Source organism: Zootoca vivipara, chromosome 3, assembly GCF_965207765.1.
Source record: "Zootoca vivipara chromosome 3, rZooViv2.hap1.1, whole genome shotgun sequence".
NCBI lineage: Eukaryota > Metazoa > Chordata > Lepidosauria > Squamata > Lacertidae > Zootoca > Zootoca vivipara.
Window position 1 is genome coordinate 108076866 of NC_142586.1, and position 66755 is coordinate 108143620.

The 66755-nt window shown below is 44.8% G+C and overlaps 1 protein-coding gene across 4 annotated transcripts; it reads left to right on the top strand.

The window, feature by feature from the left end:
- The first annotated feature begins 303 nt into the window (after nucleotides 1–303).
- Nucleotides 304–53903, top strand: ACYP2 (acylphosphatase 2). Of its 4 annotated transcripts, none has more exons than XM_088666873.1 (4): nucleotides 304–580; nucleotides 3013–3029; nucleotides 6047–6156; nucleotides 14712–15151. In XM_088666873.1, the coding sequence occupies exons 1-4, from the start codon at nucleotides 529–531 to the stop codon at nucleotides 14791–14793; spliced, it is 261 nt and encodes an 86-aa protein (XP_088522999.1). In that variant the 5' UTR covers nucleotides 304–528; the 3' UTR covers nucleotides 14794–15151. The 4 variants fall into 4 exon arrangements, with proteins under 4 accessions (XP_088522999.1, XP_034966857.3, XP_034966858.3 ...); XM_035110967.3 differs by lacking the exon at nucleotides 14712–15151 and adding an exon at nucleotides 53730–53903 and having other exon boundaries at nucleotides 320–580; XM_088666874.1 differs by lacking the exon at nucleotides 14712–15151 and adding an exon at nucleotides 34871–35175 and having other exon boundaries at nucleotides 334–580.
- Nucleotides 53904–66755: the final 12852 nt, after the last annotated feature.

The window sequence follows — 66755 nt, forward strand, 5'->3', positions numbered from 1 at the left end:
TGCCTGGGAAATAATATTATATATGCTCTGTACAGGAAAGGCATTCAAAGCAGTGGCCGGAAAGGGCACGGCTCTACATCAAGAGGCAGGGAGTTCCAAAGGGCAGGCGCCGTCAAAGCTAAGCCAAGCGACCGGGTTCTTTAGCAGAATGCGGAGCGGGAGTTAACGCGGTATCCCTGTCGTAAGGGGCCCAGCCTGTATCCCTTCCCTCCCGGCCACATCCCATCCCTCCAGCAGAGAGCTTTAGGGAGAAGTGAAGGTTCTCCCAACTTCCTTCCTCCTCGTAGAGAGAAAGGGATGCCGGTGGCGGCTGCGCTCCCGGACTAGGCGGGCGGTCGCTATCCCGCGAAGCTTGAGCCTCCCGACTTTCCGTCGCGACCTCCGCCAGCTGAGGCTATTGGAGCCGCTCTCGCGTCTTCTCTTCGGCGCTCTCGCTGCCCTTTCCCCACCAGTGACGCTGCGTTGCGGGGGGGGGGGGCGCTGGGTGGTCTCCGGTGCCGGGTCTGGCGGTTTGACGCTTCCCTCATCATGTCTCGGGTCCTCAAATCGGTGGATTACGAAGTGTTCGGCCGGGTGCAGGGTGAGCAGCGGCCGGGTTATTATTATTAATAATAATATAATATAATACCGTAATAATAATCAATGAGCGGGAGGGGGAGGGGGATTGTATTCGAATTACCAGGGGGAGAGAGAGGGGAAAGGGAGAGAGGGCGCATGCGCGAGGTTCCCTCAGGCTGTGGAAGCTTACCGAGAGGGGGCGCGAGAAAGGGAGGGAATTCGCATGCGCAAGTACCGTCGCCTGCGGCGCATGTGCGGTTACGGGTAACGTTCGGTATTCCTCCGCTAGCCAGAAGTAGAGCTTCCCACCCTACGCAGGGACTCTGCTGCGCATGCGCAACGTGCAGGGAAAGCGAAAAAGTGCAAGGTGGTTGCTTTGGGTATTTTAATGCCAATTGATTTCGTTGCTTCGATTGTAAGAACCCCCCCCCCCACACACACACTTTATTTCTCGTACTTCGTTTACTGGTTTTAGGAGGAGCAGCCCCCCCCCAGCCTAAGACTGCAACAAAATGGAGCGGGGGGGGGGGTAGATTAAAGACTAGGTGTTGTGCCTGTAGGTTAAAGACATGTTTACTCACAAGCAAATCCTATTGAGTTTAAATGGGTTTGCTCCCCCATTAGTGGGTTCAGGATCACACAATCCTATAGATGTCCACTCTGAAGTAAGCCTCATTGAGTTCAGTGGGACATTCCCCGTAAGTGTGTATAGGATTGCATTCTAAGGGTGAAACCCGATAATAAGGGCATTTCACCGTTGTGGGGCCACTACTGAAAATTTATTTAATTTTCTGTTTCTTACATTTAAATTCTGCCTTTCTTCCATCATGGGACCTCCCAAGGCATGTGGTTCTCAGGCAGTCTCCCATCCAGGGACAGAACAGATCTGAACCTACTGTACTTGGCTTCAGCAGAGTGGTGGAGATGTGGGAAGACATGGAAAAATTTATCTTCTGTATATACCGTAGGATCCATAGCTAAAAGGTGGCCAAGATAGAGAGCATGTAGCTAGATGTGAAGAGAATCCATAACATAGAAGTTAAGAATGTATGTACAATGACTTTGGATCCACCATGTATAAATTATATGTTGTATAGGGATCCCCCGTAACCCTTTCATGAACTTCATTGACCTATCATCAGGAAAAGAAATAACTTTATATTATAAGAGGTTGCAACCTCATTGTTAAATTTATTTTTTTACATAATTCAGCTCATACTGTATATATGAGTTGGAAACTTAATCCTAAACAAGTTTACTGTGACACAATTCATCCCACTACATTCAACAGAGTTTCCTGCATTGAAAGTACTGTATCCTTAAGTTTGCAGCTTTCATCCACAAGTGCTCAACCAAAGTTAATATGGTGCAAGATACAAGGAATGATAACCAGTTTCATGCACTGGGCAAGATACATCTAAAGAAATATTTAATCCCACTGATTTCACTGGGAAGTAAAGCATATGCCATTTAAAGTAATGGGGCTGTCTGTTCCCTCCTGCTAATTGGCCGTAGGAAGCAGGATAATCAGGAAGGAGAATGGAAAAAAAGTGAATGCAACAGCACCAGGTAGTGGACAAAAATAACTGTAGCTGTTATGTTTCCTGCACGGTACTGGCTTCATCCTTTTCCCCCAGCTGCAGAAAACAGGCTAGTCAAATGAAAAGCTTTTAAAATGACATTCTCCGGTCTCAGTTCAGCTCTTGTTGCATATAACTATCATAGCTGCCAAGTTATCCCTTTTTTTAAGGGAAATTCCCTTATGCTGAATAGGCTTCCTCGCGAGAAAAGGGAAAACTTGGCAGCTATGATAATTATTCAGTTATGTTTATTTTATATAGCCTGGGTCAATGAGACTTTCAGAGCAGCTGAAACACGCGCACACACATACACAAATCACAAATAAAACCACACACATGCTGACAAAAATCAATTCTATAAGATTCTTGCAAAAACAAACCTATACAGTATTTAGTTATTTATTTATTTCATTTCATTTTAGATTTACATACATGTCACACAAACAACTTCAACAAGTAAATTATCAACCCAGCAAGTAAAATAAACAGTAAACTTTTAAATACGGTAATATAAAACAACTGCATCAAAACCTATAGAAGTACGGTAGATAAAAATGCCCCCTGCATATGGTTGTGTTTCTCCATGAAATTCAGCAGACACATTCATAAAGATCAGGAGCACACAGCTGAGCTTCATTTCTACTGCAAATCTAAATCTCACTTGCTACATCAGAGAACATAAGAGTTATTCATAATCATCTGTCAATTTGCAAATACTGTAGTTATATCGAGCACAACAAAAACTTTGTGGCAAACGTGCACCACTTACTATCAATGTTTCTGGCATCCTGTTTCCTGAACATGCTAAAATGTTGCTGTACTAGATTGAATAAAAACATGCATTTATTTTAATGTTCTTTTTCTTCTTTCCTAGGTGTATGTTTCAGAATGGTAAGACAACATGAAGTACATCAATCTTTCATCGCTGCTGTATCATATTTCTAAGAATAAAAATAAGGCCTCTGGCCTGTACAGAGACCCCAAGAGTCTGTAATGCCAAGTTTTCAAAGCTAATCTGAACAGTTAAGTATTATGTATCTGTGGTATGTGTTTTAACGGAGATCCTTTTTTATAAAATGCAGTAGAACCCTGATTTTATGAAAACTAGTTGTATGAACAATACATTTATGAGCCATCTTACTCAACCAGATGAGAAAAAAGCACCACGGTACATATGCATGAACTTTAACTTTGTGCAAAGGTCTCATAGACTTAAAAGTTTTTGCCCCTTGATCTTCCCGTGGCCCATACTCCCAAACATACAGCATGGAAAGATTATGTTTGAGCAACACGCCGTTTTTCACAGTGACCAAGAAACGCAAGCGAACTGTGCTCACTTTCCAAAGCAAAATAGAGATTGTGGAAAGGTTGGAGAAAGGCGAAACGGCAACAGTGTTGGCAGAGGAGTTTGGAATTGGGAAGTCCACGATTTCACAACTCAAGAAAAACAAAGACACACTCCTGCATTTTGTCTCAACGATGGGCAGCGAAAATGGCAAAAAGAAGCGGAAGACGATGAAATGCGCAAAGAACTCAACCTTGGAAGATGCTCTGTACGCTTGGTTTTCCCACATGAGAAATATTGGCGAGCCAGTCTCAGGCCCACTTCTATGTGAAAAGGCCTTAGAAATGAACAGGAAATTGAATGGCAACCCTGACTTCAAGGCTAGCTCAGGATGGCTGGCGCGGTTCAAGTCTCGCCACGGGATTCACCATCTTGGTGTTCATCATGAGAAGCTTTCTGCTGATCAGGCAGCCGCTCAATGCCTCAAAAAAGAATTTACAGATTTCAAAACAGAGGAGGACTCTGATGCCGAGAGCATTTACAACACCGTTGTCGTTCCTGGACCCTCACATTCGGAAGCTTACAATGCATTAGAAATAGCTCTGCAGTGGCTGGAAGATCAAGAAGAAAGTGATGTGGTACAGCTCCTATTTTTGAAAAGCCTGAGAGATTTGGCTGCAAAGAAGATAGCGAATTCTCTCAAGCAAAAATAAGATCAGAACTTTTGGCAGCAAGAAAAGACAATAATAAAAACTTGATTCTTGTCATAGTCCAATGATAGATCTGTTGCTGTTGATAATGCACTGTATGACTGAAAAATAAATCAAAAGGCATTTCAGTTTGTCTTTCTCACTCAAAGCACTGTAGTTGCTGTAATGCTCAAAAGCAGTTTTCTGAACTTTATTTTATGAACTCCTATCTCCTCAATTAGTTCATAAAATCAGGTTCTACTGTAAATACTGTAAATGTGGACACATGTTCCTGTTAAAATACAATGCCCCTGAAAACTATACATACAAGGCTCTATTGCCTCTATTCAAAGCTTGTGGAGGGTCTCTCTCTGGGCCAGAGGTCCATCTGATAATTTAAAGTGGTGTTACTGGAGAGCTTGTAGATAGCTTGATGATTTCTTTGGAAAATGTTAGCCTTTGAGTCTTGGTCTGAGCAGATGATTTTATTTATATGCTGGTGTTGGAAAGGAAAGTAGAGCTTCAGAGATTTGCAAGTGATTTAAGAAATGGACCTTAATGGTTTAATTTCTTTCTTAATAGCCGGGCTCTTTGCAGCTAAGATCCCACCCATTGGACATCTGGGGGTGGGGGAGCTTTGGAAACAAAATGATACAGTACATGCTTTAAAGATGGGAAGTCAGAAACCATACACTGAGCTAATGTTAATTCAGTTTTCTCTTTTTAGTAGAGTCCAATGAACTATGCAACATGTTCTGTGTGCCCAAAGCAAGTTAATAACTTTATTCAGATACTAATGAGCTTTGTTCTGGCACATGCAGCACCTTCTCCTTCTCTGTGTCCCACTATCAAACCCAGAAGTCTTCAATTAACCATAGTTTCCAGTTTTGTCCAAACTAGGAAATTCTGGTGAGCAAGTATGGAACAAGCCAAGTTCTTACACAAACTTCAAATCATGGTTAGATTCTGGTTTGTTCTGAACTTGGTAACCACGGTTTCCCAGTTTGAATGCTAATAGTGAATGAAAGTTAAATGAAGACTTCCTGGCTTATTGCAGCATGCAATTTGTCTTTCTTTCCTTAGTAGTCCAACTTTGTCCTTTTAAACTTAAGATGCCTTGCAAATTATGTTAACAGGAACATAATAGAAGTGCAAGCAGTGTACTGTAAAAGTATGTAAAATTTTATTTTTAAACAGCAGTGGGAGAATGTAATCTCAAATTCACTCTTCCAAGAAATGCCCCATCATAAAGTTCTAACTGCAGTTGTTAAGCACCCATGTCAACACTTGGATGATCTTACACAGGCATAGGCAAACTCGACCCTCCAGATGTTTTGGGACTACAACTCCCATCATCCTTGGCTAACAGGACCAGTGGTCAGGGATGATGGGAGTTGTAGTCCAAAAACATCTGGAGGGCTGAGTTTGCCTATGCCTGATCTTACATCTGTGTTTAATAAGCCAGATGAAGGAGCCTTTTGGTTTTGTACACAACTCCTTTGCTCCTCTCTTTGTTGCACACCTGGATGCAAAGCAAAGATTGCTAACTCACCATAGTTTCCTGTTTTGCTGAACCAGGAAATTATGGTGGGCAGTTTCTATACAAGCCAGGATTCTAAATCATCATTTATAAAGTTTGTTTTTGAATCATGGCTTGTTTCACAGCCAGTAACCATAATTTCTTGGTGTGGATGAAACAGGAAACTCTTGAGACTTTCACACGGCATTCAGACATTCTGCAAAGCGAGATACGACTTTTGTGAGATGCAACTCCATGTCTGTTGGTCCTCTTGAATCCTTAGGGGAAAATTGTGCAGAAAGAAATGTGATGTTTTAAGGCTGAGCTGCATTATATGATTTCAGATACTGCATAAAATCTGTGTATCTTCTTCTTCTTCTCCCCCCGCACCCCGTTACCTGCAACCCTCAACCAGTATACAGAAGATAAAGCTAGGAAAATGGGAATAGTTGGCTGGGTTAAAAATACCAGACAAGGGACGGTTACTGGCCAGGTACAGGGTCCAGAAGATAAAGTACAGGAGATGTAAGTACTGTATAGCATTTTCTGAAATGTGTGCTGGCTTCACTAACTTGCTGGATTGGTTAAAACGCTTCTGCCAATTAACAAAATGGTTTGAGGAAATGATACTGAAGCTCTAAACTGGACTTCCTCCAGGTCTTAAATGAAACCATTTGCTCACTTGGACTTACAGTACTGTATATTCAACCTTTACGTTAAGTAAGTAGTTCGGTCAAACCAAGGATGCCTGTTAGCTCACAGTGGAGCTCCCACAGTCCCTGGCACTCCCTGTATCTGCTCTAGGGATCCTCTCAACCCTCTGGATCAGATTTGGGTATGGCGTGCAGAGGGAGAAGAGGGAGAATGTTCCAATTGTGCTAGCGGTAATCTGCACCCATGGAACTTACGTTGGATACTGCCCTAGATGTGTAAATTAGAGAGATTGTCTCTGTTGTCACTTCCAGATGACCAGATTATTAAGCATTCACCCTAATTCATTTGCACAAAGTGTGTAGAGGAAGTTAGACAACATTGGCTGTTTATTGAGCATTCATTCTGATGTGTTTCTTGGGGAGGTTTTCCAGCATTGCGTCAAATATTTATTACCCCACCCATACTTCTCAGTGCATTTCCCTGTCACACTTCTTATTGTAAATGTCTGATATTTTATTATTTATCACATGTAAAGGTAAAGGGACCCCTGACCATTAGGTCCAGTCATGACCGACTCTGGGGTTGCGCACTCATCTCGCATTATTGGCCGAGGGAGCCGGCATATAGCTTCCAGGTCATGTGGCCAGCATGACAAAGCCACTTCTGCCAAACCAGAGCAGCACATAGAAACGCCGTTTACCTTCCCACTGTAGCGGTTCCTATTTATCTACTTGAACTTTGACGTGTTTTCGAACTGCTAGGTTGGCAGGAGCTGGGACCAAGCAACGGGAGCTCACCCGGTCCCAGGGATTCGAACCGCCGACCTTCTGATCAGCAAGCCCTAGGCTCAGTGGTTTAACCACAGCGCCACCTGGGTCCCTTTTCACATTTATATACCACTTATATCTTCCAAAAATCTCAGGGCGGTTTACGCGATTCTCCTCCCCATTTCATCCTCGCAACAACCCTGTGAGGTTGCTTAGGCTGAGAGATGGTGACTGGGCCACTTGCTTCAGGACTGAGTGGGGATTTGAAGCCTGCTCTCCCAGTGTTGTGCAAGAGCTCTATATCCGCTTTAATTGTACCACCTGGATTTGCAGGCATATGACTGAATCCTGCCTGAAAATAGAAATGGCTTACAAGCGCCCAGAGACAGAACGGTTTCTCGCCAAATGGTTTCCTATTAAGGGAACCAGCATAATTGCTGCAGCTGTGGCTTCATTTTATGAAGGTGAGGATACCCACCTTCCTAAACAATCTGAAGTCTGCCCAAGCCCTTTAGAAGGAGGGGCTGTTGATAGAAGACCCCCTTAGGGCTTACATTTGCCAGGAAATGTTAAGCATTCCTTCCTTTGCTATACGGCTGTTTCCAGCTTTCTAAAGCCAGGAGATGGGGATCTGTGGACGACCAGCCTATGTCTCTTGGCCCCAAGCAAAGGATGGCATTCAAGGTGGAGTTGGGGCCTGCTGAGATCCCTTTCGGTTTGGGAGCTTGCTAATGACATCATAGGCAAGAACATGTAATCTTTGATGAGAAGGTTGGACGCAATCGGACCCCCACACACCCATTTGGCCACACATCATCAGTAGACCCAGTCGTGCCTATGGGTCAAGCCTAAGCTATAGGAGTCAGAAGGAACAATGAGCGGAGCTTTTTCATTGGAAAATATTGCAAAGCTGTTTGAAGAATGAACTGAATCTGCACCATAGGGAGAGCAGGGGTTCCATAGAGTTCTGAGTTCCATAGAGTTGTTTTTTACAGATAGCCTGATGCTTTCCATATATTTAGACTGCAACTCCCATCAGGCGAGATCGATACACATCTGTGTGATTATTTTGCATGATTTGTCCTGCTGTTTTTACTATGGATCTTTATTTACTTTGCTTGTGATAATTAATCTAGTGGGTCAAGGAACTCTGCTTGGCACTGAAGTCCCAGCCCCAATCACTGAGAATTGTATTCACACACCCCTCTGACCTCAGAGATTTCACCAGCTGCTGATCACATGCTTTTGAACAAATCTTCAAAAAAATGAGGGATTGAAACTTGGTGGGTTTTTTATTAAGTTGCACCCCGAACTACATTCTGAATTTCTGCATATTCATGGCATATACATGCATTCGTTATATAGCAGGCATAGTCAATATGGTGTCATCAAGAGAGTATTTGACTCCAGCTCCCATCATCCACAGCCAGCATAGTCAGTGTTCAGGAGTGGTGGGATTTGTAGTCAAACAACATCAAGATGTAGTTACAGGTAGGTAGCTGTGTTGGTCTGGCGTAGTCAAAACAAAATAAAAAAAATTCCTTCCAGTAGCACCTTAGAGACCAACTAAGTTTGTCATTGGTATGAGCTTTCGTGTGCATCTACCGTATCTGAAGAAGTGTGCATGCACACAAAAGCTCATACCAATGACAAACGTAATTGGTCTCTTAAGGTGCTACTGGAAGGAATTTTTTTTGTTTTGTTTCAACATCAAGAATAACTTGAGCAGTCCTGCTGGGAGGTGAGGGTGTAGTCCCTTTTGTTGCAGGTTCCTCTTATAACGGTGTAAAAACAGAACTCCAAACGTGGCCAGGTGCCAAGATGAAAAGGGTGAGGGCAGAGGGTGGAGGCTTGTTAGTCTAGTACTTGGAAGGAAGAAGACTAGAGTACTGAGTAATGCTGGGGAAACAGAATGCAATAAATCAAAGGCATTCTAATTTCTGTTGTGTAAGGCTGATTAGAGGCAATTAGTTTGGTAGAAATGCTGTATTTCTGCCAAGATTGCTGATCGTTTCGCATAACATGTGATGGGGCCGTTAATTTATGTGTTGTTTTGATTTCAAGATAGGAATGTCATATTCTTTTTGGTCTGGGGACGGAGATATAGAGCCAGGGATACGGTGCTTTAAAAAAGGTGGCAGAGCAGCTTTTAAACTGATTGCATGGGGGAAGTCGAGAGGAGCTGATTCAGAACAAATCATCAGGTTGAGGGGGGAAATATTTATGATTGTTCAGGTGTGGGTGAGGTAGAACTAGACGCTTGGAGGGCAGGAGCACACAGCAGCAATTCAGAGAGCCAAAGGTCTGTAGGGTAAAGCGCATGTATCAAACACATTTGGAGAGAGGCCCTATTTATGTGTTGATGCGCTAATGCTTGAAACTTCCAAGCCAAGATGTGTGAGCTGGAGGGTTGGTTTCTTAGAGAAGACATAGATACAGTAGGCATAAAGGAAACTTGGTGGATTGGAGAGAAGCAGTAGGACAGAGTTATCTCTGAATATAAACTATATAGGAAGGGACAAAAAAGGGCGTTTCGGAGGTGGTGTTGCTCTGTATGTCAAATAGGACATAGAGTCTTAGCAAGTTTGAAACCCCACAGAATCACTGTGGGTGGTGATACTAGGATCCAAGAATAATTGAGTACGGGGGGAGGCATGTTGTCCTGGCCAAAACGCTCAGGGTCACCTTGAGATGGAGAATGAAAACAAAGAAGCATCCTAAAGAGGAAATGCTGGAGTAATGGTTGAACTTCAGTTCCCCTCAGCAACCCTGGACTTAAGTGGCACCCAGGAGCTGAGGCAAGCTGTAGGTGTTGTTAAACCAATATTGAGCACAGTGCTATCTGATTTAACGGATATGTTTAGAATCGTAACTGTAGAGTTGAAAGGGGACTCTGAGGGTCATCTAGTTCAACCCTCTGCAATGCAGGAATGTAAATGGACAGTTGCCGAGAAAATGTGAGAATGTTGATCTTCTAACAAAAATACGTACCTTGGAAAGTGCGCAGTGTAACAGCAATTTTTGAAAAGGGATTTGGGGGGGATCCAGGAACTTACGGTTTGTTTAGCGTAACACCAGTTTCAGGAAAACTGATGGGAAGTATAATCAAGCATAAAATTAGAAAGCTTATGGATAAACAAGTCTTGCTGAAGCGGAACTAGCATGGCTTCTCAAAGGACCTAACTTTCTGAGCTCTAGGTGGAGCTGTTTGATGGGTAATGGTAACATGCTCACCTATTTTTAGCTGCCTCCTGAGACAATCTCTTCTTTCCCCGCAACATGGGATCTTTCCTCCTACTGCGTCTTAATAGTCCCTGTGTTGCCAATCAAAATGGGCCATAGCTCAGTGGTGGAGCATCTGCTTTGCTTGGAGGAGTTCCCAGTTTCAATCTCCAGGTAAAAAAAGGTAAAGGTAAAGGACCCCTGGACGGTTAAGTCCAGACAAAGGCGACTACGGGGTTGCGGTGCTCATCTTGCTTTCAGGCCGAGGGAGCCGGCGTTTGTCCACAGACAGCTTTCTGGGTCATATGGCCAGCATGACTAAACCACATCTGCACAATGGAACACTGACGGAAACCAAAGCACACGGGAGACACCATTTACCTTCCCACCACAGTGGTACCTATTCATCTACTTGTACCGGTGTGCTTTCAAACTGCTAGGTTGGCAGGAGCTGGGACATGGCAATGGGAGCTCACCCTCCCATGGGCATTCGAACCACCGACCTCCTGATCGGCAAGCCCAAGAGCAGGGGTCAGCAACCTTTTTCAGCTGTGGGCCGGTCCACAGACCATGTGGTGGGCCGGACTATATTTTGAAAAATAACAATGAACGAATTCCTATGCCCCACAAATAACCCAGAGATGCATTTTAAATAAAAGGGCACATTCTACTCATGTAAAAACATGCTGATTCCTGGACCGTCCGCAGGCCGGATTGAGAAGGCAATTGGGCCACATCCGGCCCCCAGGCCTTAGGTTGCCTACCCCTGCCCAAGCAATACAATGTGCGCCTTTCTGCTCCTCCCTTTTCTGAGGGGCTGGGCATTTCAGAAGGGATGTCCTTTATAGAGTGAGGAGAGGATACTGGACTCTTGCATCACCAAAATGCCACCTGTTTCGTGTCCTTTATTATTGCTATTTCTAAGAGCGCACGTCAAGCCAGCACACAGAAAGACATGGCCGTTCTTTAAAGCACAGCCCACGTTAATGCATGCAGATGCAAACGGCTTGTCCTTAGAAAAGGGGTGCGGAAATGTCTTCATCCCGAGGGCCACATTCCCCTGTGGGCAACATTCCGAGGGCAACAGGCCTGTGAGGGCCAGGGGCAAAAGTGGATGGGGCAACAAATGCGAACTTCACTTTGGTACAGTATGTTTGTTTCAAAACGTTTCAGGACAAAAACTGAGAAGATTCCTGTTCGGTTGATTTTTGCTTTTTGTTTTGGAGTGGCACAAATGGTGAGGCATTCGTAGCTGTGCTTTTTGATCTGTAGTCCAAAAATGAAGCTGTTCCAATTGTTGCTATAGTAACCTGCCATGATACGACAGGCCTTCCTTTTTTGGTGCGGAGCTTGTTCCACGTTTACGTTGCAGCATAATTCTCATTTCCAGAGCAGGAGGTAGGAAGCTTGCTGGAGGTGGAGGTAAATTTATTTTCCAGAGCGAGGACAAAATGTAAATTTAGAAGCGGTTGAAAAAGGCTGTTCTTTGTTCCTGCCAGAGGCTATAAGTAGTAATCGTGTTCCTGATGGAAAATTTGAAGAGAGCGCTGGCAATTGATGAATATTGCACCTCAGCTGAATTAACACCATTGGGATTTTCAATAATCATTCCAGCAGGGTTGCAAACCCGGTTCACCAGATTACAAGTCCACTGCTTTTAACCACTACATCACATGGATTAAGCCACTGTTAAAGACAGGAGAGAATATTCAAGCTCGGTCGGACTGTAGGCCCATCTTGTCAAGCATCCTGTTTCCCATTGTGGCCAGCCAGATGTTTTGTGGGAAATCTTCTTGCTGACAAGGCCACTGGCATGCCCTTCCATCAGTGGGGCGGAAAGGCACCCACTTCAGCCACCAGTGCCGCACTCCCACGGAGAAGCTGGGAGGCTGGGTGTCCAATCCTGACACCCATTGAAATAGGCACGTGTTGAAGGGGCTATGTTCAGTGTGGGAGACACTGAGGCAGTGCACCCTGAGCAAGAAGGCTTATACACTGTGTATTCGGGGGGGGGACTCTATGTGGGCACCACAGGAGATACTGGCAGGCACACTGGCACCGGTGGGCACCACGTTGACAACCTACTTCCCCAAGGCAACCAAGCAGCATGTAAGGATGTCTTGCCCTGAATCTACTGTTCAACCATTCCATAGGCTGATTCCAAATTCCAGTAATTTGATGCAGCAAACATTCTGGTTGATGCTTATCCTCTGGGACGTGTCATTGCTTCATAGGTTGCTCGAGTTGAACTGACTACTGATCTGTTTCCAGGTTCAGTTCAAGGACCTTGAAAGCCCTGAATGGATTTGGGTCAGGATATCCAAATGACTGTCTCCTTCCCTATGATCCTATGCACCCTTGTAAGATCTGCTGGGAAAGCAGTGTTGTGTGTCCCGAAGACTGTAAATGACATTAGAATGCAAGAAGAAATTGGGTAAATGTGGAGGTTTTTTGGTTTGTTTGTTTTTTAAAAAAATATTGCAAAGTATGGTTTGGATCAGGACCTTTGCCCCCACAATGCCCTCCTCCCACAGTGGCTGCATGCTCTTAACCTGTACAGTGCAGCAAAGCAAAGCTGGCAATTTTGAGTTCTCTAGAGTTTCATACTAACCGGGTTCCACCACTCCCAATTTCTTTCAGGATTTTTGCAAGCCCTGGTTGTGCATTGCTTGCAGAAGGGCCTAGGTCAGCTATCCCCAACTGGGTGCCCTCCAGGTGTTTTGGACTACATATCCCATCAGCTCAAGCTGTGTTAGGATTGATGGGAGTTATGGTGCAAAACATTTGGAGGGTACTAAGTTGGGAAGGCTTCCATAGGTTCATCAGTCCCCGGAATCTCTTGGATCAAGCACCAGTCAATGATGAAAAACATCTTCCTGAGACTGACCCTTAAAGAGCTGCTACCAGCCAAAGTAGACAATGCTAGGTTAGATGGACAAATAGTACCCCCAGGCAAAAGTCATCTTTCTATGTTCCCATTTTCTTAAACTTTGTCTGATATTGTTTGCACCCAATTTGAAGGCCTGTGTACTCATTTTAAATGCTGGCAATTAAAGTAATCAACATATATTAAGGATTCTCTCCAAATTCATGGAAACCAAATTCCCACGGTGCTGCTGTCCCTCATTTGTATGAATGTGACAAAATTCTTTCTGCCAGCTGAAGGCTTAATACAATCTCTTAATTGGGATTTTGCAGAACGTCTCCTCGCAGAAGCTGAATCATGACATTTTCTTGGCTCTTAAAGGTCATTTTGCATGGAAATGCCACAAGCTTTGCTAGCTAGCTAGCAATTGTATATTAGCCTCTCCCCCACCCCACACTTTCTAATGCATTCACAGCAGAGTTGTGGAGTTTAGTTATGTTTTCTTCTTTGGCGATCACTTGTAGCCGAGTAAGATTGTATTCCATAAACACGGTTTTAACAATGAGTCCGTAAGTGACTGTGGAGGCCAATTCTGGATCTGCACATCCTTCCACAGTGGGGACATTGGTTTCCGGGCAGGAGTTGATCACGGTGTGGATTTGCCAAGCGTGCTTTCCTCTTAGCACGTTTCTCCCTTGCGTCCTGAGATCGAGTGTCTTCAAAGCCCATGACACCTTTGGTAAAGGCTGTTCTCCAACTGGAGCACTCGCAGGCCAGTGTTTCCCAGTTGTCGGTGTTTATACTACATTTTTTAAGATTTGCCTTGAGACAGTCTTTAAACCTCTTTTGTTGACCACCAGCATTACGCTTTCCATTTTTAAGTTCGGAATAGAGTAGTTGCTTTGGAAGACCATCATCAGGCATCCGCACACCATGACTAGTCCAACAAAGTTGACGTTGAAGAATCATTGCTTCAACACTGGTGATCTTTGCTTCTTCCAGTACACTGATATTAGTTCGCCTGTCTTCCCAAGTGATGTGTAAAATTTTTCAGAGGCACCGTTGATGGAATCTTTCGAGCAGTTGGAGATGGCGTTTATAAGTGGTCCATGTTTCACAAGCATATACTGTAGTAAGGTTGGTAGTACAATAGCTTTGTAAACAGAGTGGATCCTAAAAAGGGCTGCTCAGTCAAGGATACAGCTGCCGAGCTGCTCAACTCCCTCGTTCCTTGAGTCAGAACGAATGAATCTGTATCCATCGCCCATGTGCCGGTTCATGACTAGGGGCTTCCAGATTTCACGATCCTGCCCCCGTTACCATTTGCCAATCGCCATGGGACTTTTGAGGTTTAGGTTGGGTTTTTGGAAGATGCCTGTGCGTGAATTTGTTCTATGTGTGTAAAAGTCTTTGCAGTAGGGCTCTGTTCCGATAGCATGAAGTAGTCACGACAAACCGGTAGATTCCTGTCTGCTGCAGCCTTCATCCGCCGTCACAGCCGTTGTAACATACCACTTGTTATCATACGCCTCTTCTGCCGTTGAGGACTTCTTGGATCATTCTGTGTCTAGCTCCTTCCCTTTGACCTTACCGCCTTGGGTGACCCTGCTGGGAGAACGAGATTCCCGACGGCTTCGCTCACAAGGGTCATAGGAACATGCAAGCCCACTCACCACGACAAGGTAATGATCCGGCGAGTGAGTGTGCCGTTTATGCTCCTAGGTGCATCCCAAAATCTACTATTAACTATTTCAAAATCTGTAATTGACTTCCATAAGTTTAACAAATGTTACTTCCAGCTCACCTTCCATATTCATCTTTTTCTACAGTGTCTCACACCTAATTTTGGACACACACCTCTTCAAAGAGCAAAGTAGCAAGGTCATGTGATTTAAGTTGTTAAGTCGTTAAGTTGTTAAGATGTTGCGTTTGTTTTGTTTGCCTGTGGGGTGTAGAGCAGTCATGTCTGAAAGCTCTCTGTTATCTGTCTGCAATAAAACTGTCTTTGAAAGTTGGGCTTCCGTGGGTCGTTTCTGCTGCAAAGCTACAAGGCTTTTACCGCAACAAGAATCCAGTCACTGTGCTTAATGCTCTGCAAAGAGAACTGTTTCTGGTCTGTACAGTGCAGCTGAAGTGTTTTACTGGACCAGTGCAGAAAAACACTTAATGTCCATATTAATACTGGCAACAAACAGCCCAATCTAGCCCAAAGAGTTATGTCTGGTTGATTTCCTTGGGAGAATTAAGCAATTCTTTTAAGGCTGCAGTCCCTGTGCCCAGGTACCTTGGTGTGTAAGCCTTAGTGAACTCAACAGGAGTTACTTCTATGTGGCTATGCACCCTGGCCCACAAGAAGCTTACTCGACAGCCCGCTGTGAAAAATTTGTGGCACACTTTGCAGACAAAGTTGCTTGGATCCGCTCGTGACTTGAGTGCTGTGTTTGAATCAGATCCTGTGGATGTATCTGGCTGTTGCTTGTCCTGTGACAATGAAAGCATTTCAGTTTGTGGAGCCTGAGGATGTGGGCAGCATCCTTAGAGAGGGGAGAGCCACCATATCTGTGCTGTAACCTTGCCCATCCTTTGAAGTAGGTTCTACTGGGAGTCAGTGACAGGCCAAAGCTCACCCGGTGAGCTTCAGGACTGAGCAGAAATTTGAACCCTGGCCTCCCAGGTCCTAAGTCCAACACTCTAACCCAGAGCTTTCCAATCTTTTCACGTTGGTGACACGCTTTTTAGACATGCATCATTTCGCAACACAGTAATTCCATTGTACTAGCAAATCGGAAGTTCAGCTAACCCCTTTCCAGCCCCGGGAGGAGCATGGGGAGTGTTCACGTGACACACCTACACCTTGCAGCCAACACACAGTTTGGAAAGCTGTGCTCTAACCACTATAGAACACTATCTTTCATCTATGTGTGTGTGTGTGTGTGTGTGTGTGTGTGTGTGTGTGTGTGTGTTGTGTTCTCCAGATTCCCTGCAGGCTCCTATGGAATGCTTGCCTATCCTTCCCTCTCCATTCATTTTCATTGCTGTGCCCTCAGAAGGGCTCCGTTACAATCTTTCCACTACCACCCCAACGTTGCTGGGAGGATCAGGCACAGGCTGCCCTGGCAATGAACCCCCCCTCATTGTTATTATTATTCCATCAGTTGTTTTTGGCTCCAGGCTCTCTGTCCCGCTCCCTTTGAGAAAGCGCGAAGGAGAAAAGAGGAAAGGAAGAGACTGATGGCAATAGCACGAAGGAGGCCAGGGAGAAGCACTCAGGAGTCAAGAGCCCGAGCCACTTGGCATGCAGAGCGCGCTGGCAGTGTCAGGGCATGAATTAAAGCCCACTGTAGTCGAAGGCTCTTCAATGCACTTGTGCATTAGTCAGTTTGCTCCCTGTGTCAGCACTTTCCCCAGCTTGGAGTGCCTTTGTGTTCTTTAGCTGAGCTATAGAAGAACATGAAAGGGGCCCCAACACATCCATGGCAGCTGCTTTGCATACAGAAAGCCCTGGTTTAATCCCTGTCCTCTCCAGATGAAGTGGTATTTTGGATAGCCGGGTTGCAATGGCTGTCTGCGCAGTTGCAAGGAGAACTGAAGCCATTTAGACCGGTGGTCTTGTTTAGGGGATGGACGAATCCTATCAATTTTGGTTTCGCCTAAGTGCCTCATTATTCCAGCCTTAAATTCAGTCTGCAACATTCCCTTGCTCCCTCCCCTTTACTCCTTCCCTCCATGTAAGTTGAATATCTATGTCTGATCTTAAGCTGATGCAGCTCTCTCAACAGAAATGGACATGCTACTTAGAGGAAGAATTGCATTTCCCCAGCAGCAAAGTCATTGCATCCAGCAGAAATGCTGTGCCCTTGCACCATAGGCACTTCCTGTAGAGGAGACACCCGGAAGCTGCACAACAAATCATTAACAATACATTTACTGAAAAAAGAATGAATGAATGATCAGACGACCAGGAAACTACTGAGGAAACTGATTCACAAGACTGTGGATTTAATTATTTTCTTACATTTATATCCCACGTGGCATGGAACCCAAGTCAGTATGCATGTGCTTGCCAGGTAGTCGCCTATCCAGGCACTAACCAGATCCTGACCTACTTAGCTCCAGGAAAGTGATGGCCTCACGTGTCTTCAGACTATACTCTGTTTCTGCTGTTACCAGGATCCAAAGATTGGGAAAGACTACAACATGATATCTAAATATTCTTTTCAAATTTCCCCAACAGCCTTCTTCTTTGGTGATGACTCGTAGCTGAGTAAGGTTGTCTTCCATAAACATGGTTTTAACAATGAGTCCATAAGAGACTGTGGAGGCCAATTCTGGATCCACACGTCCTTCCACAGTGGAGAGATTGGTTTCTGGGCGGGAGTTGATCACGGTGTGGATTTGCCAAGTGTACCTTCCTCTCAGCACATTTCTCCTTTTCATCCTGAGTTTGAGTGTCTTCAGAGCCCATGACACCTTTGGTAAAGGCTGTTCTCCAATTGGAGCGATTGCAGGCAAGTGTTTCCCAATTGTTGGTGTTTATACTACTTTTTTTTTTTTAGATTTGCCTTGAGACAGTCTTTAAACCTCTTTCGTTGACCACCAGCATTACGCTTTCCATTTTTAAGTTTGGAATAGAGTAGTTGCTTTGGAAGATGATAATCAGGCATCCACACAACATGACCAGTCCAACGAAGATGATGTTGAAGAATCATTGCTTCAACACTGGTGATCTTTGCTTCTTCCAGTACCCTGGCATTTGTTCACCTGTCTTCCCAAGTGATGTGTAAAATTTTTCGGAGACACCGTTGATGGAATCTTTCAAGGAGTTGGATATGGCATTTATAAGTGGCCACATTTCACAAGCATACAGTAAGGTTGGTAGTACAATAGCTTTGTAAACATGCATTTTGGTTTCTCTGTGAATGTCCTGGTTCTCAAACACCTCTGCACTTCAATCGGGAGAAAGTCGCACTCACGGAGCTCAGGCGATGCTGAATTTTGGCATCAATGTCAGCCTTTGGGGAAGTTATTGCACTGCACTGGAAAGAACATTACCAACATCTCCTTAACCGCAACTCCCCAACAGTGGTTTGTGAGGAAAGCTGCTTCTACCAAAAACTGAAGTCCTAGTTCCTCCGTGAACAAAGGGTGTACCATTTTTCAATGTTTGCCAGTATTCCAAGAGGGGGAAAATCTAGCTCACCCACTTCCAGCATGGAGCTCTCAACAAATTATCCCCCCGACGGAAGGCTGCCCTGGATGAATGAAAAAGAAGGTCTCCCACTCCCAAGTTCACAGTTCATACGGAAAAGGACAAATCATGCTAAACCCTTGATTTCATATGTGGGGAATGTTCGCTGGATAATTTCTTTTGTTCCCTAAGCAGTCATCCTTGGTGAAGAGGAAGGGAATGTTTTATCTTACATGTGTCCAATGGCTTCGTTCCAGGGAGTTGGCTTCAGTTCTCAGCCAGGTCTCAAAACCCTCACTTCCTGTGCTCTCTGCTTTCCGAGCCACCGGGACAATTTTCCTAGAATCATTACCTCTGGGAAATGAAACAGAGCCTTCCTTGGGTTGGCAAGCGATGCAGGGTGGAGCAAATTCTTTTCAAATGTCCTCTTCTAAGAAAGCGAAACTCTTAGGGGCTTCAAGTTGGGCCAACTGAGATTAATTTTCTGGATTATTTACAGCGTGAGGTGGAGTTCCAATCAGTAAGGGTCCACTCCTTTAACAGCAGCTAATCTGCTCTACCCTAAAAAAGAAAAGAAACAATGAGAGTGTTTTTGGACTTAAAATTTCTGGAAGAAATCCTGAAACAATTCACTCTCTGCAATGAAGTCTTTCACATTATTGCTTCATTGTTCATTCTTCCTCTTAGAGGCAAAGTCAGGCTTATTTAAATACCAAATCTTCCACAAATAATATTTGTACACAGAGTAGCTAAAGTAGTCAGCGAACTTGTCGTATTCCAAAGTTCCAAAGTAGCTGAAGTTGTCAACAAACTTGTCGGACAGTGTTTATGAAATGACACACTGTTTTGTGAGAACTTCTTTAGTGCAGAAACAGAAAATTGATGTATCTCATGAACACATCCATCATATGGATAAATATATGCTTGCAGAACAGTGCATGAGTCTATGAGTACTGTTCGCTGACTACTTTAGCTACTTTGGAACTTTGCAATACAAAGCTTTTCAGCTTGTTTCTTACTGAATGACTTTCTGCCATTTGGTTCCATTCATATCAACAGGGACTTTCAGAGATCTATAGGATTTGTCTTCATGTGAATTATATTAGATATGTTCAGTTTCCAGTCTTGTTTTTGATATTACATATGTTGTAAATACATTCTGTTGGTTTGAATTTGGCCAGCATGACTAAGCCACTTCTGGCGAAACCAGAGCAGCGCACTGAAACACCATTTCCCTTCCCGCCAGAGTGGTACCTACCGTATTTATCTACTTGCACTGCTAGGTTGGCAGGAGCTGGAACCACTAACAACATAACAGCAGCAATCCAAAAATGTTGTTTTGAAACATATCAGTAATCTAAATGATTAAACACACACACACACACACACACAACCATAACCAAATGTCATTTTCCAATGCTTATTATTTCACAGCAACTCTTTTATATCGAAAAAGCAATAAAGCGCCTACTAAATATAGCCAGCAGGAATGGTGTACATAGATACTTGATGAACACAATGGTAATAATGCACTATCTACGGCATTAATGATGTCTATGCATGCTGTTAAATACTGTGTCTATTATATTAGTGGGAAGTGGGGGTGAAATCAAAGTGAATTTAGGGGTGGCATTCACAAGGTGCATAGATGTGTGAGAGACCATGGTAGGGCTGGAGGAGAAATTCATTTCAAGTTTGCATTTAAACATGAACCTAACCTCATAGAATCATAAGAGTTGGAAGGAACCCAGGGGGGTCATCTAGTCCAACCCCCTGCGTTGCAGGAGTCTCAACTAAAGCATTCATGACAGATGGCCATCCAGCCTCTGCTCAAAAACCTCCAATGAGGGACAGTCCACCACCTTATGAGGAAAGCCTGCTCCACTGTCAAACAGCTCTTACTGTCAGAAAATCCTTCCTGATGCTCAGTTTGCTCTTTCCGAAACAATATGAGAACCAAAACACAGCCAGCCTTTGAAATTCACACTTTTCCAAATTTTGCAGTGTAGTTCTCCAGCCAAATCAGGAGTACAAAAATGAATATACTGGGGTAAAGCATCCGGAAAAAGCACACCTTAGTGAAAATAATGTAGAAAAGTACATTCTATATTAGGGAGAACCAGTGCTGTAGTAGCATAAGGTTACCAGATTTTTTTTCAATGAATCTGGGGACACTTTTCAACTTCAATAGGAATGATAGGATTTTGTCAGGGGACTGATTTGTAAATCCGGGGACTGTCCCCGGGAAACGGGGACTCCTGGTCATCTTATAGTAGCACCCTCCTGATAGGTACCGGAACTGAGGTCCGATGAGCTGAATAAAAAAGCCCTTGGGGAGAACTGTTTTGCACACACAAAAAAGCACATTAGGCAAAATTGCATACAAAAATGTGTACGTAAGGAAAAAAAATTGCAGTCAGCTGATGAATTTCCACGAGTAATTTTTAAAAAGCAAACTGATGCGGAGAACTGAACTTAAGTGTGGGGAAAGGAGATATGGGAAGAAACCAAAATCAACAGAATCATCAATCTCTACTATACATCCATATTTTATTTTATTTTATTTTTAGTGCAGCTCATTGATTTAAAGATTGAAGTTCAGTCCCCAGCTCTTCAAAAGATGCTCGGGTCAGCACAAGATACATTTCTGCTTGAGGAAAAGGGCAAGTTGGTTCCCCCCTCCAGTCCAGAAAAATACTGGACTGATATTGGGATCTTACTTCAGTCATGGCAATAAGGGTAGCTAAACCCGAGGGCAACGGCTTGGGAGGGGTGGGTTATGGGAGGTATTGTTTTTTTGCTAATATGTTACTTATTTTGCTTTTATTCTGCATTTTTATGTTTTAAACTGCCCGGTGACCTTCAGATGAAAGGTAGTATGTTAAATGAATGAATGAGTGCAGGACAGACCATGTAGCATAAACACATCTCTTGTCCATCAACAGGGCATGACTTAAGTGGTTAAGATACCTGAAAGCAGCACTGTTTAGGGAAGTTTTTAATGTTTGATCATGTTTTATTATTCTGCGGGGAGCCGCCCATAGTGGCTGGGGAAACCCAGCCAGATGGGTGGAGTATAAATGAGAAAACTAAAATCATTATTATTACTATTGTTGTTGTTTAGTAGGAACACCTGGGAGATGATCCCTGCTGCCTAACAGCATTTGCCGCCTGAGGCAGTTGCCTCTCTTTGCCTGGTGCTAGGGCCGGCCCTATAAATAGAATTGTAGAACCATTCATCAGAGGATTACTTACATAATTTGCACACGCTAATTGCTTTGACTGAAGGGGATCCAGTTCTTTTCACTTCAGACTGTGACTGCTCACATGCCCTATAAATCAACCTTTCCAATAAAAGCCACTGTCAGTGTGAATAACACTGGCCTTTAGGGCACCATAAAACATGTCACACTATCTAAAAAGATAGATTCTTTTCTGTGAGGTTCCTTCTGGGAATGCAGGTAGGAGCAGGACCAAATCCTTTGTATTCCTGCCCGACTTGTATATGAAAGTTTGCATGTGTGATGTTGCAGGTAAAGATGACAGCCAAGGCCTAATTTTTCATAATAAATATTTAGCACTGTTAACAGTGCTACTTGTGGCTTCTGCCAAATGATAAAAGAATGGCATAAGAATCCATTGTGCTTTGCTTTCTCCATTTTATCCTCACGTTGAGAGATACCAGATGCCTGGTCACTCAGTAGGCTGAGTGGGGATTTGAACACTGGCCTCCCCAGGTCTTCCACATCCTAGCCCAACCCCCCAACTGCTGCACCACAGTAATAAAAGTTAGCATTTTTTCTGTGCTAGATCAGCAGGTGTTATTGATCTCCATATTGCATTTGCTATGTTTCTAGATGGCCATCAACCAAGTTCCCTGAACAGTTTGCAAAAATCAATAAAACAGGCAAATCCAATCCAATCATTAAAACCTTATTAGTGCAACAAACAACAACAACAACACAGAACCTAACATAAAACAACATGGAATTCAAAGTGTAATGACACCAGCTCTTTGTTCACATCTGCCTTTGAGGGAGAGAGATGAATTTCAAGAAAGAAGGAAGGAAGGAAGGAAGGAAGGAAGGAAGGAAGGAAGGAAGGAAGGAAGGAAGGAAGGAAGGAAGGAAGGAAGGAAGGAAGGAAGGAAGGAAGCTGAGCAACCATAAGATTAACACAGTGGCTAAGGAGGAGGCTTGGACTGTGACACAGCTCTATTTATTAGCCACTACTGTTTGCTAGCAGATCTTCCAGGTTCACACTGTTTAAAGATGGTCAACCATGTCCCCAGATATGAAGGGAGAGGAATACCATTGCTAGGTATTTGTAATCCTCCACCATTAGATAATCATCTACCTTGGCTGGGGCTGTCATTCAAAACATCTGGAGGGCGCTAGGTTGGCAAAGTTTGGACATATATTATCGCACCAGAAGTAGTGATGGCCGCCATCTTGGGCTGGCTTTCAAAAAGGATTAGATAGTTTTATGGCGGATAGGGCTCCCAGCCACCACGGCTGTGTTCTCCCTCTTCTGTTGGAGTCAGTGTGGTTCTGAAAACCACGGGGGGGGGGGTGTTAGCTATGCTGGGGGCGTAGCTGGTAAGAGTACTATGGTGCTTGTGGGCTTCCCACGGACATCTGATTGGCCACTGTGTGAAAAGGATGGCAAAGCAGATGGGCTGTTGACCTGGCTTTGCTGGCGAGAGGGAGACGGTGTAGCATTGTGGCTAAGAAATTTATCCTTCCGCTTCCAATGACATTCTGAGTTAACGACTTATCTCGGAAGTTAGCATTTAAAGGGCACGGCTGTAAATAGCAGCTCGGTCTTCAGTGGGTGGGCATGTTACTCATCCGTACCAGGGAACTCCCAAACCCATCCGTGAAAGTGTCAGCTGCAAGCAGCTTCCTTTCTTGGATCATCCTTATTCTTTCCTCTAGCATTTGAAGAAGTGTTTGACATCCGCCCTCCTTGGCCCAGGAGAATGTGTATCTTCTTCTTCTTCTTCTTCTTCTTCTTCTTCTTCTTCTTCTTCTTCTTCTTCTTCTTCTTCTTCTTCTTCTTCTTCTTCTTCTTCTTCTTCTTCTTCTTCATGCTTGCAACACATAATCTTGGGGGATTCCTGGTTTTTCACCGGTTCCTCATTCTGTTGGATCACAAGTCTTAGCCTGCTGATAATCCAAATATTATATCATTCAGCTTTTGCTACGAAAGCATGCATAATCCCAGCAGCAGAGAGAAGTTCGTGCAGGAACGGTTGACGTTACACAAAGTCAGCATCAAACCAAGTGTCATATTTGGTATTCTTAGCAGTCAGAACCGATAGGTAGCTTGATGGGAGATGCAGTAAGTGGAGAGCTACTCACCTCAAAAGCTGTGTGTTACCTCCTCTGTCAGAGACAGTATGTCTCTGTATGCAAGTTGTTGGGGCTCACAAGTGGAGAGAGTGATCTCGTGATCAGATATAAGCTTCCCACAGGCAAGTGGTTGGTCACTGTGAGAGCAGAGTTCTGGACGAAGTTGAGCCTTCGACCTAATTCAGTTGGGTTCTTCATGCATTCTGATGCTTGTGAGAGGAAAAACATGATGTGCAATCTGATGCTGATAGCTGGAGCTAGGCAAACATAGCTTGGAAACAGCAGTAAAATTAATTGCTTGTCCTCAGAACGCAGAAATATTTTGTTCTCTCAAGCCTCGGTCTCCATCTTAGTCCACCCACAGGCCTCCTGTTTCTCATTACTATTGTCAATTTCACATTTAGCTCATAGCTGCCAAGTTTTCCCTTTTCTCGCGAGGAAGCCTATTCAGTATAAGGGAAAATCCCTTAAAAAAGGGATAACTTGGCAGCTATGATTTAGCTGTGGGAATGAAAGCCACACGTTGTAGTAAACATCCTTTTAAAATCACTCAGCCAGTTCCTGTAATTTCATAGCTCTTAAGGCTGAGGATCCTTCTTATATAGGTAGTTTCTCTCTTTATTTAAGGGTGAGACAGATTTATGGATGATTCAAAAAGGTATTGGGAACAGGCAAATCTGCCGATTTTGGTTTCAGTCAGTTCCTCATTTTTCCCCAATCTTAAATCCAGATTTTTACATCAGGGCGTGACTCCCCCCTCCCAAGTCCTTATGAAAATTCATCAACATTTTAGTACTAATTTCTCCTACTTTGCACATTCATATGCCACTTCACTTAATCTCCCCCCTAATATAATGCGTTTTTTGTATGTTTTCACTAATATATGCCTTTTTGTGCATGCTTTATTCTAACATAGGCATTTTGGTACACATAACTTGGCCAAAAAACTGCATTACAAAATTCAAGGAAATGTGAATTTCAAAGTAGGGCTGTGTTTTTGTTCTGCTGTTCCAGAAAGTATGAATTGGGTAGATTTGCCTGAATTGTCAATTGAATCAAATTCTTCCCCATCGTTAATAGTTATTAGCCCCAATAGTTACATGGAACAAAGCACATAGAAAACCCTGCATGGACCCTGACCTTACTGAGAACCTGGAAGGGGTGGGGCCTCCTGGTCCTATATTGGTTCCCAGCCTGAACTTCTAGCATTGCTGAAACAATAGTTCTCTTCCTGACTCCAATCTCCAGCCTTCCTTTCTGGCTTGGGAATAAGGGCAATGATAAAGAAGGACGAATATGAGCCAGTTAATGTATTTAGATGTTGTTGCATTTGGGGTGTGTGTGTCTTCATTATATGGGATGGACATATACAGAACACAATGTAACATACAACATGGTCCTGAGAAAACTCCTGATTTGTATGATAACTCCTGCCATACAAATAGTAGAATTGTAGAGTTGGAAGGGACCTCAAGGGTCGTCTAGTACAACCCTCTACAATGCAGGAATCACAGCTAACACATCCATGATGGATGGCCATCCAACCTATGCTTTAAAACCTCCACGGAAGCAGAGTCCACAACCTTCTGAAGGAGTGTGTTACACTGTTGAACAACTCTTACCGGTACTATCAGAAAGTTCTTCCTGATGTTTAGTTGTAAACTCCTTTCTTGTAACTTGAAGCCATTGGTTCAAGTCCTACTCTCCTGAGCAGGAGAAAACAACCATGCTCCATCTTCCATGTGTCAGTCCTTGAGATATTTGGAGATGGCTATCATATCACATCTCAGCCTCCTTTTTTCCAGGCAAAATAAACCCACCTCCTTCAACCTTCCCTCATAAAGCTTGGTTTCCAGATCCTTGATCAGTTTGTTTGCCCTCTTCTGCGCACATTCTAGCTTGTGAATATCCTTCTTAAATTGTGGTGCCCAGAATGGGACACAGTACCCCAGGTGTGGTCTGACTAAGGCAGAATAGAGTATTACTATTACTTCCCTTGATCTGGACATTATACATTTTGTTGTTGTTGTTGTTGTTGTTGTTGTTGTTGTTGTTGTTGCCTTCAGATGTCTTATAAAAGTCAGATAGTTGTTTATTTGATGGGAGGATATTCCACAGGGCGGGCTCCACTACTGAGAAGGCCCTCTGCCTGGTTCCCTGTAACCTCACTTTTCACAGTGAGGGAACCGCCAGAAGGCCCTCAGAGCTGGACCTCAGTGTCTGGGCTGAATGATGTGGGTGGAGACGCTCCTTCAGCCAAGGCTGTTTAGGGCTTTAAAGGTCAGCACCAACACTTTTAATTGTGCTCAGAAATGTACCGGGAGCCAATGTAGGTCTTCCAGGACCAGTGTTCTATGATCTTGGCGGCCAACCCCAGTCACCAGTCCTGCTGCCGCATTCTGGATTAGTTGTAGCTGATGCAGCCTAGAGTAGCATTAGCTTTTTTTGCTGCTGTATCACAATGTTGTCTCATGTTAAGCTTGTGGTCCACAAGGACCTATGATGCAACCACATACTGTAGACATTTATGGTCATTTGGCTTCAAAAAGGAGATTGTAGAGCTGGGAAAACTTCAGAAAAAAAGGCAACCAAAATGGTCAAGAGGGTGAAGCAGCTCTCCCGCGACAAAAGATTGCAGCATTTGGAACTTTGTAAAAAGGCAAGGAAAAGATGCCATGATAGAAGTTTATGAAATGATATGCCTTGAATGGAGAAATTGGATAGAAAACCGTCCCCCGTCTCCCCCCTCAAATCACCAGAACTTGTGGGCATCCAACGAGGCTGAATTTTGGAAGATTCAGGACAGATAAAAGGAAATACTTTTTCACACCGCTTATAGTTCTCGAAGCTACGAACATGAGTTTGACTAAACTGCGGGAGGCAGTGGAAGACAGAAGTGCCTGGCGTGCTATGGTCCATGGGGTCACGAAGAGTCGGACACGACTAAACGACTAAACAACAACAACAACAATAGTTAAATAACAGACTTCGCTGCCAGAGGAAGCTGCAACGGCCACCAACTCGGATGGCTTTAAATGAGGATTGGACAAATTAATAGAAGATAAGGCTCTCCATGGACTGCAGCCTTGAGGGCTCTGTTCTACCTCCACTGCTGTAGGCACCATGCCTCTGAATATCAGATGTTGGAAATGTCAAGTGTTGTTTTGGTTAGGTTCTGCTTGCAGGCTTACCATCGGCATCTAGTTGGCCACTGCAAACTAAATGGGCATTTTGACCTGATAAAGCAGGCCTCCTCTTACGTTTTCTGTTAGGCTTCCTTTGGTAATGGATATAGCCTTTACAACGCCACTTTGGATTCAGCGACACAAGTCACTGCCAGAACTACCATAGCTAATGCAGATTTATGGGCTCTCACTCAGTTTTCCTTAGCACACTCCAGTCCTACCAGCTTAAGTGTCTGCTGGGGAGTAGCTAACAAAGAGGCTCGCTTAACGCTGCCAGAGTCTCTACCCGCCCCACTCCCCCCCCTTCTGCTGCCCCTCCGACACAAAGGCACTCAAGAGTGCATGGGAGTTATTTAGATAATAAATGGCTTGTAGCCTGATTGCAAAGAAAAGGGACAGTGTGTTCGGAGAGAAGATTCTTGGGGAGGGCTCTGGAGTAATGGCGCGAAAGAAGAATGGAACACACACACACAACAACAACAACAAATGGAAGGCGCCAAATTATTAATCGTTATTGATCAGGCGTTAAGTGGCAGCTTGGCGCACGAATTCAAGAGACAGGGAGCACGGGCCATTTAACAAATAGATGTTGTCTGGCCCTTGCAAGGGTGGGCAAAGGGAGGAGTGTGTGATAATTCGCCGCATGCAGAGGCCAGGCATCATTCTGCCGGTGTGGTCAGCCAGGCATCAACAGGCTCTACAGGGCTTGTAGCCTAGGTGGGGCAAGTGGATGTGAAGCATTGCTTCACCCACCCCACCTAGGCCAGGAAGACTTCAGCCTTGTGAGGTCTACTTTGTTGTTGTCGTTTTGTCAAGCCACAAAAGCCACCAAACAGAGCCGGGCACAAAAGGCATGCAATTAGACATCTGCACACATCCAAACCTACCCAGGCTCTGAGATCAGCTCCAGAGCTTCCTGTTTCATGGCCCATCACTAGTGAGGATTGGGTTGGTTGGTACTAAGCCCAGGATTTTTTTTGGTTGGTGGCATCACAGTTGTGGAATTCTCCACCTGGACTGATCCTTCTCTTTTCACATTTAGACTACAGTGGAACCTCGGTTGTCGAATGTAATCTGTTCCGGAAGACCGTTCGACTTCCGAAACGTTCGACAACCAAGGTGCAATTGCCGGTCAGCAAAATCTATTGAAAAAAATGGAGAAAAGTGCCTCAGAAGGTGTTCGACTTCTGGAAATTGTTTGAAAACGGAAGCCTTCACTTCCGGGTTGTTGGCATTCGGGTTCCGAATTGTTCGGCTTCCGAAGCGTTCGACAACCAAGGTTCCACTGTACCAGTGAATGCATTTGTCGCAGAAGGATCACAGGATTGTAGAGTTGGAAAATAATAATCTACTCTCTGGATTGAGTTCCATTCCAGACATGGGCCAAATAAACAAACTGCGGCAATCTCTGCTCCTATTTCCATTCTCATCAGAATTCTCCAACAGCCCTATCCACAATAACAGGCAGCATAAAGAGAGTCAGAGCTGATAGGTCTAGGAGTAGATTTTTTCCCTTGTATGTTTTTTAAGGCAGCAGTATAAATGCATAAAACAGTTATTTATGCCAGTGTTGGTAAGGGCCATAAAAATGCATAGGAAGTTTGCCTATAAAAGTTATCCCAAAAAAAACCCCAAGAAATGCCAACCCAGATATTGGTTGCTGTTAATCAGGGTTCAGATTGTTCAGTATGGAAGCACAAATTATGATTGTGAAGGTGCAGCTAATTTTAGCAAGCAGAAGCCCGACTTCATGTGAATCTGCAGGAGCAAACTTGTATTTTGAAACGGTTCTTGATGTGTTGCGTCACTGTCACCTGAGCAGAAGTAATCTTGGAGATTTCCACATCCCCAGGATTGATCCACTGATGGAATCAGATGTAAATAAAGCACCCAATATACATTTCAAATGCGTGTGGCGGGGCTATGACACCCAATGCTATCTCAGCAGGTCATAACTGAGGAAAGTTCAAGGTCTCTTATAGTTCTCCCTGGCCATAAAAGCCAGTGTGTTGTGGGGAATGTTCTTTGCTTGTATATAGCAAGCCCAGAATCAAATTCCTGCTTTGAGTAATCTTCTATTGAACAGGGTCAGTCCAAGACATTTTGCCGCCTGGGGCAAAGGAGAAGGTGATGCTCCCCTAAAGTCCATGTTCAATGGCTAACTAAACTAGGTTTGCCAGACTCAATAGAGGACAGGACTTCTGTGCCTTTAATTGCCCTGCTCTCTTTTGAGTCTGGAAACCTTAAAGAGAAACCAGCAGACCCTTTCTTTAATTTCCAAGCAAAGGGTCTGCTGGTTTCTCTTTAAGGTTTCCAGACTCAAAAGAGAGCAGGGCAATTAAAGGCACAGAAGTCCTGTCCTCTATTGAGTCTGGCAACCCTAAACAAAACTCGCAGGTGATTCAGTGGAGGCTGGTGCTCACTGGCATTGGTAGGGCAGAAGTCAAAGAGGTCAATTGCAGGTGGAGCCAACTATTTCTGGTTTCGTCCGCATCCTCCCTGATGGGTTCTATGAAGTCAACACGGAGGAGCCTAACAGGCAGTGCTCCACCTCTAGGCTGGTTGTAAGTAAGGAGAGAGGCTGGGAATGAGTGCTGACTGGGGGTCAACAGCATTGCTTCCAAATAGCAGCTGCTGGAAACCCCAGGAGGCAAGAGTGTTCTTGTGCCTGAATCCTGCTTTGCTGGTTTCCCATGGACATCTGGTTGGCCACGGGATGCTGGACCAGATGGGCCTTTGACCTGATCCAGCAGGCAGTTCAGGTTCTCCATCGCACCTGAGGTTAGCAGGTAGGCTACAATCAATTCATTGGCCTCAGCTGCTACCAATAAACCTCCCCCCCCCCACTACACAAGAAAGCTGCAGCAAGAAGCAGCTGCTTTTAATGTGCCAAAGAGCCTGTTGGATATTCAATCATCCGCTGAATGGCTGTACCAGTGGGGTGGATCCAAGCTGTTTCTCCCAGGCTCTGAGGTATGGAGACAGTGGGGAGGGGAGGCATTTCATCATTTCCCCCTTTCTCCCTACTCTACCACTGCATGAAGACTCATTCTTTTTCACGTCTTAGCCAGGAGAGGAAAAGGGAAAGGTTAAATGCTATAAGTAAACATAGGATAGAAAATACTAGGAACTTGAAGCAGCCCCTGGAAATATAAAGCAGAAGTGCTTGCCTTGATCTATGGTTCTGAAGTATTGTCTTTTCTTTTTACATTACAAAGGGCGGGTGTTCTAGTATGTATCATATAAAACTTAATAGTTCTATATTCCTACACTAGATGTCACTGTACCAGCATAGACTGCTGGATGATAATAGACTTCATATTCTAGATCCTTCTTTCATCCATTGGGTTGATTCTTTTCATCTTTCAAATCTGAAATTTACTCTAGATATGCTTCTTTGATTGCACACAATGCGTGGCTGGAGAACAGCCTCGCGAAATCGGGAGCAGTGCAAATTTTGACAGGTAGCCGGATGGGTTTCAGTTTCCTTATTGTTTCAGAGTGCAAATTAGGTAGGCTTGCCTTTAAATGCAAACTTAATCAAATATCTCAACCCACCTTCCCTCCTAGAGAAAAAAACACATCTCTCCATTTTGAGAGCAGCTTTTGCACTTTCAGTTTGTACAGTTCTCTGCTCCTGCACAATCTTTGCACGTGTGCAAAAGCCGAGCAGGAGAGTGACAGACTACAGCTCTATGCTGTAACAACTACCTCTTTTCCTCTGTGTCTCTTGGCACATGTGTAAAGACTATTGGTGGAAAGAAAGAGAGGAGAATGTGATTTGCCACACTGTTTTGTGCGTACCAAAATGCTGTCCGATTCCTGGACGCATCTGGGAAAATATGGACGTACGGCAACCCTAACATAGGAACCTAAACACGGAGATAATATTTCTTTTTTTTTCTTTTTTCCCATCCAGATGACAGGATGGAAGAGGCATGATAGTTTCCAGAGCTTCTCTTGATTCTTTCAAGGACTTGCCACTCAGCCACCTGCCAGTTTTCTCCTCCTACCTTCTCTATGTTTGTTTTGTTTTTTGTTTTCAATTCCAAAACATTAGCAGCCTCTAGCAATCACCTTATCAAGGTTTTCCATTATCTGTGGGCACTGGAATGCCTGGAATCCATCGCTGGACTCCACAAACCCTTCAGCACAGTTGGCCTTACTTTACTTGCTTCTCAAATTTAGTTGACTTCCAGTTGTGTTCTGTTACCCTAGGGATTCATGCCATGTAGCCAGGAATGAGTGCTATTTAAATACTAGTGACAAGTGAGTTGCTAATTCCTGATATTCTTGTTGCATGGCTCAGTGTTCAGTATTCAGCAGTCAACCTCGTGTGCAAACAGTGCCTGCGTCATTACCGCATAGGGAGATAATTCCTTGTTTTGGCTTTTTGTACTGGGGGGAGGGGGCTGCTGCTTATCCTTTCCTTTGCTCAGGGGTCTAAGCACATCCCAAGTTGCATCAAACAATGCATCCAGCCGGTTCACTGGAACCCAGATGAGCATTGTAATATAGGGGCAAATGCACTTACACCCACAATAGCTCCATGTGTAGAAGGACATTCTCCCTTCTTGGATGGGACAATTGTGTTCTATTGATGTTTCCTTAACTTTGTCAGTGCTTTCCCACCCACCCCCTAAAAAAATGTTTAGGGGTATTTTCCTACTCATATTGTTATACTGCCCCTCAATGAGGCCAAACTTAGATTCAAAAAAATGTTTAGGGGTATGCATACCCCTGCGTCCCCACAGAAAAAAAAACACCGATTGTTGTTGTTATTCATTTAATTATTTATTAAATCTGCATACCGCCCTTCATCCGAAGATCTTTGGTGCGGTTCACAGCATAAAAATACAAAAAATACAAAAATAAAAACACGAAATACGTAATAAGAACAAGAACAAAACAACCCCACAACCCCCACTCCTACAAAAAGGACATAGAATATTAATCAGCCAAAGGTCTGGGCTGAAGAGGAATGTTTTCGCCTAAAGATGTACCATGAACGCACCAGGGAGCCCCCACAGAAAAGGCCCGTTCTCATGTTGCCACCCTCTGGACCTCATGTAGAAAGGACACACAACAAAGGATCTCAGAAGATGATTGCAGGGTCCAGGTTGGTTCATTTAGGGAGAGGCGGTCCTTGAGCTGTTTTTATTGGTCAATGCCAGCACTTTGAATCGGGCCCAGACACTAATTGGCAGCCAGTGCAGTTGGGCCAGAATCGGTGTAATATGTTCAAACCGCCTTGCCCCGGTGAGCAACCTGGCCACCGATTTCTGCACCAGCTGCATTTTGTGAAGCATCTTCAAAGGCAGCCCCGGGTATAATGTGTTGCAGTAATCTACCAGACCATAGACAACAGAAGTGAGGCTATCCCTGTCCAGATAGGGGCGTAGGTGGGCCACCAGCCGAAGCTGATGGTAAGCACTCTGTGCCACCGAGACCACCTGACCCTCAAGTGACAGCAAGTGACCCTCAAGTGACAGTACCCCCAAGCTACGTACCTGCTCCTTCAGAGGGAGTGTAACCCCATCAAGAGCAGGCAAGCTCCCACCCATCTGGTCTAGGGAACTTCCCACTAGCAGTCTTATCTGGATTGAGCTTCAGCTTAGGAGCTCTCATGCAGTCCATTACTGAGCCAAGCAATAGTCCTGCCTCACCTGCAGATGTAAAGGAGAAGGAGAGCTGCGGGTCATCAGCATATTGCTGACAATGTACTCCAAAACTCTGGATAATGCCACTCAGCGGTTTCGTGTAGATGTTAAACAGCATAGGGGATAACATCAAATCCTGAGGAACCTTACACTGAAGGCTCCCTGGGGCTGAAGAGCACTCCCTAAACATCACCCTCTGGAAATGACCACCCAAGTAGGACTGGAACCACTGCAAAGTAGTGCCACCCACTTCTAACTCAGCCGATGGTACCAAAAGCCACTGAGAGATCGAGGAGAATGGACAAGGACACATTTCCCCTGTCTCTTCCGACTGAGGTCACCATACAAGGCGAGGAGTGGTAAGAAGTTCCAGGGGGCGAAAGTCGAAAGTCAGTGAGAAAGCACTAACGACTCAGGTGTCTTTGTGATCTTTGTTCATGGATGCACAAGCAGAACATAAACGGGGGCAAGCAGGATTTTTTCCTCCCTGCAAGCATCAGATTCCCAGAAAACTGATTGTACAGAACTCCAAGGCTATGCTTCTGGGGTGCCTCCATACTAGGTTTTTCAGTTAATTTGCATGTTTGTTTTATTTAGTTTATACCCCATCTTTGTGTCTTGTTTAGTAAGTCCAAATCAGGTAGGCTCACGTAAAAAATGGGAATTGATCCGAGTCCCCCCTCCCCCCCAGCTGTGAGCTGTGGATTTTCAAGCAAATGTTCACCAGCTTGCCACATAGTTCTGGCCCCAGATTCACCTGCGCTTATTTTGCTTGCGGAGCGCATGGATGGATTGCGGTGGTGTGTACGTGTGTTCCTTTCCTCTGCAAGATGTATCTCTCCTTCCTGGAATATCTTTTTACGTAATCACTTGGCGCCTCCGGCCCAAGGACCAATAGCTCTGAGCAAAGTGATGCCTTCAGAGTACTTAACAAGTTTCAGACCTTCGAATCCGAACACTTAAGAGAGCCCAGGGGACGCTGCTCTTGACAGTCTTATGGGTGCCCTGAGCTAACCTTGCAAAGGCGTCAGGGGGAAGGCAGATGCGCGTGTAAAAAGGGTCAGAACTGAAAGCTTTTTGCCTTGACAGTTTTAGATGAATGAGATCTTTCAGTCCGAGATGCGCTTCCCTTCCTCCCCGCCACCTTGAGTGCTGTTCAGAGGAGCACCAGCATGAAACAATAGCACTAAGAGGACCTCCAGAGAACCCTCTTAAGTATGCTCTGCCTATTCCTTTCCGGCACTCCAGCGGCCATTTCTTCTTTCAGGCATGGGAGGGTGAATGAGGGCACAAGGTTCCTTCACGTGCAAAGGCTTCCCCATTTACTTTGGTAAGTAAATTGAACTGGGGGTGCAGGGAGAGGTCTGCTTATCCAATGAGAAAACTGCATGGAGCTGCCCTGGTCATGGGAATAAATGGGAAATCCTGTTCATATAGCAGCTGCATGTGCCCATTGAGCATCATGCGTCCCAACTGGAGCAGGTGTGGCGCAGCGGGTTGAGTGCAACAGTCCACTTCCGCATTCAGCTCTTCGTTTTCTTGGGCATCCCATGTTACTTTAGAAGTGAGAGGAGGGTTCTCACTCCAGGAATGGAGGAGAAGCTCTGGTCAGTCTAGAACTGAAGGTAGATCCATCTATTTCGCTCTTCCCGACGTGTAGAAAAACACATATATTGGGGGGAATGTGTATGAAAACCATATATTTGTGAAAATAGCATACAGAAATGATTTATATTGGGCAAAGCTGTCTGTCTTCTGCTTGAAGACCTCCCTTGAGCAAGAGCCTACCATCCCTGGACCCAACTGGACCCAAGGTCAAGCTGCTGTTACTGTCAAGAAGTTTCTCCTAATGTTCAGCTGAAATGAAAACAAATTAGTAAATAATAAAGAAAGGACATTCTCTGCACTGTAAAAATGATCATTTAGAAAGGAGATCTGATCAGGCATACTTCCAAGCTTTTTATCTCTAAAACCTTAAGGTCTGGAAACTTGTGTCTTTTTCAACAAAAAAGAAAACTGGGATTCTAAGGCTGCCAAATTCTGCACCGTTTACCAGATGCTGGACTTGTGTTGTTATCCCGTAGATGCAAATAATACTCACATGTCTGATTTAAGGCACTGTACTGTGCAAGGCGTCACCTCATGCATGGATTAACGTAGTTGCTGTTTTAATGGAGACCAAAGATCAGCTGGCTGCATTCTGACATGCATTCCTTCTCCTGCTGCTGCCTGCCTTTTTTTCCTTCCCTGCCTGGTAAGCATACAGCCTTTCATTCATTCATTCATTCATTCAAAGCTCTAGCTTTAAAAGCCAGATCCAGAGCTTCTTCTTTTAAATTCCAGGACAGCCAGAGTAACCTTTGATTCCACACTTCAGTTTTCAAATGGAGAGACTGCAAGAAGATGCAGACAGCCGGGGAAAGGGCAGAAACAGACAAGCAGAGTGATAAAGGCGAGGTTGGAGAGTCTCCACTTTTGCTACATTCCACAAGTCCCAAATATTTCCAATTTTTCATAGTTCTCTGTCCCAAGAGCTGCAAAGTGGTTTCTTTGGAATAAACCTGGGCTTGCCTTGATTCAATTAAAACCATAGATGCATGCGGTTAAAAGTAATAAAAAAAAGTTAAAAATTCTCTGCTTTAAATCTCTCTCCACTTCCTGGTGCATTTAAAAATATATTACATCTAACTGCTTTAGAGAAAACTAGAAAAGTAGTATCTATTAATATTTAATTGAATCAGATCCTTCCAACTCCCTGCTGCAACCATGTGATTTGCCTTTGTCTTGATAAAGAAGAGCGCTCCCTTTTCGCCGCCATATACATATTTGATTTCTTTGTGCACGTAGCTAGATCTAAGCCCTGCACAGTTGCCTTACTTAAACTGCGTATGAGGAACCTTAGATGTCCCTCCCCATGTGTGGTTTACGAATGCCAGGAATCCACTCCCTAGGGTCGGAAATGTCTATAAATTAACGCTCCAAAGGTGCACTAGCAAATCCTATGATCTGATCGTTTGCACATTTCCTAGGTAAAGTGCTGTCAGCCAGGACAGCTGAGGCAGCTATGTATTATTTAAACATTCACTGGGAGGGAGGGGAACACGCCACCATGCATTAATCAGGATCATACGTATAAATTTGCTTATTGCCAAGAGAGCTTTGATAGGTGCAAGGAGCCCCCGAACCCTCAGCAGGACATAGGAAGATCCCTGCTGGGTCAGATGAAAGGCCTATCCAGTCCAGCGTCATGGAATCGTGGAACTGCAGAGTTGGAAGGGACCATGAGGGTCATCTAGTCCAACCCCCTGCAATGCAGGAATCATTTGCCCAGTATGGGGCTCGAATCCACAACCCCGGGATTTAGAGTCTCATGCTCTACTAACTGAGCATGTTCCCCGCTATGGCCAAGCAGATGCTTCTAGGAAGCCCACAACCAGGACACAACATCAGTCACCCTCTCCCATTGTTCCTCAGCACCTGGTATTCAAGCCTGTTCCTTCTGGAGATAATAAAAGGTAAAGGGATCCCTGACCATTAGGTCCAGTCATGACCGACTTGGGTTGCGGCGCTCATCTCGCATTATTGGCCGACGGAGCTGGTGTACAGCTTCCAGGTCATGTGGCCAGCATGATAAAGCCGCTTCTGGTGAACCAGAGCAGCACACAGAAATGCCGTTTACCTTCCCGCCGGAGCAGTACCTATTTATCTACTTGCATTTTGATGTGCTTTCGAACTGCTAGGTTGGCAGGAGCTGGGACCGAGCAACAGGAGCTCACCCCGTCACAGGGATTCGAACCACTGACCTTCTGATCGGCAAGCCCTAGGCTCAATGGTTTAACCCATAGCGCCATAATTACTATAAGCGATAAATAACCTCATTCTGCATGAATCTGTCTGGTCCCCATTTAAAACCACCTGAGCTGGTGGCTGTCGCCACACCTGTCAACAGCAATTTTTTTACTTTCACTATCCAGGGGTGCCAATTTGGGCCCTAGATTATGGGTGCCCAGTCTGACATGACGTCATGTGTGGTGTAACATCATGACGTCACATGGCCTCAGAACCTGGTGGCATCAGAATTCAAGTTCCGAGGTCTCGCAAGGCCTCTGACGTGACTTCCGGTGCTCTGCAAGGCATCAGAAGTTGCATAGGGGCCCTGCAGTGTGGGTGCTGAGCACCCACAACGAAACTTTTGTGGGTGCTTGGGGCCCCCTAGAGATGGCGCCCCCACGCTGTGTGAAGGACTTCCTTTTTCCTGTCCTCGTCAGCTGCATTAGATGGCCACAGGCTCTCGTTTCAAGAGAGAGAAACTTATCTCCATACAGCTGGTCTGCAGAACATAGCTTCTCCATTAATCCCAGGGGAGCCCATTGATCTTCTGAACATTCAAATCAGGTCTGCCCATTGCAATGAATGAGGAAGTGCATACTCACGGGAGCTCTCTGTACCCATCGGGATATGCACATTGCAGTGGGTCACTGTGTTGTGTGTGTCTGTTTTACAATATGAGCCCAAGCACATGTCAGTTTCTTATCTCAGCTCTAGCTGCAGACGCATCAGAGGAACCCCAGGAAATGATGCATCTCCTTCAGCAGGGACATATGATGGACCATAAGAACAACACCGATCTGGCAGTATGGGGGCAATCAAATATCAACCAGATTGGTAGCCAAGCCACAACGCTGGCAGGTTAGGTTGTGTCTCTGCCAGAAGCCCCTTGTGTCACCTCAAACCCTCCAACATTTCTTCGGTGAAAATAGGGACATCCTAAGGAAAAGTGGGACATTCCAGGATTAAATCAGAAACTGTAAACCTGGGACTGTCCCTGGAAAATAGGGAAATGTGGAGGGTTTCTGTGCCTACAATAACACATTCTGGCAATTTGCAGTGGTGACACTGAAGCACAGCAAAGTGCAATCCTGACAGGCCACAGTGGTACAGAGTTCAAGGCATATGGGTTCTGCTTGCAGAGTCCTGAGTTCTAGACCTACAGCATCTTACATGCTGGCCTCCAAGCAGGTGCTCCACTGATATAGGAAATTTCCACATGAGCCACATATCCTATGGGGGAAATGGCAAGCACAGCTCTCTCCTAATGTTTGATTCAAGCCCTTCTCTAACCCAGACCCTCAACCTTCCCCGTTTATTTTAAGAGAGACTTTAAGGCAGTTCCACCTGTGCGAAAGCATTGTGTGAAGTTGCTGCCTCCACCGAAATCTCGCAAGGAGCCTTTTCTGGGTGGGCGAGTCCCATGCCTACTGGGATCTCTGCAGGGTATGTAATACATTGCTAGATGAGTGCACGGAAGCTTAAAGAAAATAAATAGGAGAGACCGAATATCTGCAAGTTGGTGAAATCCAAAACGCCCACCCACACCTTCTTCTTGCTAAAGTGCAATAATTCGTATCAAATTCAGGGTGGAGTTAGATGCAATTTCTCTGCCACATTTTCAGCTTGAAGAACCAAACGCTGCATAAATAAAGGGCCGTTTCTCCCACATGAGTACAAAGGAAAATGATGTAATCGGAGCAGAACCATTTGTACCACAATAGCGGAGGATCTGTCAACACTCACTCCTATAAACTCTTACTTTTCAGGGGTTTACAGCTAAGCTCTAAAATATTTGGGCTGGATTGTAAATTGTAATTAAGTCAGAATCGTTTTTGGTTGTTGTTGTTGTTGTTGTTGTTGTTGTTTTTAATTAAATTGCATCCCTTCACAAAGAGAACAACAAACACTGAAATTGGACCCTGGCCATTTAGAAATGGTAAGTGGGGGGTGGGATAACGGAGGACCCCTTGCCTGCCAGTAGATTTGAAACAAGATGCTTGAATGCATGTCTTATACTTTCAAACGTATCGGGGCGAAATCACAATATGCACATTCCCGCTAACTGATGATGGATTACAGGACTTTGCAGAAATGTCCTGGGCTCTTGTCTCATATCTTCCTGGGACATAGGGGGTGGCCTTGTGTCGAGTCAGAAGCACAGTACAGTGGTACCTTGGTTCTCAAACACCTTGGTACTCGAACAACTTGGAACCCAAACGCTGCAAACCCGGAAGTAAGTGTTCTGGTTTGTGAACTTTCTTCAGAAGCCCAAGGTGCTCTGTTTTGAGTGCCACACTTCAGTTTTGAGTGTTACGCAGAGGTCTGTCTGTTTTTGCTATTTATTTTGCGTTTTTGTTTTTGAGGCTCTTTTTTGTGACTGTGTGAAACCCAGTTCAGCGATTGATTGATTGATTGTGTGACAGTAGTACATTGTTGATTGCTTTCATTTTATGGATCAAGGGTCTCGTTCGATAGTAAAAATCCATGTTAAATTGCTGTTTTAGGGGTTGTTTTTAAAAGTCTGGAACGGATTAATCCATTTTGCATTACTTTCTCTGGGAAAGCGCGCCTTGGTTTTGGAAGGTCTTGGTTTTGGAATGGACTTCCAGAATGGATTAAGTTTGAGAACCAAGGTACCACTGTACATCTTGCTCAGCACTGTCTCCTCTAACCAGCAGCTATTCTTCAGGATTTCAGACACAGAATATTGCCCAGATCTGCTTGGAGATGCCGATGTTTGAACCTGGGACATTCTGTCTAACACTGAGCTATAGGTCTTCCCTTACATCTTTAAACTCGCACTCCTGCCAGCACATATGAGTTAACATGTAGTATGTATGTATGTATGTATGTATGTATGTATGTATGTATGTGTGATCATATTCCATCCGTCCTCCCAAAGAAGCCCAGGGCAGCAAAACCCATCTGTGATTTTAAAAATGCAATTACGGAAACAAGAAACTCAATTGTTGTTGTTGTTGTTTAGTCGTTTAGTCGTGTCCGACTCTTCGTGATCCCATGGACCAGAGCACGCCAGGCACTCCTGTCTTCCACTGCCTCCCGCAGTTTGGTCAGACTCATGTTCGTAGCTTCAAGAACACTGTCCAGCCATCTCGTCCTCTGTCTTTCCCAACATCAGGGTCTTTTCCAGGGAGTCTTCTCTTCTCATGAGGTGGAATCAAGCGTTTAAAGCAAATTTTAAAAAGAGGTGTCACCAAATCACGTGTCTGGACAGGTCCCCGAAACATAAACGTTTTCAGCAGGTGGCTCAAAGAGTTAAGTGATGGTGCCTGTCTAGTATCAATAGGCAGGGAGTTCCAAAGGTAAAGGAATGCCACAGTAATGGAATGTTCCCTTACAAATGTGGAAAACAATGTGTGGCACTTGTAGAAGTGCAAGTTCCGCAGATCCGACTTGCACGAATGGGGCAAGGCGATCCCGTAAGCAAACTGGTCTGGTATAAGCACCATTGTATGCAATTTTGCATAATATAATGCCTTTATGTATGCCACCTTCAATAATATAAGCATTATTGTGCACACTTTCCCCCAATGCACACTTTTCCTGCACCCATTCATTTGGTTAGAGAAGTGCAAATTTCAAGGGACAGCTGCGATTCAGTTTGCGCATTGGTTCAGCACGTGTGAATTTGATGCAATTCCTCCCCATCCCTGATCAGAGACGATGGGAGGCGACGCCTATGAGTTTCTAAAGCCACAGAAATACTCTGGGCCTCTTTCCAGCCCCTGTTGGAAACCGTCCCTGGAAACCGAGCATGGAGTAGATATTCGTGTCCTGCTGCTCAGAGAACGAAAGAGCCAAACGTGATATCACTTATATAATGCGAACAGCCCTTCATCATTTATTTAGCATATAAATAAATGAAGCACAAGGAAATGGCAGAAGCTGCTATGAGTCTGGCGGATTAAACGCGGGCCACCGGACAGTTTTCTTCTTCTTTTTTTCAGCTTTTCTGACCTGGCTGTTATGACACTTAAGCACCCAGATTTGGTGGCTGAAAAGACCTTTTACCACCTTCAGCTGATCTGTCAGCTGCAACCATCCCTGGACTGGAGAATTCTGGCCTATCGATGCACTCAGGGTTACCATCTCGCCCTCAGGATTGTGGGTGCCTGCCGCTGCTACATGGATGCGCAATGTCACATGCACACGCCTGATGTGTGACATCACACACAATATGTCCCCATTTCCCTGGGGAGGGGCTCGGACTTGGAGGCAGAGAGACTGCCTCCGTGTCCGAGCTCCACCCTCCAGAAAAGGGTGTCTCGCTGGCTGGCTGCGGAGGGCGGAGCTGAATTGCTTCTCTCTCGGAGGCAGCACTTTTTCATTGACTTTATGGGTGCCCAGCTGCCACATTTATATTATTGTCGGTGCCCAAGCACCCACAGCCCCTTGGAGTTGGCTCCTATATTTGATGTTAGCTGCCCTGAGCCCGGTCTCAGCCGGGGAGGGCGGGATACAAATAAAAGTTTATTATTATTGTTGTTATTATTATTATGCATGCACTGATAACCTGGAGACTTGATTACTGTAACATGCTCACAAGAACAGGCTGTTGGCAACATAAGCCGGTGAGGCATAATGGTTAGAGCGTTGGACTCGAAGCAATTCTCATGTTTCTCATCCTTGTATCTCCTGCGGCTAAATGTAGGAGCCAGCTGAACAGAAAGTCATTCCATTTGAAGTGATCTAGAAGTTTGGCTCAAGGCAGGAATAGGCAAACCTGCAGCCGTCCAGATGTTGTTGGACTCCAACTCCCTTCTGCCCAAGCCAGCATCCGGGATGATGTCAGGTCAGGGATGATGGGAGTTGGAGTCCGGCAACATCTGCTGGCCACTTGGTCCTCGGCGTCTAATCTGTGATGACTCATTCCCATATGGAGTCCAAGTTGTCATCAAGCGGCAACCAGCTGTGCCATTTGGACTGGTGTTATGCCCTGTTTGCATGTCAAGGCCCCCAAGCCCCTCCTATTTGATGAATAATAAAAACACACGGACACCAGTATTTTGGGTTAATGGGATCATTAAGGCCACAACGTTATTGGTTACAGAACGTGAGTGGTATTGTCTTAGGCGTTGGAATAGAACCGACTATATCTGACCCCTGCCCACCATGCAGGCAGTCTAGTAAGGGTCAACCACAAGTAGGGGGAGCCCTGTTGATGTACATCAACTGAGAGCTCCCCCAGGGTCCCCGATGGGGTCGTGGCATGACCCTAGCCCATACCTGGGCTTCGGACGAGATCCACACCCCCGGATCCCTTTAATGGAATACCCTTAAAGAGGAGGGGCAGGTAAAGGCCAGAACCTCCCCTCCCATAAACCAGGTTTTGTTGTTGTTGTTTAGTCGTTTAGTTGTGTCCGACTCTTCGTGACCCCATGGACCATAGCACGCCAGGCACTCCTGTCTTGCACTGCCTCCCGCAGTTTGGTCAAACTCATGTTCGTAGCTTCGAGAACACTGTCCAACCATCTTGTCCTCTGACGTCCCCTTCTCCTAGTGCCCTCAATCTTTCCCAACATCAAGGTCTTTTCCAAGGATTCTTCTCTTCTCATGAGGTGGCCAAAGTATTGGAGCCTCAGCTTCACGATCTGTCCTTCCAGGGAGCACTCAGGGCTGATTTCCTTAAGAATGGATAGGTTTGATCTTCTTGCAGTCCATGGGACTCTCAAGAGTCTCCTCCAGCACCACAATTCAAAAGCATCAATTCTTCGGCGATCAGCCTTCTTTATGGTCCAGCTCTCACTTCCATACATCACTACTGGGAAAACCATAGCTTTAACTATACGGACCTTTGTCGGCAAGGTGATATCACTGCTTTTTAAGATGCTGTCTAGGTTTGTCATTGCTTTTCTCCCAAGAAGCAGGCGTCTTTTAATTTCGTGACTGCTGTCACCATCTGCAGTGATCAAGGAGCCCAAGAAGGTGAAACCATTGGTAAAACCAGGTTTTACCAATGCCTAACCGCCAAATCTTACAAAGTTGTGATGATAGCTATGAGGCAGGCAAAAACCACATGGCTGGTGCCAATTTGCCATGTGGGGAAATTCCTACCTGGCGCCTCAACGGGCGACCAACCGTTGTCCATGACAAGGCCAAGATGGTGAACGCATGAAAACAGGGCAGAAGATCCGTTGGAGGAGACAGTAAGCAAGGGAGAACCCCCCGGCCGCTTAAGTAGCTCAAGCCACACACCCCGGGCGACCGGATTGGTCAGCCGTGGGGGCGTGACGCGGCCAGAACTCCCTGTGACACGAGTGGCATTGCCATGCTGCCGCCGCTGTACATAGGGAGAGTGTGAGGCCTGCCTGTAACACCGCCCCCCGGCGAGGGGGAGCAGCTTTCTCAGAAGATGAAGCATGATCATGAGAAGAAAAATTGAAATAAATGTTAAGTACTTTGTCAGAGAGAGAAAATAAGAAGCAAATCAAGAGGACCCTATAACAGTTGTGCATGGCAAAATTATCCCATAGGATACCTGCTTACGTGTCATTACGCCACATTGAAATCAATGGAACTTGCTTTGCAGTGGAGTTAAACCCATTTCCTTGGCTTATAACCTGCAATTTACAAACAGGACTTGCGTAAATTTATTGGTATAATATTGTGTAACTAGCCCTTCTTAATTTACTGGTGTGGTGATGGCCAAAGATTGTAGATTGTAATAATAATAATAATAATAATAATTTGTTTATACCCCACCCATCTGGCGAGGTTTCCCCAGCCACTCTGGGCAGCTCCCAACAGGATATTAAAAACATGATAAAACATCAAACATTAAAAACTTCTCTAAACAGGGCTGCCTTCACCCAATAATGGATGGTGCTTGAACTGTGTGTGGGTGACTGAGATTTGGAAGACGATGACCCTGAGTTTGCAAATACTACTTGTCACAAATAACCCATTAAAAATTATGACGGGAGTTAGTCGTGGCTAACTTGTTTGATTGGTTTCATTTGTCTGGCCTGGGACCTTCAAATAATGTTTATCAGATACTGTTTTTTAAAATGTCATTTTACAACTATGTTAATCAGATCTTATTTATCAGATCAGATAAGGTACTCCAGATATCATTCGCCCTAAAGGTAAAAGGTAACGGACCCCTGACCGTTAGGTCCAGTCGCGGACGACTCTGGGGTTGCGGCGCTCATCTCGCTTTACTGGCAGAGGGAGCTGGCATACAGCTTCCGGGTCATGTGGCCAGCATGACTAAGCCGCTTCTGGCGAAACCAGAGCAGTGCACGGAAACTCCGTTTACCTTCCTGCCAGAGTGGTACCTATTTATCTACTTGCATTTTGACGTGCTTTCGAACTGCTAGGTTGGCAGGAGCAGGGACCAAGCAACGGGAGCTGACTCTGTCGTGGGGATTCAAACCGCCGACCTTCTGATCAGCAAGCCCTAGGCTCTGTGGTTTAACCCACAGCGCCACCCGCGTCCCTATATTCATTTGCCCTACTTTGTTCTAAACCAAAGGCAGGAGACCAGATTGTTGCTGGAACACAGCTTCCATTAACCCTGCCCACTGACTGTCCTGACCAGGGTTGATGAAAGCTGGAGTCCCAACAGTTTCAGGACTGGGTTTCCCCATCCCTGGTTCAGAATAAGCTTTAGTTATAGTAAACCTCAGGCCAATGGAAGATTCATGGGAAATAATAATTGGTCAAGGACTCAAACAAGGGATAATGAATCAGATTCGTTAGTGGCCTTGTTCTTTGTGAGCATTAATGTGCAATAAATCAATATTCCGCTTCCACTCATGCTAGTTGCAATGCTTGGGGGGCTGTATTTTGTTTGTTTGTTTGTTTGTTTTGATATAATCATATACAATTAATGAAGAGCTTTTTCTCTCCAAGTGAAATCTGAATTTAATTGTAAGGCATTATTGGAAACGATATAATGAAGTATTCTTTAATTCAAAGAGTCTCTTTTCATTTACATGTGTAGGGATCCTGATTTTTCTTTCTAGGCATTGCTAAAATAATATTTGCTACAGACGGCAAAATGATACATATTTCTATAGGGAATTGGCTCTCCCTTAGGGTGACATTCCTGCAAAGCACATAATTTACGCTGAAAACTGTGGTACGATTTGGCAGCTTACAACTGTAGGCAGGATTGCAGCCTAGGTCTTTAACAAACACTGTTTGATGTATTTCATTTAAATGGTAAATCACACAGAGCGGCATTCAGTTTAAGCTTGTACAAAGGAGCGTGGGATGCAGAACGGATAATAATACATGCAAAATATTCCCCCTTTTCTGCCTTAAATTGTTTTGTAATTCTGGATCGTGAGCAGGTTGACCTTCAGGAAAATGTACACTTTGCTGAATGTACAGAAAACCTGTCTATGGGCTGCAGCTGAGTTGCAGAACACATGACTTGTGTGCAAATGGTGGCAGGATCAGTTCCTGGTACCTCTGAGAAGACCTGAGAAAGACTCTGCTCTACAACAATCAGACAGCCAGCATAGATCAGAGATGGCTAACCTGTGATCTTTCAGAGCTTGCTGGACCACTTAGGAAACCGCCTTGTACCAAGTCAGTCCATGGGTCCGTCTACCTCAGTGTTGTCTACACTGACTGGCAGCAGCTCTCTGAGGTTTCAGGTGGCGACTCTTCCCCAGCCCTACCTGGAGAGGCCATAGGATTGAACCTGGGACCTTCTGCATGCAAGCAGATGCTCGGCCACTAACCTGCAGACCATCCTTGTACACTACAAACCCCATCATCCCTGACTACTGGCCAGGCTGGCTGGGGGGTGTTGGGAGTTGGAGTCCAACAGCATTTGGAGGACCACAGATGAACCACCCCAGTTGCAGACAATACTGAGCTAGAGAAATATGCGGTCTGATTCAGTGCAAGGCAGCCGCCTGGATGTCAGAGTCCAGGCTGAGTAGTACTGCTCTGATGAGGAATAATGGGAGCCTCCCCCTCCCCCTGCTCCTGACCAGGATCCTGAAGCTGACCATGAACAGTGGAGCAGTATAGATTTGGAACAGGGGTTTGCAGAGGGGCATAGTTCTGAAGGCAAAAGTTGGGAAGAACTGGGGGGGGGGGTTGAACAGCAAAGTGAAGAAGAACTGGAAGAGAGAGAGAGCGAACAGACTCTCTCTCGCTGGAAAGTGTCCAGCCTACCAGTCCAAGGCCACGTAGAGCAGATAAGGTGGCTACACAAAAAGCACGGCGGTTGCCAGATCAGGTTGCAAGGCGCGGAAGTGACTAGGGGGGAAGTGGGTGGAAACCTTATTTGGGAACACCATCATTCCGAGAATGGCTGCTTCGTTCTTTTGCTGTGATCATTAAAATGGTAAGCAACTATTCTCGCTTTGTCCTGTTTATCTACGGCCAAAGGGGGAGGGGAGGAAGCTGAGTCCCCGAAGCCTGACACTATATGAAACAAATTGAAACTGAGCAAGGTTTCTACTGGGCATGTGTGTGCTAGAGGCCAACATTACGATTATATTTATAAATAAATAAATAAATAAATCCTTATTTAACCTTGCCTTTAATCTATTACAAAAATGCCTGCCTTCGCTCCTAGTACATTTCCGAACTCTATTCAAAGTGTTGGTGCTGACCTTTAAAGCCCTAAATGGCCTCGACCCAGTATACCAGAAGGAGCATCTCCACCCCCCATCATTCAGCCTGGACACTGAGATCCAGCTTCAAGGGCCTTCTGGCAGTTCCCTCACTGCGATATGTAAGGTTACAGGGAACCAAGCAGAGGGCCTTCTCAGTAGTGGCACCCGCCCTGTGGAATGCCCTCCCATCAAATGTCAAAGGAATAAACAATTATCTGATGTTTAGAAGACATCTGAAGGCAGCCCTGTTTAGGGAAGTTTTTAATGACTGATGTTTTAATGTATTTTTAATCTTTTGTTGGAAGCAGGGGCGTAGCTAGCTCCTCTGGTACCTGGTGCAGTGGGGGCGGGACGACCCGCCCACAGGGCTGCTACCGTGATCCTTGCGTGGGGGCCGCCACAGCCACAATCCTTGCACAGGGGCCGCCACCACCATGATCCTCATGCGGGGGGACACCGCTGCCGCGACCCTCGCGTGGCACCGGGGGCGCGCCCACTAGGGGGGGTGCAAGCTCCGACCACAGGGCATATTTGCACGATGCGCCGCGAAAATCCGACCGTCAGGGGTGCAAGCGCCACAACGCTGATCCACCCGGGGGGAATTTTTTCACACACACACACCCTTAGGCATGACACCTGGGTCGGACTGCCCCCCCCCCCCACCAGTTGGAAGCCACCCAGAGTGGCTGGGGAAATAAATTATCATTATTATTTCATTGATTTAAGTTTCTGTCCTGCCCCTTCCTCCGAGGACCACAGGGTGGTTTATAATCACTGTTGTTCAAACTGTTGGAAGGTTGCAGTGCCTGCTGTGGCAATATAAAAACTAAGCCGTATTCTGGTATGTGATAGATCGATCGATCGATCAATCGATAGATAGATAGATCGATAGATAGATACCGTAGATAGACACAATTGTGCATTTGAGTTACTGCATATCAGGGATTCTTAAATCCCTGCTTCTTCTCAACCATGTGAAGCTAGGCATGAGTGGGAAACACACACCCCCCTCCGTTTCTGCTGCTAAACAGTTGGGAGTAAAAAGGAGAAGCAAACAAACGAACAATTATTGCCCATTACTACAAATCATCCATAGATGTACCAGTAGACCCCTCTCTGCATTCTGCCCACCTCTGCTCCAGAGAGATGTCACGTATTCCCTGTGATCTCATGTGATTAATAGCCTCGTAAACTTTACCCGGTGTTGAGTCCTGGGTTTCCTCGATCCTTTAGAAAGAGGAGGCATGGAAACCTTAACACCAGCCTCCCTATTTTTGCCAAACGGGTGAATTTGGTTTCCATGGCAGCAGAGACAGACCGATTTTGACTTTAAGGCCATCGGCAGATGAAAGCATTCCGCTTCAGAAGACAAGGCTCCCCAAGTCTTGAGAGCGGCACATTCCATTCCTTTCAATCCACGGTTCTCGCGACATGGAGTGGATCACCCTTCGTAGTAATTTCTAGGGAAGACTCTTCCCCGGAAAGTTTTAGTGTGGATAGGGAGTGCTTGGTTATAATGATCTGGGAGTAATTTTGTGACACAGCCCATTGTCTTAAGTCAGGGACAGTCAACATGGTGCCCATGAGATGCTGTTGGACTTCAACTCCCATTGGCCCCAGCTAGCATGGAAACCTGTCTCTCTAGTGTTTGCAGTTTTAAGAACAAGACCGAAAACTGCCTAATGACATTTACCATGAATGTTCCATGCTGTGTGCGGAAAGCTTATTTGAACAATGGGTAATTACTACGATCGCTGACTTTGTTTGCATTGCTTTCACATGCCGTGTGTTTGGGGGAATCAGAGCGCAGACGTAAACCACCAATCCGCAGGACGGAAGATACTAATAGGGTAAACAGGTTGCAAATTTCTCACTTAGCCGGTGCTGAAAATCCACGTAATGGAAGCAAAGAAGGAGAGAGCATTGATTTTTTTGATGAAATATTGTGCTGCATATATACACCCCAAAGGCTTTGCATTAAGACTAGGCAGAATCCTGACATTTCCTAACCTTTTGGTGCCCATTGTTGAATTTCAATCACATGCTTTTTAATTTTGTTCGCTTTCTGGTTGAAACTTAATGTGTTGACCCTGCCAGACCTTTCCGACCACAGTGATGATAATGTATTTGTGTGTGTTTATATGCTATATCGGTGATTGCAGAGAGCGTTTTATTAAATCCAATACAACCCACTATATAAAATACACATTGATTGAGATCCAGCGCCATTAAAATCAGCAGGAATTTTGCCAGCCAGCCCAGTCTGCAAGCAATGGGAGATTCCAGGGGTTTCAGCCACACTTACTTGGGGTCCATGTATTCTTTTGGAAATGAGGCACAGTGGAAATTGTGGTATCTTTCATGACATATGATTTATTTGCACATACCATACTTTTCCATACTTCCATACATCACTACTGGGAAAACCATAGCTTTAACTATACGGACCTTTGTAGGCAAGGTGATGTCTCTGCTTTTTAAGATGCTGTCTAGGTTTGTCATTGCTTTTCTCCCAAGAAGCAGGCGTCTTTTAATTTCGTGACTGCTGTCACCATCTGCAGTGATCAAGGAGCCCAAGAAAATAAAATCTCTCACTGCCTCCATTTCTTCCCCTTCCATTTGCCAGGAGGTGATGGGACCAGTGGCCATGATCTTGTTTTTTTTTTGATGTTGAGCAAAGAAGCTCAACATCATGTATGGAAGTGAGAGCTGGACCATAAAGTGAGAGCTGGACCATAAAGAAGGCTGATCGCCAAAGAATTGATGCTTTTGAGTTATGGTGCTGGAGGAGACTCTTGAGAGTCCCATGGACTGCAAGAAGATCAAACCTATCCATTCTTAAGGAAATCAGCCCTGAGTGCTCCCTGGAAGGACAGATCGTGAAGCTGAGGCTCCAATACTTTGGCCACCTCATGAGAAGAGAAGAATCCTTGGAAAAGACCCTGATGTTGGGAAAGATTGAGGGCACTAGGAGAAGGGGACGACAGAGGACGAGATGGTTGGACAGTGTTCTCGAAGCTACGGACATGAGTTTGACCAAACTGTGGGAGGCAGTGCAAGACAGGAGTGCCTGGCGTGCTCTGGTCCATGGGGTCACGAAGAGTCGGACACGACTAAACGACTAAACAACAACAACAACCATACTTTCCCATCTATTAGACTCCCCCATATATAAGACTCCCCCCTATTTTGGGGGACTCAGTTTTAAGAAAATGAGGGGGGGATGACCCAAAGTTGTTGAGCCTCTCCTTCCATGCAGCTGCGGGCAGGATACACACCCTAGTTTGTTTCCTGTGCGCAACAGCATCAAGGGAAGTTGCGCTCCAGCCAGCCAGCCGGTTGGCCGGAGGGCACCTTCCCCCATGCTGCTGCGCAGGGGAAACGATCCAATGAGTGCTTCCCACACACAACAGCATCGGGAGAAGCTGCGCGCCGCCAGCCAGCGCCCCCAGATCTCTCCCCGCGTGCAGCAACATCTCCCCCCCCCCATGCCACTATCTGTGTATTGGACGACCCGAGTTTTTTGACATGATTTATGTGTCAAAAAACCTCGTCCAACACATGGAAAAATACGGCATATACAACCTGAGCCTATGATGGAGGAGTTCACAGCATAAACAGTCCAAGAGGGCCTTGCTTCGTCCATAGGCACAGCCCTGAATCCAAACTGTCATCAGCCATTCTGCTCTGCCTGCTGCTTTGGGTCTCATTCACATAACTCTAACCTCTGATTTTATCTTCTAACTAACTCTGGGTCAAGAGAGGAGCCCTTCCCCTTTGCTGTCTGCCCCCTCTCTTTGGCTCACCTAATGTCTCATCATCATCTTCCTTTAGTTCCCCTAATGGCCCATCACCCCAGGCAATTTCCATAGGCGTGGGAATCTTAACCTAGCTTAATTATAGCTATAACACTCAAATGGAAGCATGGGAGAGGCTCTGGAGGGAAGAGATTAAATTTATGTCATGTTACGATCTAAAAGAAAGCTGTATGAAAATGCTTTACAGGTGGTATTTAACACCTGTTAAATTAGCCGAAATGTTTAGATCTAGGTCAAAACACCTGTTGGAAATGCAGGGAGGCTGAAGGCACATTAATCCCCATGTGGTGGAACTGTAAAAAGATCAGAGAGTTTTGGGAAATGATCTATAACGAACTTAAGAAAATGTTTAAACACTCTTTCCCTAAAATGCCCGAAGCCTTCCTGCTAGGAATTATGAGTAACAAAATCCCAAAGATGTTCAGGAGAGTTTTCATGTTCTGCCAGAATTCTAATCGCAAAAAGCTGGAAGGGAGAAGTTACCCCATCCAAATCAGTCAGGCAAAATAAACTGAGAGAGTATGCTGAACTAGCATAGCTGCCAAGTTTTCTCTTTTCTCGCGAGGAAGCCTATTCAGCATAAGGGAAAATCCCTTTAAAAAAGGGATAACTTGGGAGCTATGTGAACTAGCGAGAATATCAGCAAGGTTACAAGACGTTACAGATGAAAAATCTATTAGAGAGTGGGACATATAGAGAGTTTACCTGAAAGAACATTGCCAAAATATCAATCCTTTGGCAGGTCTTGATTTAGTTTTTGCGTGTAATAGGACAACTTTGTTGTCTTTGTCCATGGAGTTTGAACTATTTAAAATTTCAAAAGATGATGCTGTTAAGGTGCTACACCCAATATGCCAGCAAGTTTGGAAAACTCAGCAATGGCCAGAGGATTGGAGAAGATCAGTCTACATCCCAATTCCAAAGAAGGGCAGTGCCAAAGAATGTTCCAGCTACCGCACAATTGCGCTCATTTCACACGCTAGCAAGGTTATGCTTAAAATTCTACAAGGCAGGCTTCAGCAGTATGTGGACCGAGAACTCCCAGAAGTGCAAGCTGGATTTCGAAAGGGCAGAGGAACCAGAGACCAAATAGCAAACATGCGCTGGATTATGGAGAAAGCTAGAGAGTTCCAGAAAAACGTCTACTTCTGCTTCATTGACTATGCAAAAGCCTTTGACTGTGTCGACCACAGCAAACTATGGCAAGTTCTTAAAGAAATGGGAGTGCCTGATCACCTCATCTGTCTCCTGAGAAATCTCTATGTGGGACAAGAAGCTACAGTTAGAACTGGATATGGAACAACTGATTGGTTCAAAATTGGGAAAGGAGTACGACAAGGTTGTATATTGTCTCCCTGCTTATTTAACTTATATGCAGAATTCATCATGCGAAAGGCTGGTCTAGATGAATCCCAAGCCGGAATTAAGATTGCCAGAAGAAATATCAACAACCTCAGATATGCAGATGACACAACCTTGATGGCAGAAAGCGAGGAGGAATTAAAGAACCTTTTAATGAGGGTGAAAGAGGAGAGCGCAAAATATGGTCTGAAGCTCAACATCAAAAAAACCAAGATTATGGCCACTGGTCCCATCACCTCCTGGCAAATAGAAGGGGAAGAAATGGAGGCAGTGAGAGATTTCACCTTCTTGGGCTCCTTGATCACTGCAGATGGTGACAGCAGTCACGAAATTAAAAGACGCCTGCTTCTTGGGAGAAAAGCAATGACAAACCTAGACAGCACCTTAAAAAGCAGAGACATCACCTTGCCGACAAAGGTCCGTATAGTTAAAGCTATGGTTTTCCCAGTAGTGATGTATGGAAGTGAGAGCTGGACCATAAAGAAGGCTGATCGCCGAAGAATTGATGCTTTTGAATTGTGGTGCTGGAGGAGACTCTTGAGAGTCCCATGGACTGCAAGAAGATCAAACCTATCCATTCTTAAGGAAATCAGCCCTGAGTGCTCACTGGAAGGACAGATCGTGAAGCTGAGACTCCAATACTTTGGTCACCTCATGAGAAGAGAAGAATCCTTGGAAAAGACCCTGATGTTGGGTAAGATTGAGGGCACTAGGAGAAGGGGACGACAGAGGACGAGATGGTTGGACAGTGTTCTCGAAGCTACGGACATGAGTTTGACCAAACTGTGGGAGGCAGTGCAAGACAGGAGTGCCTGGCGTGCTCTGGTCCATGGGGTCACGAATAGTCGGACACGACTAAACGACTAAACAACAACAAGGACAACTTTATAAATTTAAAGCAATCAGAATAATGCAGAGAAGATAAAGCTAAGTGTGTAACTAAAGAATGTGGTTTGGGAACACAATGGGGAGATCGGAGGTCATGACGAATTTAATCACAAATTGATGTACACAATAAATAACAATTATGGAATGAATGTTTGTTTATTTTTATGTTGTCTTTAACATCTTTTGACTATTTGACTATATTGACTATTGTTTAGGGAAGTTTTTAATGTATTTTAATGTATTTTAATCTTTGTTGGAAGCCGCCCAGAGTGGTGGGGGAAACCCAGCCAGATGGGCGGGGTACAAATCATTAATAATAATAATAATAACTATTACTATTCATGTTATACAGTTATAAAACCAATAAAGCAGTTTTTTTAAACTAATTAGCTTTTAACATTTGCTGATTCCAGGGGGATTCAAGGTGTCTAGCACACAGCTTGATGCACACTGGTCTGGCTTAAAACACACAGGTCTAGCACCCAGTTTTAACACTCCAAGCATTGATTAAATTCTAACACCTACTGGAGCCAGGAATTTATAGGAGTCTGGAACCCACTCACAAACGCATAAGATGTGGACTGTCCCCCCATTTTGAAACGGCTGTATTATGGAGTCAGTCCATTAGTCCATCAAGTCCAGTATCCTCTGCTCTGACGGGCAGCAGCTGGTTCCTCCCACCATTCCTCTGTGTCCAGCCAGCCCATGACAAAGAAGGGGTTAAATACAACAACCACATAAGATCATGCAATTGAAATGTATGCAAGGAAAATAACCAGAACATGATGCATACAAATAGAGATCTTGGTTCTCCAAAGGCTGGTCCTCATGCAGACAAAACAGCATCATCCACACAGAAGAGGCACACTGGGTAGAAGTACCATCGGGGGGGGGGATCCTAAGGAATTGCACCCCGCCCCATGCCCCAATGTAGACTATTGAGGGAGGAGGGGTATTTATTTGTTTTATTTCACAGGATTTCTAAACAGTTTAGTATTTTTAAAAATCTCTAAATGGTATGTAAAGCACAACGTAAGAACAATAAAATTAAAACAGCTAAAGCATGAAAGGCAGTAAAGCAGTGTTACCGGTAGTATTATAATAGATATAGATAGGAATTTATTACTAATAGGATCTAGTTTATGGGTTGAGGAAAACCTAGGGGAAAATATATGCGTCTTTACAAGATTTCTGAAGAAGCTGAAGGATGAATGCTTCACAAAGAGGGGAGGGAATGCCCCAGGGCTGGTGCAATGATGAAAAAATGCCAGGAGTAAAAATTTCCCCAGATGACCCAAGTGATCTTTAGGGATGGGGAAGAAATTTGATTTAGTCGAAAGGAGAACCTGCTAAATTAACATGAAATAGCTGGCAGAAATGTGTATAATAGTCACAAATTGCATAAAGATAAGTAAAAATACTGCATGCACTAAAATAATGCAATTTTAAAAATGAGGGCTCTTTTCTTTTTTAAAAAAATCACAAGTTGATGCAGAAATGTGGAGAACTGGATTTAAGAGTGGGATAAAGGGTGAGAAACTTGGAAAACTGAAATGGACAGATACTGATTTTACAAGTCTATACAGGGATAGGGGGTCTTTCGAAGTTGAAGGGAACCCATGAAACGCACAAGCAGAGCGACTATTATACAGGAAATCTTGCAGTGCTGTAACTGGTCTGCCCTTTACTTTCTCTTTGCAGGAAGGCCTGGCTGACCAACGTCGGAAGCCCGAGCTCACGCATCGACCGGACTAATTTTGCTAATGAGAAAGAGATCACTAAACTTGAGTTCACTGGCTTTAGCACAAGATACTAGCCCAACAGAACAACACCAAGTTTATTGTACTTCTTATAGTAATAAATTAATTGAAATTATTGTTGGTGTTATCATTATGTTATTTACTTAATTGAAACACTATAATATTATAATATTTATTATTATTATTATTATTATTATTATTATTATTATTATTATTATTATTATATTGTTTCTGCTTTTGCATGATATTGTTTCATGCTTCTCTGAAGTGCACAATCCCACTTTTTGGAACCTTCCTGAATGTTAGGGGAAGGTAGCAATTCTCCTATTTGCATTCAGTAGGAACTGCTGTGTGCTGTAATTTTAGAGAGACATTTTTTTGAAAAATGACGTCTTTACAACCACTGGATCCCCCAAGCTAACGCTGTCCCTACAGATTCCCAAAAGGCAAATAGGAGCCTCTCTCGAGGCAAGTTCTTAGCAAGCACAACTAAAAGTGTGATTGCATTTAACTTGGCTGTTTCCTTCTTCTAAAGAGCAGCTGGGTTGGGTTGTGAAATGAGGTTGTGATGGAAGCGGCCCTCCTGAGGCTAAGGGCAGTTTGGGGATGTGATTTTCGCTGGGAATACAGTACGGCAATGCGAGAAGGGTTGACACACCAGGCTCCCAAATATGATCACGCCATCACCCATGGCTGCTGCTTGGAAGAAAACATGGCACATTAATGCATTTAAGATCCCATCCAGTCTGAACCACACCCAACTCATAACTAAGCATTAAGCACACAGGTTCCAATAGAAATCCAAAGCATAATTTCATTAGATTGTGCCCTTGGCAATTATTGCTGTGTTTATTTACAGAGCAACCCTACCCATCTTTACTTGGAAGTAAGTACCACTGCATCCAGTGCGGCTTACTCCCAGGTAAGTGCTGGGTTCTTCACTATAGGGTCCCTCAGCTGTATCTGGCTGGCTTCACATCACAGAAACTACAACACCACCTCTCTCTCTCTCTCTCTCTCTCTCTCTCTCTCTCTCTCTCTCTCTCTCTCTCTCTCTCTCTCTCTCTCTCTCTCTCCACAGCCTATCTTTCAATATGTTTACCTTGCATTCTGACCCAAGTGACTTAGACAATGTTAAAACAATATGAAAACTGCCCAATGCCCTTAGTTCTCTGGCTGGTAGCCATTGTTCGAATGACTACTCCTTTGCTGCGGTAGCCGCAGGCCATTCGGCAACAAGAGCACAGTTCTTTCTAGGAAGGAAAGTGGCACTAGCCAATCAGAACTGCAAAACCTGCTTTGCTCTTCCTCGCAAATTTTCATTGCTTGAATCCAGGGTTCATCCATCTATAACATGGGGGGGGGGACAGTTTACAATGGACCGATGGAAATGTGGAAAATGAATTAAATAAAAAGAAAATAGAAAAGGTGTTTCAGTCTTATCTCTGTTTTACCTTGTGCAAATTCCTTATTCCTTACTAACCCTAGCAATGTACTGAACGTGCCACGTGAAAATTACGAACAGAAATCTTGATGGATGTTTTGCACTGGTATCAATAAGCACTCATGATAACATGATGGAGATTTTGAGGCACCATAGTCAACCTGATGTGACTGGAAGATGTTGCTCATTGAGATCACCACTGTCCTTCGTGACAATGGCATGTAGCATTTGCCTGCGCAAAACTACCAGAGAGGTTAGACTCCCTTCCAGTCCTTATGGAACATTCAGGGTGGTTATATGATAATGAACAGTTGCCCTGCGTTCATCTTTGTTTGCTTGCAGGGTGTTCATACATCATTTCTTTAATCGTTCACTCATTCTGTACTTTGCCGATGCATTCACCAACTGCAAAATGTCCCTTTCTTTCTTAAAGTGGATTTGTTGGGCTAGGTTGGTAGAGCTCTTTCATCCATTTAATTGCACAAACTTAAAGTTCCAGGACGTGCTTGAATTCTTCCTACAAAACAGCGGCAGTCTGGAGGCATCTTCTCATGTAGAACCAAAGGAGTTATTCTCTAGCACTGTTTTACTGATGTCATTCGTAAAGCACGAATTCAATTTTTTAAAAAATAACTAAGAAATGGTCTGCCATGGCGGAACAGCATGTGTGTGAAGAGCACTGTTCCTTCTGACCAGTGGATTTTTTTTCATTGGGTCTTTTGTCCATGCCTAGCCCTGGGGATTTCCTTCAAGTTCTTGCCTGGGTTGCTAATAAGTTGTTATCGTTCCAGATACACACAGCTTTTGTGATCACCCACAAGCATCCTTTGTTGAGTTCCTAGAGGGTGACCCTTGTTAAAATGAAATGCAAAATGGCAAAGATCAAGTGTAGGTCTTGTTCAATAGCCGGAATATCCTTCGGCTGGAGACTGTGATCCAGAGCCAAAATGATGGTGATGTTGAGTTACAGGACACACACAAAAAAACAGCTCAACGTGTTATTTCCACGATTCATTATTGCTGTGCTGTGGTGTAAGGCAGGGGGTGGGCAGACTATAGGCTTCGTGGATCTACTTTGGCTTTTTTTTACTAGAACCCCAAGACCTACTGACCAGGTGCAGAAGACATACAGTGAAAGAATGTGGTGCCTCTGAGCACGTCCTGAGCCAAGGAATTTGTTTTCAGTACTAGAACTGAAGCCAGTTCTCTCCCACGAAAAGGTCACTTCTGGTTAGCATGCTTCATGTCCTCAGTCTAATTTAGGTGGGGAAAGTAGTTTGGTTGATGCTATTGTTAAACAATTGGGAGTTACAAGCTGTAAATCTACTACAAGGTCCACTGCAAATCTCCCAGAGATCTAGAGTATCACACTTATATCACACTTGTAGAATCATAGAGTTGGAAGAGACTACAAGGGCCATCCAGTCCAACCCCCTGCCAAGCAGGAAACACCATCAAAGCATTCCTGACATATGGCTGTCAAGCCTCCGCTTAAAGACCTCCAAAGAAGGAGACTCCACCACTAGAGAAATACTAGTATATCCCGACACCACAGAATCATAGAATTGTAGAGTTGGAAGGGACCCTGAGGGCCATCTAGTCCAACCCCCTGCAATGCAGGAATCTTTCACCCAACATGGTGCTCGAACCCACGACCCTGAGATGAAGAGTTTCAGGCTCTACCACCTGAGCTATCCCACCTTCCCCGTTCCTGCTGTGTGGGATAAAAAGTTGAAGGACACTTGTCTAAACTGAGTTCTACAGGAGTCTCTAAGGCATGAAGGCCGGACAGCTAATATACATGTGTTAAATAAGATCTTCCATGGATCTCTCTTTTTTGCTACTATTGGTAGTACTCAAAGCCCTTCTCATCCCTGTGCAAAGATTCCAGTGCACATACAAGCAGAATAATCAGATTGTCTATCAAGTGCTCAGGAGGGACTGAGAAATACGGCCAGAGGACTGCAAGCATTAAGACATGTAGAGGCATGGGATCAAGGAATTGAGTAAGCAAGAGAAGAGGAAATGAGCCACCAGGGTAGAGTAATAGAAGGGCAGGTACCTAGAGAGATGGAATTGGGGGGGGGGTTATATCATGGCTTTGGATGGAGAGATGCATGAAATATGTGAGTGCTCTCCATCTAGCAGTCCAACGCATGAGGCACTTTCACCTAACCTGATGCCCTCCAGAAGTTGTTGGAGTACAAGTAGTTGTTCCTTGAGCATAGGCCATGCTAGCAGGGGCTGGTGGGATTGAAGTCCAACAAACAGGAAGATACCAAGCTGGCGAGAAGTGGAAAATGGCATCAGGAAAGGAAACACAAACTTCATTCATTCATTTATTTATACTGCCCTTTGTCAAAAGATTCCAGGGCAGTGAACCACATTGAAAACACAGGACAGAACACCAATGATAAAAACATAATAAAAATACAGTAAAAAGCATACTGACAGACAGCCTAATCATAGAATAATGATCCTCATGACATTCCTCCCCTCCCACACACTTTTACAGGCCATAGATTCTTTAATAGACATAGGTGCTCATCTCTGGGGTTGCGGCACTCATCTCGCGTTATTGGCCGAGGGAGCCGGCGTACAGCTTCCAGGTCATGTGGCCAGCATGACAAAGCCACTTCTGGTGAACCAGAGCAGCGCACGGAAATGCTGGAGCGGTACCTATTTATATACTTGCATTTTGACGTGCTTTCGAACTGCTAGGTTGGCAGGAGCTGGGACTAAACAATGGGAGCTCACCCCATCGCGGGGATTCGAACCGCTGACCTCCTAGATCGGCAAGCCCTAGGGTCTGTGGTTTAACCCACAGCGTCACCCAGACATAGGCCTGGGTAAAAAGGAACGTTTTCGCCTGACGACATGTAGTGAAGGTGCCAAGTGAGCCTCTCTGGGGGAGAGCATTCCACAATTGGGGAGCCACCACTGGAAAGGCCTGTTTTTGTGTTGCCACTCTCCGGACTTCTTTGGTGGGGGGTTGAGACATAGAAAAGAACCTCTGACGAAAAGTGCAGGGTCTGGGACTGTTTGTATGAGGTGAGGCGGTCTTTGTTGTTTAGTCGTTTAGTCGTGTCCGACTCTTCGTGACCCCATGGACCATAGCACGTCAGGCACTCCTGTCTTGCACTGCCTCCCGCAGTTTGGTCAAACTCATGTCCGTAGCTTCGAGAACACTGTCCAACCATCTCGTCCTCTGTCGTCCCCTTCTCCTAGTGCCCTCAATCTTTCCCAACATCAGGGTCTTTTCCAGGGAGTCTTCTCTTCTCATGAGGTGGCCAAAGTATTGGAGCCTCAGCTTCACGATCTGTCCTTCCAGTGAGCACTCAGGGCTGATTTCCTTAAGAATGGATAGGTTTGATCTTCTTGCAGTCCATGGGACTCTCAAGAGTCTCCTCCAGCACCATAATTCAAAAGCATCAATTCTTCGGCGATCAGCCTTCTTTATGGTCCAGCTCTCACTTCCATACATCACTACTGGGAAAACCATAGCTTTAACTATACGGACCTTTGTAGGCAAGGTGATGTCGGTCTTTAAAGCCTCCTAAAATAGGAATGAAGACCCAGTGACTTTGCACATGTGATTGGATTCCAGTTCCCATCAGCCCCAGTCAGCATGACCAGAAATGAGGGTTTGTGGGAGCTGTAGTCCTGTAACACCTGGAGAAGCACAGACTGCTGTCACCCTGCTGTAGAAGACAGCTGGGTGCCAGAACAACAACAACAATTGATACCCCGCCCATCTGGCTGAGTTTCCCCAGCCGCTCTGGGCGGCTTCCAACAGAAGTATTAAAATACAATAATTTATTAAACATTAAAAGCTTCCCTAAACAGGGCTGCCTTCAGATGTCCTCTAAAAGTCTGGTACAGTCATACCTCGGTTTAAATACGCCTCGGTTTGAGTACTTTCAGTTTAAGTACTCCGCGGACCCATCTGGAACGGATTAATCCACTTTCCATTACTTTCAATGGGAAAGTTCGCTTCAGGTTACGTATGCTTCAGGTTAAGTACAGACTTCCGGAACAAATTGTGTACTTAAACCGAGGTACCACCGTAGTTGTTTTTCTCTTTGACATCTGGTGGGAGGGCGGGTGCCACTAACACAGGGCAGATGCCACTACTGAGAAGGCCCTCTGCCTGGTTCCCTGTAACTTGGCTTCTCGCAGGGAGGGAACCGCCAGAAGGCCCTCGGCTCTGGACCTCAGTGTCCGGGCAGAACGATGGAGGCAGAGACGCTCCTTCTGGTATACTGGACCGAGGCCATTTAGCCCACATAATCAAGCTTGGGGCCTTTGATCAAGGAGGGGACTCTCACCAAGTCCTCTGTCCAACCTGTTTGGGCCTCTGACATTCCTACAGTATTTGATGTGCCGCAAAGCAACGAGGACGTTTTCCCAGCCACGTCCCCCACGACGGGGATCTGCTGCTATACTTTCCCTTACGCGACACCAATCTGTCGCGTCTCATTTCCCTGAAGTCCCCCGCAGCCTTTCCTGGCGCTCTTTTTATTCTTAGAAATCTGTGTGCATGTTTGCTCGCAGAATCCTCTTACTCTGAGAGAGAAAGAGAGAGAGAAAGAACAGGATTAGTCCGGAGAGCTTTACTGATTAATAATATGGGGCTGCCGTCTCTTCCCGACTGCAAAGTGTCCACTGTCAAAAACAAAAACAAAAAGAGGACAGGGATTTAAGCAACGTTTGTGTGTGCTAATTTGTAGATACGGATGCACATTTAGAAATAATTACCATAATTAAACAGAGATACACTGCGGAAACAGAGAAAACTGCGCCCACGTGATCTGTCTGATGCTGACGGGCAACTTCAGGGCTCCTTCTGCTCTCCCATCTTATGGTTCATCATCGTTAAACCAGATTTACACCTGATAGAGGACTGTCCTCTGACAGTCTTTCAAATAGATTCACTAGACCACCAGGAACCTTTGCATTGCCACAAGCTGACATCAAGAAAGAGGGGAAAGATGAGTGGCAGAGCCAGTGGCTCTCCCAATCTTGCAGGACAATTCCAAGAGTTCCCAGGGAATTCCCAGAATTTCCTGGGGAAAGGGATTCTCAATCCAGTCTGAACTTTGGCTCTGTGAGCAGAATAGGGGATTCTAACTCCTCTCAGCACCATTAACAAACTACATCTCCCTGAATTCCATAAACATGACTCTTTAAAGTGGTATTGCACTGTTGTTGTTGTTTAGTCGTTTAGTCGTGTCCGACTCTTCGTGACCCCATGGACCATAGCACGCCAGGCACTCCTGTCTTGCACTGCCTCCCGCAGTTTGGTCAAACTCATGTTCATAGCTTCGAGAACACTGTCCAACCATCTCATCCTCTGTCGTCCCCTTCTCCTAGTGCCCTCTACCTTTCCCAACATCAGGGTCTTTTCCAAGGATTCTTCTCTTCTCATGAGGTGGCCAAAGTATTGGAGCCTCAGCTTCACAATCTGTCCTTCCAGTGAGCACTCAGGGCTGATTTCCTTCAGAATGGATAGGTTTGATCTTCTTGCAGTCCATGGGACTCTCAAGAGTCTCCTCCAGCACCATAATTCAAAAGCATTGCACTAATGTGGCTTCAATGAGCAACACACTGGACTGTTTTGCAGTGGACCTACATCTTTTAAAGCAGGCACCCCCAAACTTGGCCCTCCAGATGTTTTGGGACTACAACTCCCATCATCCCTAGCTAACAGAACCAGTGGTCAGGGATGATGGGAATTGTAGTCCCAAAACATCTGAAGGGCCGAGTTTGGGGATGCCTGTTTTAAAGTGACGTCAACATGTCTCCTCCTGCAAAGTCTCTTCCTCATAATCACTCACTTTGCTTTTCCTGGTGGGGATAATTTCTAAGTCAACCAAGGCTCTGTAACAGCCTCCTCCTCTGGCATCGCTACTTGTAATGCACGAATCTAAAAAAAAACTTAAATAAAATATGCTTCCAGAAAGGAAGCCCCCATGGATAATATATTAGTACAGGTCTCTTACACACCTTAGGTCAGTGGACCTGCTTATACTCCAACCCAGAGAGGAGAAGCAGCCAAGAAGGTTTCCTTCTTTTCCTTAGAGAAATATGAATGTATTTATAAGCTTCTCATTATTTTTTAATTGACTTGACTCACAAAAGGGCACACATTGTCTTCGAACAGCAACATTGCAAGCCAGATTGTGCAAGCAGACCCTCCCCTTTTTATGGTATACTGTTTCTGCAGATGGAGGCTCCATTGGGCGTGCATGGCTAATGAGCCCTAACTTCTTCTTCTTCTTCTTCTTCTTCTTCTTCTTCTTCTTCTTCTTCTTCTTCTTCTTCTTCTATCACTCATAGCCGAGTAAGATTGTCTTCCATAAACATGATTTTAACAATGGGTCCGTAAGTGACTGTGGAGGCCAATTCTGGATCCACACGTCCTTCCACAGTGGGGACATTGGTTTCCAGGCGGGAGTTGATCACGGTGTGGATTTGCCAAGCGTGCCTTCCTCTTAGCACGTTTCTCCTTTGTGTCCTGAGATCGAGTTTCTTCAAAGCCCATGACACCTTTGGTAAAGGCTGTTCTCCAAATGGAGTGCCTGCAGGCCAGTGTTTCCCAGTTGTCAGTGTTTATACTACATTTTAAAGATTTGCCTTGAGAGAGTCCTTAAACCTCTTTTGTTGACCACCAGCATTACACTTTCCATTTTTAAGTTTGGAATAGAGTGGTTGCTTTGGAAGACGATCATCAGGCATCCGCACAACATGACCAGTCCAACGAAGTTGATGTTGAAGAATCATTGCTTCAACACTGGTGATCTTTGCTTCTTCTTCCAGTACACTGGCATTAGTTCACCTGTCTTCCCAAGTGATGTGTAAAATTTTTCGGAGACACCGTTGATGGAATCTTTCGAGGAGTTGGAGATGGCGTTTATAACAACAACAACAACAACAACAACAACAACAACAACAACAACAACAACAACCTCATGGATGTCTGATTCTTTCGAAAACCATCAAAACTCGTAGCTGAGGCTGTCTGTCTCCTTTGGCTTTGTCCTGAGCTGCCAGCCAGCTTTGTCAGGGAACCCCAAGTCCAGTTGTCATTTTGGAGAGGAAAGGAAGCCTTTCTTTCCTCTGACCATGTTTTGTCAACACACCCCGCACGGGACAGATCTTGTGTTCGCAAAGTGTTCCTTCTGTCAGGGACGAGTACAAAAAGTACATTCCTTTTCATCAGCCCATTAGGGGGACTGCGAGATTACAGGGCCCAGATAATGGATTTAGGTCATCAGATCAACACTGCTGTATTGAAACTGCAGCTTAACTCTGATAAATAGTGCCTAGCAGCCTATTCTTCTTGCCCCGCTGCCTATTGTTGGAAGTTGGTTGTACCCTGTCATCATTTTGTTTTGGAAGAGTCAGCAAACTTTGATGGCCATGCTGAAATCCTGCCCTCCCAGGCCTAATCTATGTCCGTTATTTATTTATTTATTTATTTATTTATGTATTTGTTTGTTTTTATTTTATGGTGTGTGTGTACGGTATGTGTGTGTGTGTTGCTTTTTTTAGGGGAGGAGAATCTCTAAGCAGTCTGCAACATATATTAAACCCATTATATATACAAATCAAATGCAAAACAAAATTCTGCAATAGAAACTCGGTTTCCTTTTTCCTTTTTTATTAATATTTTATTAATTTTCAAAAAGTAACAAAAATAAACAACAACAACAACACAAAAACAAAACAAGTTGACTTCCCTCTAATCCAGGCATCCCCAAACTTCGGCCCTCCAGATGTTTTGGACTACAATTCCCATCTTCCCCAACCACTGGTCTTGTTAGCTAGGGATCATGGGAGTTGTAGGCCAAAACATCTGGAGGGCCGCAGTTTGGGGATGCCTGCTCTAATCCCTTCCTTGGTTCAATTATTTATCAAGATACTGCATATCCATTGCTAAGTTTATAACGGGAGCAATACTGCCGCCCGAGAAGCGGAGAGAAGTGGCGGCAGCTTCCAGCAAGGTATTGCACCCTTGGTGATGGTGGGGCAACCCCTGCTGCCGCTGGAGAGGCAAGGGAAAGGCAGCTGTGGCATCTGTATTCTGGCAAGATTTTGCAGAGCTCTCAAGATTTTGTGTGAACCCAGAAGATGCTGCCACGCAACACCAGAAAGGAGGCTTTGGCGACCACTTTAACAGTCATGGCTTCCCTCAAAGAATTCTAGGTACTGTAATTTACTCTCCCTGGCACCATTAACAAACCACAGTTCCCAGGATCCTTTGAGGGAAGTTTAAATGCATCGCGTGCCTGTGCCCCAAATTCACGGCTCAGCATTTAGGATAAAATAAATTGCTTGTAATTCAATACTGTACTCTGTGCTTAGTTCAGAGGACTTAATGAAGATGGCAATTAATCTTATTACAAAAGCTAAATCATCTATTGTTTTGCAACCATTCCTAAACCGTGCACTTTTTTTCTTTTTAAAGAGAGAGATCTGCCTACAGTCTTATCTTAAGCCAAGTATGACATCCTCTTTCCCCAAAGGCTGATGAATCTTTCTCTTGAGTGTGAGGTCAGTAAGCATTTTGTAGCCTGAAAAAAACTCCCAGAACCCTTTGCAGAGCCCTCTGGGGGGTTTCCTGCTGAGTTTTACACCAGGTTTTCCAGGAGGCTGAGCAAGGATCCAGATTATTTCATTTTAAGGCAGCCCAGAGAAAAATGCCATTATTTATTTTATAACGTCCTTCTGGCCATGATGCTATTTACTGCATAGCAAACTGAGGTTCTGCCCCTCCCTAACAAAAATCCTGGCTACACCCAAGACAGCCGCCACACCTCTGCCATGAAAGGGTTTATCTGTGGATTTTATATATATATTTACGCTCCAGCACACACCACTGGGTATATGTTGAAGATGTTCTCTGACAGCATAATGCCACAGGGGATCCCTGTAACCAAGCATGCATAACAGAGACTGGCTAGCCGGGGGTGGGTTGGGGGGGCAGAGGGACAGGAGCACACCGAAGGGGAAAATGGGGTTTAGCTTGTTGGACGAGATGCTATCCTTCTTTTGAACGGGAGGTCCTCCACGGAAAAATAAATGTGCAAATTAAAATGAAACGCCTTCTTTGTTTGGGGGGGATTTTTTTTTAAGCATGAAAAAATATATATAGCTGTAATAATAAGGCAGTTTATAGTACGGTTGCTTAAGTTGGGCTGTCGGCCCGTTCTTGTTCTCTTTGTAGGATTTTTAACACGCAATAACTTGCTCCAAGCTTCTCGATTAGGATTCCTTCAGCCAGTTTTCCAGGTTTGCTCTAATGACTTTAACGGTAGCCTGTGCCCCACAGAAATGTAGCAGGCAAACCATTCCCCATCAGTTTACCTTCCATGCTGGCTCTTGGTCACACCTGAATGTGACGCTGCTCAGCCTACTCATTAGCAATTCAGGTGCAGGCAACCCTGGGTACAAGTGTTGCAAGCCAAAAAGCGGCTTATCTTCTGAGTTAGCCAATAAAACTCAGAGACAAGAGGAGTTAGGAGTCCATTTTGTTTATTGAAAAGCAATAAGGTTACAGTCGAATCATACCATACTTTTAAAGATTCAGGTGGATAGCCGACCGTGTTGATCTGTCATAGTCATAATAAATAACAAGATGAAAGATGAAAGAACCTTTTTTAAAAATAATTCCAGTGGCACCTTTAAGATCAACTAAATATAAGGTTTCAAGGTAAGAGCTTTCCTGTGTAATACACACTTCGTCAGATACTCTGAAGCAGAGCTGGCTTCAGCCTTATACATCTCGGTAACTGTTGATGACTGTTATGGCAGTTGGTTCCGCAGGGAAAGGCAAGGGATTTTTAAAGGGAGAGAGGACCAAAATTAGCTTTAGTATGTATAATGGGACAAACAGGACAATCTTTACACCAAAGGATAAATGGGCATAAACCTGACATCAGGAGTCATAAACAGAGAAACCAATAGGAGAACACTTCAGTCTCCGAGGACATTCTATACAAGATCTTAAAGTAGCTGTCTTATTGCAAAAGAATTTTAGAAATACACTTGAAAGAGAAGTTGATGAATTACAACTCATTTGTTTGTTGTTTAGTCGTTTAGTCGTGTCCGACTCTTCGTGACCCCATGGACCATAGCACGCCAGGCACTCCTGTCTTGCACTGCCTCCCACAGTTTGGTCAAACTCATGTTCGTAGCTTCGAGAACGCTGTCCAACCATCTTGTCCTCTGTCGTCCCCTTCTCCTAGTGCCCTCAATCTTTCCCAACATCAGGGTCTTTTCCAAGGATTCTTCTCTTCTCATGAGAGGTGGCCAAAGTATTGGAGCCTCAGCTTCACGATCTGTCCTTCCAGGGAGCACTCAGGGCTGATTTCCTTAAGAATGGATAGGTTTGATCTTCTTGCAGTCCATGGGACTCTCAAGAGTCTCCTCCAGCACCATAATTCAAAAGCATCAATTCTTCGGCGATCAGCCTTCTTTATGGTCCAGCTCTCACTTCCATACATCACTACTGGGAAAACCATAGCTTTAACTATACGGACCTTTGTCGGCAAGGTGATGTCTCTGCTTTTTAAGATGCTGTCTAGGTTTGTCATTGCTTTTCTCCCAAGAAGCAGGCGTCTTTTAATTTCGTGACTGCTGTCACCATCTGCAGTGATCAAGGAGCCCAAGAAAGTAAAATCTCTCACTGCCTCCATTTCTTCCCCTTCTATTTGCCAGGAGGTGATGGGACCAGTGGCCATGATCTTGGTTTTTTTGATGTTGAGCTTCAGACCATATTTTGCGCTCTCCTCTTTCACCCTCATTAAAAGGTTCTTTAATTCCTCCTCGCTTTCTGCCATCAAGGTTGTGTCATCTGCATATCTGAGGTTGTTGATATTTCTTCCGGCAATCTTAATTCCTGCTTGGGATTCATCTAGTCCAGCCTTTCGCATGATGAATTCTGCATATAAGTTAAATAAGCAGGGAGACAATATACAACCTTGTCGTACTCCTTTCCCAATTTTGAACCAATCAGTTGTTCCATATCCAGTTCTAACTGTAGCTTCTTGTCCCACATAGAGATTTCTCAGGAGACAGATGAGGTGATCAGGCACTCCCATTTCTTTAAGAACTTGCCATAGTTTGCTGTGGTCGACACAGTCAAAGGCTTTTGCATAGTCAATGAAGCAGAAGTAGACGTTTTTCTGGAACTCTCTAGCTTTCTCCATAATCCAGCGCATGTTTGCTATTTGGTCTCTGGTTCCTCTGCCTTTTCGAAATCCAGCTTGCACTTCTGGGAGTTCTCGGTCCACATACTGCCTAAGCCTGCCTTGTAGAATTTTAAGCATAACCTTGCTAGCGTGTGAAATGAGCGCAATTGTGCGGTAGTTGGAGCATTCTTTGGCATTGCCCTTCTTTGGAATTGGGATGTAGACTGATCTTCTCCAATCCTCTGGCCATTGCTGAGTTTTCCAAACTTGCTGGCATATTGGGTGTAGCACCTTAACAGCATCATCTTTTAAAATTTTAAATAGTTCA

Excerpts from the sequence above, each read along its gene's own strand:
- ACYP2 (XM_035110966.3), top strand. The coding sequence starts at position 3,405 with ATGGAAAGATTATGTTTGAGCAACACGCCGTTTTTCACAGTGACCAAG.